The following is a 72,089-nucleotide window of genomic DNA, read 5'->3' on the forward strand; positions in this document are numbered from 1 at the left end:
TTGTCTCTACAACTTTTTTTATTTTATTTTCTCATATACGATAATTGGTTGTTAAATCGATTGCTAATTGCAATGAATGACATTCGGTCGATAATCTATATATTTTTTTTTAGTGAAAAGAAACCTCATATATTTTTTTCTCCTATAAAATAACACATTTTGAGTAATTTTTTTGTTCATATTTATACAATAATATTTTTAATTAATATGATTTATAAAATATAAAGAATTGTTTTTTAATTTTTAAAATTTATGGTTCTTAATTTTTTCTATCATGTTTATATATTAATTTCTCATGTTTTATTAATAATTTAGTTTTCGTAAATTAAAATTAGGTGAATAATGACTAATAAGTTTTTAATATTATTGTGATGTATAATGTTATTTTTAAAAATTAAGTAATAACTTATTATATTCTTATTTGACTTAAATATCACTAGTGGAAAAAAAGGCTTTTAAAATCGATTATTTTTAACTTTTAAAATCGGTTCCGTAACCAATTTTAAAAGAGCCGATTTTGAAAGTTAGACTTTTAAAATCGATTATTTAACCGATTTTAAAAGTTAACTTATAAGATCGGTTGTTTTATAACCGATCTTAAAAGTCTAGGCTGCGAAAAAAAACTAAACTGGAACGGGCCGTTCCAGGTTTTTAAAAATGAGTACGGGGCGTTCTCCTTGTAGAACGGCCTGTTTTCCTTGCAGCACGGCCCGTTCTCCATGCAGAACGGCCCGTTCCAGTTTCGTAGTTTGCCCAAAATGAACCTACAACGAAAATATAGACAAAAGAAGAGCATTAGAAAACGAAAAGAGTTGCAACAAGAGCATGAGAAGACGAAAACGAAAATGGCAACGAAATTTACCTTATTGAAGACTTTAGAAATTGATAGCGCAAGAGAGTAAAAAATGAATGGAGGAAAAGATTAAAGAGAATGAGAATAGAGGGAAATATAAAAGGTTTCTGACGATACTTTTAAAATCGGTTATTTATGAACCGATTTTGTATACTACTGTTTACGGTGAAATTCGTTTAGGGATTCTTTTTATTCGAACTAGCACGACGAGCGTTTCAATTTAAGTATATTATGTGTTCAATTTTACGAGACAAGAAAGAATGGAGTGGAAAATTCAATAGTTACTTGTTTCTAGATATTCGTCAATAATTAACAAGTAATAATTCTCATGTACATAAATGCTAAGATGAACAAAATGAACAATGTATATATTTGCAATACAAATCATGTTCAAGTTGCATAATATTCAGGAGTTACAATATTAAAATCCTATAACTACGTGATTAAAAGAAGAAAACTATACTAATCTTAATCCTAAAAAGAGAAAAGAACAGTGGTCAAGAAGCAGTCATACCCAAAAATGATTCCTTGCACGAAAGTCATACGCGCAAGCGGAGAGTACTTGAGAGTTCAGTTCAAGTATGAGTTTTCCGACCTCCGTAAATTACCATACCTTGCATATTTATAGAGCTAATCAAGGGCAGTTAATTGTGTACGTGTAAGCCATTGTGGGGTAACTGCTATCCACTATGCTTATTACGTGGCTTTAAATTATAACTTCTCATAACCGTCCTCTCACGTACTTTGTGTTCTCGATCCGTACTTTGATAACTACCTTGATGTAACCGTCAAAACTCTGGAGAATTTCACTATTTTTTGAGTATATTTTTATTCGACTTGAACCAACTCTTTTTCGTCCTCGAACATCTGTTACTGGTAGGTATTAACTTCATAATGTTTTTCGAGGAATCATCATGTACTATTTTCGACTCATGAGGTTTTCGAGTGGCCCTAACAACTACATACAAAATTGGTTCTAAGATAACCGATTTTAAAAGTAGCACTTTTAAGATCGGTTAAAATTTAACCGATCTTAAAAGTACTTTTAAGATCGGTTATTTAAGAATCGATCTTAAAAGTGATGTCTGATACAACTTTTAAGATCCGTTCTTTTGTAACCGATCTTAAAAGTTATGTCTGACATACCTTTTAAGATCGGTCATAAAATAACCGATCTTAAAAGTACTTTTAAGATCGGTTAAATTTTAACCGATCTTAAAAGTGTTCATATTATTTACAAAATTTCCACCACGTTACTTTTAAGATCGGTTACCCTATAACCGATCTTAAAACGATCTTAAATCCAATTTTTACATTAGTGTATGTTTTAAATCTTTGTAAAATTAGGAATTTTGATTTTCATCAACATAATTTTTTTTTAAAATTTTTTATCTTTCTAAAATTTATAAACATTATTTTTTATCCTCATAAAATAAATAAAACAAATAAAATTTGTTATAGGGACTAAAATTAAAACCAGTTAATTTTGTAGGGAATAAACACTTTTAAGCCATTTAATTCGTAATTTTTTAATTTTTTAAATAAATAACATCTTATAAGTGTTTAAATAATGATGATACATCCAAAAACTTTAAAATTGTATTAGTATTTGTTAAAATGTATATACAAATACAACAACTTATTAAATTTTAAGTACTTATAACATAAGTTCTTATTAAATAAGTTGTTTGTATTGACTCTTTATCTTTTATTTAAATAAAACACATGAAAACTTTTCCACTAGTCCATAATACAATAATTTTTATAAAGTCTATGATTTTTTTTACTTTTTATTTAAATAATTACTCATTAATTTAAATTAATAAATATATCTCCTAATTAACTTTATTAAAAGTCCCTCTCTTAAATACAATGATTCTTTTAAAAAAATATATTATTATATAAGTATATTAATTCCTCCTAAAATTAGTTAAAAACTCATTTTCAGTTCGTCTAACACACGAAAATAAAATGCTACTTATTCTTTGAATGCAATTTTTTTGTATCACGCTACATTTGAAAGATGGGAACATTTGTCAATTGGTTAAGGTGTGGAACTATTCATCTTCTGAGTAATAATTGTAGTTTATTTTGGGTGGGAGGGTACCTTTTTATAAATGTTTTCTGATATTGGAGCTAGAATGGTTTTCATGCTACTATTGAAAGCATTGGACTCTAATATATATAAAACATTTGGCCATTATATTAATTCTTCTCTCTTTGATGCTGTTTATTTGATTTATAATTAAGGATCAAAGTTGTAACATTTTCATTTCGAGGAATAAATGTACATAAAAAAAATTGTTAGTGTAAGTGGTGTGTTTTTAAACTAAAAATAAAGTTATTAAAAAAATAAACACACATATCATTTATATATATATATATATTATATTTCTTTTAAGATAATTTTATATAAATATTTATGTCTTTGTAATTTTATTGATTTATTTAAATTAGGGAACAGTAGGGAAGGGCACTCACCATAGGCTCCATACCTCATCAGAGATAAGAAAAGAAGATAAAGAAGTAAAGAATGCAAGCAAGGACGGAGCCAAGGGGGGACCTACGGGTGCCACGGCCCCCCCAACAATTTTAATTTTTTTTTATATTTTTTTTTATATGCTTTTGATACTTTAATTTTCATTTATTATAAATTATATATTATTTATTCTCGGCCCCCCAGTATTGAAATCATGGCTCCGTCCCTGAATGCAAGAGATGTAATATTTTAATACAAATGATAGAAATTAAACGTGAAATAAATAATTATAATTACTGTACCACGTGTATGATTATAAATTGTTTCATTTGTTCCGACTTTTGGTATATATATATATATATATATATATATATATATATATATATATATATATATATATATATATATATATATTATTAGGGTGTGAAAAAAAAACCAAATAAACCTATTTCAATTTGAAATGGAACCGTTTAAAAGAAATCATAACTAATTTGAAAAAATTAAATCACACTGTTTACATAAAATAAAATTTAAAAATTAATTGTATTGGTAATCAAATTCGATACATCACTTTTAAATAATAAAATTAAATTAAATCAAAATAATTTCATAGTTTAGTGATATACAATATCTCATAAAATGTTTTGAAATATTGTTTATGATCATTGTACTTTTATTTTTATTTTTTAATTTTTTGATTATCTTTAGTTTATTAAAGTGAGTGTTAGTTGTTAAATCATGCTTTATAATTAATTTTTCACATGATAATTATAATTTTTTTAATGCTTTTGAGTTGACTTATATGAGTTCGTGTATGTAAAAAAAATTTTCCTTTTCAAAACTACTTTTTAATAAAATAAACAAATTTTTACTTTGTATGATGTATATGTTTACTTAATTAATTTATGTGTAAATATAAAATATTTTTAATTTATATCTAAAAAATTTATTAATAATGATTTTATTCACAATTTTAAAAGAAAAAATATTTATGCTTTTAAAAGATCGAATTAAAATTAGTTTAATTCTTAAAATAAGTTCAAAATTGATTTAGTTCTGAAATCGATTCTAAACCAATTTTAAATCTATTTATAAAAGTGATTTAATTTTAAATCAATTTATTGATATAATTTAAATAATTCATAAATCAATTTAATTTGATAAAATGAAGGATTGTGGTTGGACATAGTTTTTTTTTTGTTTTTTTTTTTTGAAAAATTCAACCATATGTACTCCTACCATTTATTACGTACGGTAGAAACTGATATTTGTATATCGAATTTGAATTCTTTCCTGTAATTTTCTTTCTCCAGTCTCTTTCCTGCAACATTAATAGTCATGAAATATATCTAATGGCTTAAATTTAATCTTATAAATAATACAACTTCTTAAATGATTAAATTTGAGTCACTAAATATATTTAATGACTATTAATATTGCAGGAAAGAGACTGGAGAAAGAAAATTACAGGAGAGGATCCAAATTCTTATATACCTTAACTATAGTGGAAACTTAATTAAGTTGGTATTGATTTTATTCACAAATTTATTAATTGCGTGCCATTTTAGGTGCGTGGAGAGTGAATGGAAACTTCCCTGATTTAATCTACTCTCTCTCCAGCACGACTTCCATTCACCAATCCACATATTTCCCCAATATAATTCATATAGAAAGTTGTGTAATTGCAAAATATGATGATATTGAGTTTTAAGTTTATACTCAGTATCTTAAAAATTTAAAGTTTAATCTCGATAGATTTCATCTTAAAAATTAATTGACAATTCATAAAATTATTTACTTATACACTGCCAGTATAAAGTTTTTTTATCTGGAACGTTATGTGTTGGGTCTGTTGATGTGTGGCGTTTAGGCGTTGTCGTTATGATGGGCCGTTGGAGCGTTCTATGTTGCAAACATGTAGTGTTGGGCCTATTGATGTGTGAAGTTGTTGCTGTGGTGCCGTGGTGGGCGGTGAACGATAATTTTGTTAAGTTTCCTACTTTCTTTATATTCTTTTTTGAAATTCAAAATTTTAGCTCATATCATTAAGAATATCATAAATGATACAATTTGGGATGTGAAAAAAATCACAATGATTTGCATTTTCTATTGCTGCTTTAGCTAGCTTATGAGCAACAATATTGGCAAATCTAGGGGAGAAACTCACATGAGAGTTTGGAGGGTTAACCATGATAGGCTTACATTGGTCAAGAAGGCAACCGAATTCAGTTATGTCAACAGAGTGATGATTGGAGAAATAGGAAGGGATGCGATTACAATCAGTTTCGAAAATAATGTCCTCCAGGTTCTGGTTATGGGTCCAGTTGATAGCATGAAGAAGAGCAAAGGCTTTACTAACGTGGGGTTCCAAACAGCCTTTGATAGTGGTTGAATGAGCTCTAACAAAGGCACCTTGATGGTCTCTAATGCAGATGCCTATTCCAGTAAGTCCTTCCACTAGAAAAGAGTGAGTGGCAATGTTGCACTTAAATGACCCTTGGGGGGAGGAGACCACCACTGTCTGGTTTGGGTTTTAGTGTGCTGGACCAAGTCGATTCTATTAGCAGTGGCCCAATCATGAAGCATGGAGGAAGCGCGAAGATTGATTTCGTCTGGGTTCCAAGGAGTGTTACTCCAATGCAAAGCGTTCCGGCTGTGCCACATGCTCCAGAGAGTCATGGAAAATTCTGCAGCAGCTTGAGGGGTCCAATGCTGTAAAATATGAGATATAAGGTTAAAGACACCATCAGAGGAGTTGATCAAATTCAAGATACAAGAGTGAAGATTACTTCCCTGCCAGCACAATTTGGCTGATGGACAACTAAAGAAAGTGTGCCAGGTGTTTTCGATATCAATATTACATCGGAAACATGTACTTGGGCAACGAATGCCTTTCTTTTGAAGGTTTGGCCGCGTGGGAAGGATGTCTCGCATCAATCTCCATATGAAATGCTTAATTTTGTGGGGAATGCGTAGATTCCAAATGTTTTTCCATGGACCAGGAACATTGAGATTACCCATGGAAAGGCAATGTTGGAGATAACCTTTATAAGCAGAACGAACAGTGTAAGAACCCGAGGGATTCCATTTCCAAATACGTTTATCTTCACAGCGTGGGTTGAGAATAGGAATGTTGAGTATCCGGTTGCTGGTGTCCTTATCTAACAGGGAATTAATCAAAACATCGTTCCAACCATTCTTATCAATGCTCATCAGATCAGAAACTTTGAAAGCTTGGCTATTTGAGGGGTCATGAGGGTGAATACAATGGTAACTGTCATTGTATTTGACCCAAGGCTCGCCCCAAACAGGAATGGTATTCCCATTCCCAAGCCTCCAACGGATACCATTCTTAAGTAGGTGTTGAGTGCTCCAAAGACTTTTCCATGTATAGCTGGGATTGTGGCCAAGTGAAGCATTGAGAAAGCTACCATCGGGGTAGTATTTTGCTTGGTAGATTCTACTGATCAGAGAGTTTGGGTTGCTAAGAAGTCTCCAAGCTTGCTTACCAAGCATAGCAAGGTTAAAGGCAGATAAATTTTTGAAGCCAAGTCCACCCTCAAGTTTGGAGATGGCAAGCCTTTCCCAGCGCATCCACTTAATTCCCTTGTGCTTATTTGAATTTGCACCCCACCAGAAGGCATTTAGTAGTTTTTCAATCTCATCTATGGTGCGGCTTGGAATCATGAAGACACTCATAGCATATGAGGGGAGAGCTTGTAGAACAACCTTGATGAGGGTCTCTTTTCCTGCTTTAGATAATGATTTGTGGCTCCAAGACTGTAGTTTTTTCCATATGTGTTCCTTAATAAACCTGAAAACTTCATTTTTATTTTGTCCAATCATAGATGGGAGTCCAAGGTACTTACTAGTGGTCACACATTTCTGGACATGCAGAGTATTAGATAACATAGTGTGAGTAGTGGGAGGTGCATGTCTATTCAGGAATACTTCAGATTTATCGTAGTTTATGGCTTGACTAAAGGCTACCTCAAAAGTTTTCAGTATGGTAGCAACCTCATTGGTCTCTTTCTCAGAAGCTTGGAAGAAAAGGAATACATCATCGGCTAACATGAGATATGATGCAGTTTGGGGGCACCACGACAGATTTGAATGCCATGCATGTTCCCAAGAAGTTCAGCTTTATGAATGAGGCTTGATAATCCTTCCATACCTAGAATGAAGAGGTAGGGGGAGAGGGGGTCTCCTTGTCGGAGACCTCTACCAGGAACAATGGATCCAACTCGATTACCATTAAGTAAGACTTGAAAATGAACGGATGTGATACACATCATCATCCAACTTACCCATTTTTTGCAAAAACCAAATCGCTCCAAGATGCATCGTAGATAGTTCCAGGAGAGCCTGTCAAAAGCCTTGCTTATGTCGATCTTCAAAGCTGCTTCATGTTTAGTTCTCTTTCCGCTACAACGTAGGTAGTGGATAGCTTCAAACACTACGAGCACATTGTTTGTGATAAGGCGGTCTTGGAAAAAAGCTGCCTGTTCGAGGGAAACGCACTTTTGGAGAAGAGGTTTTAGACGATTTGCTAAAGCTTTCGAGAGTATTTTATATATCACATTACAAAGAGCAATTGGTCGAAGCTCTTTCATGCTTGATGGATTAGGACACTTTGGGATTAATGCAATCACTGCGTCGTTGATGTGTGGGGGAAGCTCACCAGCTTCGAGCCAAGAGTTGCAAGAGGAAAGAATGTCTTCGCCACAAACCTCCCAAAATCTTTTGTAAAAACCAGGATTGAATCCATCAGGCCCCGGAGCTTTGTCTTTGTGCATCTGAAAAAGAGTCGTACGAAGTTCTTCTCTTGATAAGGGCGTTGTGAGTTGCTCATTATCCAGTTGGGAGATCTTACAATCCAAGGTATCAGTTACAGCTTGAATCTCCCTAGGAAGTGTGGTGAATAGGTCCTGAAAGTATGAGCATGCAAGGTTACCAAGTTCGGTAGGGGTGGAGTGTTGGTTTCCTTCAGAGTCGTAAAGAGTAGAGATATGGTTTTTCTGACGACGTATGTTTACTGCTGCATGAAAAAATTTTGTATTGGAGTCCCCATCTCTTAACCAAAAAGTTTTGGCACGTTAACTCCAATAGGAATCCATGCAATGTAGTTGGTGGCTGAGTTGGTGTTGAAGATGGAAGACTTTCTTTATATTCTAATAATCGATAATCACTCAACTATTATAGTGTGCATAATTTCTACTTTTATTGTGTATTTTAATATCTTATATTTAGTTACTTTTATTATATTATATTGAGCCATTAAAGTTGGTGTTTAAAGAGGAAGTGAGGAACAATCATAATCTAAACCTTTTGATATCTTTTATCCTGATTGTAACATTTATATAATATTGTTTTAAAATTTAGTCATTTATTCTGAATGATGGTATAATTGTGACCTTTGCTATTAGTGATATACTACTCTAAAATTACAAGATTCGTATTGAAATATTTTATATATAATAGTGGATCAATTATAATAAGTTTATACAAAAATTAAAAAATTTAAATTTTATTATCGTTGTTGTAAAAAAATTGAGAATATATTCTTTAAATTTTGAGAATACCCAAATATTTAATTGTTGTTTATATTATGGCTATTTTTTTTTAACTATGTTAACAATCTTTAAATTTGGCATTTGGAATCAGCATACGTATGAGCAAAGATTCAATTTTAATTTCTACTTTCAGGTGTTATTGTTTTTTTTCTTACATTATTTAAGTGTTTGATTTTCTTTTATACAATGTTGCATAAAAAAACATTTATCTGGAAATGAAAAAAGAAATTGAGAGGAAGAGTTAACAAAATCACAACAAGGAGTTATTGCTAAAAAAAAATTTTAAAATGTAGGTTTCTTGAAAACATTGATCAACTAAATCCTAGCTTACAAACTGAAAATCTGTTAAGTGAGAATAAAGTAATTGATACATATGTGATGAGGTGTGCCAAATAAATTTAGCATCGAAAATTTTGACATTAAGGAAGAGCAATCAAATCCTCATTTAGATATTTATCATCCTATAAATTGGAATAATCTTGATAATAAAGTAAAGGACATTTTAATTGAAAAGGACCTATAAGAAAAATGAATCTTGTTTTTCCCTTGGATAACACTTCTAGACATTTTCCATATGCTTATTATTCTAGGAAGTTGTTCAAATCGGATAATAATAAAACTTTGTTAGCAAACAATGGCTTAAGAGATTGGAAGCATATTAGTGAGAGACTTAAAAATCACGAGAATACTTTTGAACATACGACTAATATGAATACTTGGAATCAATTGAGAGTAAGATTAGATAAAAATCAAACAATTGATAAAAACTTGTAACGAAAGATTATGAAAGAAAAAAACATTGGAGACGAGTCTTAGTTAGAATATTTTCAATTGTGAAATGTCTTGCTAAGCATAATTTGGCTTTTCGAGGATCTAATGAAAAATTATTTCAAGATAATAATGAAATTTTTTTGGTATTAGTTGAAATGATAGTAGAATCTGATATGATAATGCAAGATCATGTTAAACGCATTCAAAATCATGAAATTCATTATCATTATCTTGAAAATAAAATACAAAATGAGTTAATATCCCTTTTGGTCCATAGTTTTAGGAAGTTCTATTATTAAGATCATTAAAGAGGCAAAATATTTTGCTATAATTCTTGATTGTACCCCTTATGTAAGTCATCATGAACAAATGACTCTAATTGTACAATGTGTAAATATGTCAAATAATAAAATAAAAATTAAGGATTATTTCTAGAATTTTTAAAAGTAGATGACACATCTGGATTAGGACTTTTTAATGAATTACTAGTTGTGTTGAAAGCTCTTAACCTGAATGTTAATGATGTGAGGGGTCAAGGTTATGATAATGGTTCTAATATGAAAGGAAAACACCAGAGAGTTCAAAAGCAATTTCTCAACTTAAACCCAAAAGCATTATTTATGTCTTGTGCTTGTCATAATCTTAATCTTACTCTTTGTGACATGACATATTCTTGTGTTAAACCATTTTTTTTTGGAGTAGTTCAGCATATATATTCATTATTTTCAAGTTCTACAAGAAGATGAAAAATTTTTCTTAATAATGTTCTCGGGTTAACTATAAAGTCTTTGTGTAATACTCATTGGGAAAGTCGAATTAAAAGCATTAAAGCTATTAGGTTTCAAAGTCCCCAAATTAGATTAGCTTTGTTGGAATTACATAAATCTTGTGATGACCTATATGTCAAATAGTGAAGCAGAAAGTTTGATTAATGCACTTGAGAATTTTGAATTTTGGCTTGGTATGGTCATTTGGTATGACATTTTATTTTCTATTAATATGGTAAGCAAAAAATTATAATCTAAATCTATGTGCATCGATACTACCATTAAACAATTAGAAAGTGTCTTGTTGTTTTTTGAAAACTATAGGAATGAAGGCTTTACAACTAGTATGAATGTTGCTAAAAGTATTGTCGTTGATATGGATGTAGAGCCTATCTTTCCAAAAATACGTCATGTCATTAGATGAAAAAAAACAATTTAATGAGCATAATCAAGATGAAGAAATTTAGTCAGTTGATGAGTCATTTAAAGTTAATTACTTTTAAGTTGTTGTGGATATGACCTTTAATTCTTTGAAAACTAGATTTGAGCAATTAAAAATATTTGACAATATTTTTGAATTTTTGTTTAATTCAAATAAATTAAAGTTATAAGATAATGATGAATTAAGATGTTGTGTTAATTTTCACTCTACCTTTTCAAGCGTTGATTTATCAAATGTTAATTTAGATAATTTTTTCTTTGAATTGAAAATATTGCAAATAACTTTACCTTAATGTCAACTATTGAGATTCTTGAGTTTGTAAAATCTATAGATTGTTATCCAAATGTTTCAATTGCTTATAAAATTTTATTAATTGTGCCTATGACTGTTGCATCAAGTAAAAGACGTTTTTCAAAACTAAAATTAATAAAAACGCACTTAAAGTCGTCCATGTTATAAGAAAGGTCAACTAATTTAGCAATTTTATACATTGAGAAGGATATGTTAGAAAACATTGATGTTGATCTTATTATTAATGATTTTGCATATCAAAATTCTCGAAGAAATCACTTTTTATGAATTTTGTGTATTTTTTTTTAGATAATAAATACGATGACGATATCATAAGTGAAAACAATATTAAAGTTGATCAAGGAAAAAAGATATTATATTTTTATATATTTGTTATAAATACAATATTTATTCATTGTAATAAAATATAATTTTAATAAAATTATTTATTTATTTTTTAGATAATAAATTTATATTTTAAAATGTTATATATATATATATTTAAGAGACCCTTATGTATTGTTTCGCCCTAGGCCCCTAAATGTCCGGACCGACCTTAATCCCACTGTTTGACACTTTTTCAGAACAAATAATTTGGACAGGCCACAAACATGATGATAGATCATATTTGCACTGCACAAATTAAACATCTCTATTACAGACATCTAAAAAATGGACATGTCATCATCCCAACACATGTGGCTCAACTCTCCCATGTGCATAACTCAACTCTCTCATGAACGGATTTGAGATTTTTTTTAAAGAAAGAAATTTTTTTGATAAAAACAAAAACAAGGAAGAAATTTTTTCTTATTTTTCCTTACTTAACTTTTTCATAATAAAATTAGAGTCGTAGAATTGAAACTTAAAGAAAGATTTTTTTGTTATAAACTATAATATTTTTAGTAATTTATTTTTGAGACTTAATAAATTATTATCATATAAATATATAACTTTTTGTTATGCTATATATATATATATATATATATATATATATATTATGTCCTATATTTTTTTTTTTTTTATCGTATTTTCATGTCCTTGTCCGTAGCCGTATCTTATTCATATATAATGTTCAAATCCGTGCTGCATAGTTTGAGAGTTCCTATTGCTTTATACGTTCAACTATATATGCACCATCACAAATGGTAAAGCTACCTAATCAGAATCAACCAAAACAATCAGAAAACCATAAAATTCTTTTATTTATAATTGGTATAGTACAAAAGCACCATTATCTCTCTCTTGATTCGATTTACATTCACAGACATGCGCATGATGCTCTTGACTTGGCCACAGAATTAATATTCATTGCTACAAAGTTGAAGATTACAGTCCTAGAAAACACGAACCACGAATTTGCTCTTATTTAATTAAAAAAGTAGATAACAGACATAAACCTGGTTGCATTGCATGGTTTAGGCATGAGTGTTGTCTTCCGCCGGAGGGTACTTACCATAAGGTGGTTTCTTGTATGGTGGCTTGTAATAAGGTGGTTTGTGCTTATAAACAGGTGGCTTATAAACTGGGGGCTTATAAATTGGACGTGGCTTCTTGTAGATAGGTTTGTAATAAGTAGCAAGCCCTTCTTGAGGAATCAGGATAAGGGCTGCAAGAAACAACACTAGTAAGGTTAAAAAGGAACCCATATTATTGTTTTAGGGTTGGTGTGCATAACACACTCAAATCATATGCTTTTATACTACTCAGTGGCCTCACTGTAGGTCAAAGGTCTCAATCTAGCTCATTAATGTTCTGCTTTGTCACTCTATATTACGCCAAAGTTTGCTGGAGATTTTTCAAAAATGATTTAGACTAATCGGTCCCATTTTTATTTTTTTTTTAAGAAAATGAAGAACCTGGACACAATCTATACAACGATTAATATAGCATTTTGTTTTCTTTTTACAAGAAATTTTGATTAGGATAAGGTATATTCACATGCAAGGTTAGAAATAATCATCAATTTCTTTTAAAAAAATTTAATAAAATTATGGATTATTTATTTCTTTTCTAACACAAGTTCATATGAAAAGATATAAGATATAAGAAAAATTGAATTCAATCCTAAATTTTAATTAGTATGAACGAAATCACTTAATCAGTTATGTTGTTTGAGAAATTATTAAGTAATCCTAAACTACATGGTCCTTATAATTAACGATGACATGTAATCAAAAAATTATTAATTTCTTTTCATAAATTAAAAAAGTTAAACGCATTTCGTATTGTGATTGACTATAACTATATACACATACCGAACTATCTCATAATTTTTTTATGCCATCCATGCTGGTTATAAAAATTTATTTTTTTTTAATTTCAAGTTTCTCAATTGAAAAGTCAAACTCCCATAAATATTCAATCCGAGGGGACATCCTTATCTTGTTAGAAACTTCAAGACATGTTCATAATAAATGCAATAACCCCACAAGCCTTGGCAAGTTGAAACAAGTATTAATGCTAGTTACCCTACGGTTAAATTGCATTACAATATGGTGTAATTATAGCATGTGAAATGTCGCAATCAAGATGTTACGTACACATTATATGATTAGTGTGTAACTTAAAACAACGTTGATTATTTATTACTTCAATTTAACTATGACCTAAAGCTAGTGTAACGGCATTGGTACGTCTTGTCCAAGCATATAAGTAGAATTTGAAGCACTAATGCCGGATATTCTCATGTAGATGAAACGCAAAAAGAATTATCTTTCAGCAACAATGTGTGAATTGCTCAGAACCCAAACATAGAATCGAAGTTTTAGCGAAATTAATCAGTAAAATCGTGGGATGAAATTATAAATTAAGAGAAATGTTATTTATATGACAAATTTTACGACTGAAAGAGAGAAAAGTATGGCATGTAAATGATGTGTGATGAAGTGAAATAGAGATGGAAAAATAACGTATAAATTATTCTGTGAAAAACGATCTCGTAATTAAATTAACTAATATAGTGCTAATTGTATTTGTTATGGATGTTACATTTACGTTGTGATTAATGATTACCAAAATATTTAGAAGTTACAAGAAAATGCCATCGCCCATCTTGTAAAAAAAAATAGTAACAATTTAACATACACTACAATTTAAAATCATATGGTTACAATCTAATATATCACAGAGCTAACTAGTTGTGTGTTTATTAGGAAAGGAAAAAAAATGAAAATAAGTTGAAGAAAAAAAATAAATATTTAATAAATGAAAGTAGATGAGAAATGAAGTAAAATTTTTGAGTATTTAGTTTAAGAATAATAATAATAAATAAAGAGAATATATATATATATATATATATATATATATATAAATCATAGGAACTATTTCTAGAACCTTTAAACTGGCATAAACGCCAAAAATATTAGTAAATGTACAATATTGGTGACTGTACTAATTCTAACTAATACACTATAAGGAAAAAGTCTCATTATTAGTGTTTTTTCTTTAAGAATATATATATGGCTTATATATTAATTTGTAATATAGATATACAAGGAGGTTAGTAAGAGTGGTGAGGTTTGATAATGTACTTTCAGACACATATTTTAATGCATTAATTTTGGATGATTTATCATTTAATATTGTGAATAATTGATATGTTAGATGTGATTTGTATTAGTGGGTTTAGTTAATGATGATTGTAAATTTTTATTAATTTTTGTAATTTGATCTTCTTTTACACCATATTCTTGTGTAGGCCATATATGAAGTTACAGACATTGGATTTAAATGTTCCTGGTGTCCTTGAAAAGATAAGAGAGAGTTCTACAATTTCTCTATCGAGAGCAAAGCTTAGTTCAAACGTTAAGTGACCCAAAAATACATTGCAATATTGTGGCTCTATATAGTATTTTCTTTTTATTTTTTAAATGTAATATAGGATTTGTTTAGTGATGTAATTAATTGATTTAGTGGGTCGAATCTTGTATATATTCTGATTAGACCCACTATATTTATGTATTAACAGGTGTTGTGAGGCTTGTTATGTACACTTTACACTCATTTTTTCAGATTTTAGAGTTATTTCCTCTACAAGTTTCTTTAAATTCTCTTTCTCTTTCTTTTTCTTTCTCCCTCTCTCCCTCTCTCAATTTTTTCATTACATTTTTCTACACAAAGAAACTACAATGTCTTGATAAAGATGTGTAACTAACTCATTCATTTGATTCGAGTTTTCGATCAATTTTTTCCGTACGAATTCTCTTGGTCTTCTTCTCTGTCTTAAATCTATTTTTCATTCTTCATGATTATAAATTTTGTTTTAATAGATTTGGATCAGATTTGAAGATTAATTTTGGATATAGATATCTAAATCTAAAATAACTCAAATTCCCTAAATTAATTGTTCATCATTCTTGAATTTCACAAAAAGTTTTATGAAATTCAATAGATCTACATTTAGATTATGTTCATGCTAATTTAGGTAGATTGAATTTGGATTATAATTTAAATCATGAAAATTTTACTATAATGATTAAAATTTTGAATCGATGTAATTTCTTAATGAATTTTATGTTTGTATTTATAGTATTCTAATTTCTCTTTTATGTTCATAAAAAATCTCCTCCCTAATTGTGTGATAATTTTTTATCCTATTAGTTTGTGTCTTCGAAAAGAATGACCTAGGTTTTCCCTATATTACAAATCTTTGGAAAAGATTTATTAGTTTTTTTTATAGTGATTCGACAACACTATCAAGACTCGTGTGCATGTACATGGCTCAAGGGGGCCAGTTGTCTTGAAAATCAACCGATTTGTCCCCTTTATGTGCAAGATACACAAGTTTCTTACAAATTTTTATGTCATTTTTAATAATATTTTAAATAATTTCAAAATTAAGGAAAAATTTATTTGTCAACTATTTTTACTACACTTATCACTTCCACCCAAATTTTCATGAAAATATTATGTGTGACTCACTTTTTTTTTCCTTGTTAATTTCATTCAATCAAATAATTACAAATTTTTAATATCTATTTTTGCTTCTTCTTTCCCAATTCTCTACCATTTCTTATACCAAATGAAACCTAAGATTTTGGATCAACTAAATGATAAATTAGTTTGTTGAGATGTCAAAATAGAAATTAACTCTAATGTATTGTTAATATTTTTAAAAAATAAGTATTGTTTACATGACATAATTTTACCAATGTAAAGTTGATTTTTTCATAAATATAGTACTTAGTATGAGACCTATATTTGTAGTTCTTTATCATGTCTCTTCTAGAGTTAACAAAGCTTAAAAAAAGTTAAATAATTAGTTTTGAGACCTAGTTTGTCATCTAGGAGAGCAATGATTTTGCTAGTTATGAAGAAAGATGTAAGTATGGAGTTGTGTATAAATTGCCTTCGATTGAACTACTACTATTACTCACAATCATACATTTACAATTACCTAAATATATATTATATAACATGCATAAGTGTATGTAATACAACTGTAAAAATATAAACAAAATGTATATACAGCAATCTAGTAATGTCGAATGTACAACCTAGATACCAGTCAAGCACAACTATACAAAATTACTCAAAAGTAACCACAAAATAAAACAAAAGCCACCATCCTCTTGGTGCTCTCCACTTGTACGTGTCAACAAAATCTATCCCTACATGCATAAGTGTGCATTATGTGTTAAACCTTTTTGGAAGATCTAAATACATTTGGTGATATTGATTGTAACCCTAGGTTGTTGATTTGGTTACCAGTATATATGTTGTTAACTATTTATTTGGTTCTTATAATAGAGGAAGGTGAAATGGAGGCCATGCATAAAAGTAATATAAAAAAGAATTTTAACACAAAAGCTTCTCATAGACTTTTTGAGATGTTTATGAAGCTCGAAGGAACAATAGGAAACCAAACTAGATTGGAGATCATATGTGGAAAACTATATTAGAACATTGGAGCGCACATATGTACCACTCTAAGTGTATACAAGCCCAAAAAAATCGAGCATCTGAAAAGGGTGGGTGCATGCACACATATGTCTCCATCAGCATGCATGAACATGCCTTTTGCATGGTATATTTATATTTAAGTGGTCTTTTGTTAGCACTTAATTTTTATATGAAATTTATTTATTTATATAATGTTTTTATTTGCAGGTATAAGAGCTTGGTCATCTTGTGCATATTGCTGAAGTTTTTCAACAAATGCATATATGGAAAGATATTGGTGAGTTTGTCGATGATAGGTTTAGGCAGACACATGTGAGTCCCTTACATTGCTTGTTCTATTTATTATCAATTTTATTAATATTTACTTGATTTTTACACAATGTTTAAAATGATAATATGAAGATTTTGAAAATACTTTCTCAAGCCAGGTCTAAAGTTATTGGATCCATTATTGGTACCTTAGAATGCACCCCTCTAGACCCTATTGAAGAGGAGAGACTTATGGGTCAATGTTAGGATGCATCTATTGGTGGAAAATATAAGGGACATCATTATGGTACAGGAGATCTTGCTCAAAGTCATGACATTGGAGATGATAGCTTTATGCATTAGTGAGGGGAATCTTCTATTCAGTCTCAAAATTCAAAAAATATTACTTAGTTGAAACAAAGAGTATTAGCTAATGAGGAGCATATGCATCATATGCACTCTTAGTATCAAACTCAATTTCAAACATTGCATTCTCAGTATTAGACTCAATTTCAGACCTTTGTCAATGATGTAATTTCTTTCTTACCACCTACCATGCAAAATGTTTTTCAACAACAACAATTGAACACTCAGCAACAACAACTAAACAAATACCCACAAGAGTAACAATAGGATGATGGAAAACCAACAACCAACACATGATGAACAAAATGACCAACATCAACATTCTCTAGGATATTTTGATTATTAGATTTTTAGACAACTTATGTCATAATATATTTATTGCTTAATTTTAAAAATTGTAATGTTACAATTTATTGTGTTATTTAAAAACTAAACCTTACTTTGTTATGTTTTGATTTATTAAAATCAAAATATTCAAATGAAATGTTATGAGTGGTTGAACTTGTCTCACTAAATAAGTCTCCTTGAGCCATAGTTATCCTAGCTTGCACCACAAGCCATCTTCTCACTAAATAAGTCTTTTCCTTCATTTTTTAAACACTTTTGATGCATTATATGAGAGAATTCCGAAATTTCCTCTAAATTTTCTCTCTTTCAAAAGTCTCAAACCTCTTTAATTTCAATCCAATTCTCTTATCCTCTTCATACAAGAATCTGGTGAGTTTTGAAGTGACTAATCTTCCTCCAAGGAGTGGTGCCACTTGAGAATGTTCTTCACTTTCTAAGGTGAACCTTTAAGTTTCTACCTCCATTGGAAGTTTTAACAAAGCTTAAGGAGAATCAAGGAGCTAGAGATCTAAGGTGGAACTTGAAGAGAAGCAAACAACAATTCGATTTCGTCTTAAGTTTTCCATCACTGTCTCTCTCTCTCACACACACACACACATATATATTTAAACAACCGGTTATTTCATTATGTTTTAAAATTTTTGGAACCGCTACATTTACTTTTTATGGATTTACCAGGAGTAGAGTAGTTTCATCTTTTGGAAACATTAATAATGCTCAAGGGGTAATAAATTGACAATTGAAATATGAATGAATAGAAAATTAATCTTATTGATTGAGGAACCAGCCAAGGGTTACATATATACTTGAAACTTAAAAACGAAAAAAAAAAAAAAAAAAAAAAAAAGCAACAGAGTTGGAAATAAGGAAGTAGAATAAACAGCAGCTACAGATAAGTAAGTAGTTGGCACCGTAACAAATGCTAATTAGTTGGAAATTAATTTGACCATGTGTATTAGCCCCCCTCAAACTGGAGAATGTATATCAATCATTTCCAATTTGGAAAAAATAGATCTAAATTGTGCAAGCGTTAGAGGCTTTGTGTAAATGTTAGCCAATTGTTGTGCTGAAGGGACATGCAGAAGATGAATAAGGCCTTGGTTGAGCTTCTCCCGAACAATGTGACAATCCAACTCAATATGTTTTGTACGCTCATGGAAGCTGGGATTACGAGCAATATGGATTGTTGAGCGATTATTGTAGAAGAGTGATACAAGAGAAGGCTCAACAATTTGTAAATCCTGCAGTAGATAAAAGATTCATTGTACTTCACACACTGTTGCAGCAAGTGCACGATACTCAGCTTCACATGAAGACCTTTCTATAGTAGTTTGCTTCTTCGATTTCCATGAGATTAAAGAGGAACCAATGTATAAACAATACCCAGTAATTGATTTTCTAGAATCAATGCAACCAGCCCAGTCAGAGTCACTGTATGCTGTGAGCTTGTGAGTGTTTGATGATGGATAAAAAAGGCCACACCAAGGTGAGCCTTTAATATAACGAAGGACTCTGTGAGCAGCTGCTTGATGCCGGTTTGTTGGAGCAGATAAGAATTGACTAAGTTGATTCACCACAAAAGTTATGTTTGGTCTTGTAGTTGTAAGATAAAGAAGTCTTTCTATCAATCTTCTATAAGAGTTGATATCAGAGAGTGGTTCGCCAATAGTAGCTCCCAACTTGACTAAGCTATCCATAGGTGTTGTCGTTGGCTTACAACAGAGAAGACCAGAGTCTGATAGAAGTTCCAAGGAATATTTGCGTTGGTTAACCACTATGCCTTTGGAGGACCGCGCAATCTCTAAACCCAAAAAGAACTTGGTTTCTCCAAGATCCTTAATGCAAAACTGTGTATGAAGAGACTGCTTGACCTTATTGATCTCAGAAATGTCATTTCCTTCTAACAACACATCATCAACATATAATAGTAAAGTGGTGAAGGATTTCTCAGTCTTCTTGGTGTATAAGGTGTGATCAGCTTGACTTTGAGAATAACCAAGAACCTGTAGAGCACGTGAGATAGTATTGAACCACTGTCGACTAGCTTGCTTCAATCCATAGAGAGATTTCTTTAATAAACAGACCTGGTTAGGCTTGGAAGTCGAGAGACGTTGCGGTAAAGCCATATAGATTTCTTCTTCTAGGTTTGCATGTAAGAAAGCATTATCTACATCTAATTGGTGTAAGAACCAAGTTTTGGAGGAGGCCAAAGCTAACACAACTCTTAGAGTGGTCATCTTTGCTACAGGGGAAAAGGTATCCATGAAGTCAATACCTTCTATTTGAGTGTAACCCTTCACAACCAACCTTGCCTTGTGTCGTTCTACTGTCCCATCCTGTTTGTGCTTGACTTTGTAGACCCATTTGCAACCAATGAGGTTTTTGTCAGGTGTTTTATCAACCAGGACCTAAGTATTATTTCTTGCCAATGCCTCTAGTTCTTGATCCATGGCTATCCTCCAACATTCATGTTTGACGGCCTCGGAATATCTAGTGGGCTCAGGTGTGGTGGTGATTTTCATAACAAAAGACCGATATGAAGGTGTCAAACAATCATAGGAAAGAACTTGAGAAAGAGGATAGAGATTACCTTTGCTTGAAGATTGATGTGGCACAGCAGTGGCAGCAACAAGGTTGCAGTGATAATCCTGTAAATATGAAGGGGGCTTTATAATTCTCTTAGTTGAACATTGTGGTATTGGTATAGGATTATGTGGCGTGGTTACTATTTCTATTATTTCACTATCAAGAAGAGGATTTTGTGGTATTTCAAGTTCTGACTCAGTTTGTGGTTGAGTGTAATCAAAAGGTTCCGTAGGAATAAAGGTTGGCAAGGGAATACTAAAGTTGGAAGTAGCGTTGGTAGGAGATTTCAATTGATATGGAAAAATATTTTCATGAAAGACGACATTCCGAGATACTGATAGCTCTCTAGTCTTGAGATCATAGACAATATAACCTTTTGTGCCACTTTTATATCCTAGAAATATACACCTTGTGGCTCTAGGATCAAATTTAGTCCTATGACTAACAAGTGTGGAGGAGAAACAAAGTGAACCAAAGACCTTGAGTTGGGTCAGGTCAGGAAGACATTTATATAGTAGCTGATAAGGGCACTTGTTATCTAAGACTGGTGTAGGGATTCTGTTGATGAGATAAACTGAGTGCGTAACTGCATAAGACCAAAATACTTTGGGAAGGTTAGCTTGAAATAATAAGGCTATAGCAACTTTAAGAATATGCTGGTGTTTTCTTTCTACTATGGAGTTTTGTTGAGGAGTTTCTACACAACTCGTTTGGTGAACTATTCCTTTTGTAGCATAAAATTGGTCAAATTTGAACTCCTTACCATTATCGGTTCTAATGGTTTTGACTGTGGTTTGAAACTGGTTTTCCACCAAAGCACAAAAGGCTTGAATTAAAGGTTTCACTTCTGCCTTATTCTTTAGCAAATAAATCCAAGTGTGTCTAGAGTAGTCATCCATTATGGTAAGGAAATAAGAATGACCATGTATGGACATAACAGAAACTGGACCCCAAATATCAACATGAATCAGTTCAAATATTGTAGTGGTAAAGGAAGAACTTAAAGGAAAACTCAGCTTTCTTTGTTTTGCAATATGACATATATCACAAACATGATTTTTATTACAATAAATGAAAGGAAACATTTCACTAACTGCTTGACTTCTATCAAAACACGGATGACCCAACCTATAGTGCCATAAATTGGGCAAACTAGAAGGAAAATTACAAGAAAAATTTTCTGAAATGGTGCTATAAATAGAGGATTGAGAAGACTCGACTGTTTGTGTGAAAATTTATAGGCCTCTTTCTGCTTTAGCTATGCCAATCATCTTGCAAGCATTGGAATCCTGTATTAAACAAATGTCATCAAGGAAAGTCAGTTTACAATGAAGGGTTTGAATTAATTTTGTAACTGATATCAGATTGAATTTGAAGCTTGGCAGAAATAAAACATCAGTCAAAACAAAACTAGATGAAAGATGAATTGTGCCAGAAACGGTGGCTGACTCTAAGATTCCATTGGGCAGGGATACTTTGATAGGTGGTATGTTCTTGTATGCAGTAAAGTAACTGAGGGAATTTGAGATGTGGTCCGTGGCACCAGTGTCCAGGATCCATCTAGAGATTAGTACATTACCATTGCTTGTTGGATTTGAATTAGTAAAAGCATTCACATGAGCAGTATGCTGTGTGGAGTCCCTCTGATCTTGTTGTGGCAGCAGAGCTAATAAATTCTGATATTGGTTTGCAGTAAAACCAAACCACGCACTTTCTTGTGTCTTTTCCTGATGAATCTTCTGGACAGTTGGTCTCATTTTCTTCGGTAATCAACATATTTGCAGATCTTGGAACAATGTTTTTGGAATTTTTGAACTTAAAAATAGCAGGGAAACCATGTTTCCTGTAACAAAAGTCAATTGTGTGACCCATTTTTCTGCACCATGAACATTTCTTGGAAGTGTATCTGTTATTCCAACCATTACCATTCCCTTGATTTCTCTTCGAGTGTGACGCATCATCACTGGCCACAATAAGAGCCTTTGGCACAGAAGCATTCTCTGTGGCAAATTTTCATTCTTGTTGAGCAACCAGCGCAAAAACTCGGTTCACATTGGGAAGATTATCTAAGAGCATCAATTGTGATCTAACACCTGAATATTGGTCATTCAGCCCTTGTAGGAATCTAACTACTTGATTTTTATTTCGCTCCTCTTCAATTTTCTTGATTGCAACACATGAACATTTAGGGTTGCATGTACAAACAGGAAGGGGATTCAGAATATCTAATTCATCCCAAAGAGTTTTTAGTGCAGTGTAAAATTTTGAGACAGAGTCATCACCTTGCCTCTGGCTGAAGATTTCCTCTTGAATTTCTGAGATTCTGAACAGATCAGCATGGGAAAAGCGTTCACGGAGTTCCTTCCACACATTTGAAGCCTTCTCACTCCAAAGAATGGATTGCGCAATTTCCATGCTCATCGACTTTATTAGCCAGCTAAGAACAAGCATGTTGCCTTGTTCCCAGAAAGGAAAAACTGCATTTTCCTTTGGTGGTTCTGCAATCGTGCTGTCAACGAATCCCAACTTGTTCTTTGTCAACAAGCTCATCTTCATCGCACGAGACCAACTGTGATAATTCCTGTCTGTGAGCGGTGGTGAAACAAGGACGGTGGAGGGACTCTCGTTTGGATGTATATATAGCGAATTCGATGCATTCTGTGCATCTTGCACAGAATAGGGGTATGTGGTTGTATTAGCCATTGATGCGCGCAGCAGAGCTCTCTCTAAGAGAGCTCTGATACCATAATAAATTGACAATTGAAATCTGAATGAATAGAAAATTAATCTTATTGATTGAGGAACCAGCCAAGGGTTACATATATACTTGAAACTTAAAAACGGAAAGAAAGCAACAGAGCTGGAAATAAGGAAACAAAATAAACAGCAGCTAAAGATAAGTAAGTAGTTGGCACCGTAACAAATGCTAATTAGTTGGAAATTAATTTGACTAATTTGACCATGTGTATTAAGGGGCTAATTGAGTTTTCATCACTTTATAGTATATTCTATATATTATAATAATTGGAAACAAATTTTTGTTTCATTCTTCTTCTAGCATTTTTATACCTAACATAATATTATTAGTAATATTATGAAAGCTTTTAATAGATATTGAATAATTTGGGTAATTATTTATATAGACGGGACCTTGATGTGAATTTGTTTCAAACATGGCCACAATTTGGTTTTCAAGTTTTATTGGCCTATTATCCCTTAAAGCTATAAATATAGGGGTGTCCATTCCTAGCCTAAACAAGGGTTTTGATGGGTACTTGAATAGATCCTATGCGATGGTATCTATAACTTTTAATATGTTTTGCGATTAGGTGTTTAGAAATTAATGGTATGGATTCATGACTTAATTTTCATTCAACTTTCTTTTCTACTATTTTAATTGCATATTCAGTTTTAAAAATATCATGGAGGATATCTCTAACTTAGAGGTCCATTTAGAAATTGGATGTTTTATTTCTAGAATTATTAATTCATGTTGAAGTATATTGGAATTAGTTTTTCCTTCTTGTTCCAAAATAAGTTTTCTTCGACCTTTTATTTTTTCTTTAGACAACATTTTTATTAATCTAGACATCTTAAGGTCGAGGACTTAGACCTAGTGGGACCACCACAGGGTTTACTATCACTTCTCTAAACTTACAACCTACACCGACTAACCAAACACTATACTAACCTTCCCCTAGGATGGGTTTGATTAACAAAAGGTTTTCTTTAGGAAAAGAATAGTTTTCAAAAACTTAATTATTTAACAAGTAGAGAAAAAAAATCAAGATTAATAAAAATTCTTAGCCAATATAAACTTTCTTAGATCACAAAAATATGAAATATTTAGAAGAATACACTCATTACAACGGAATTTTTTTTTGATTAGGCTCTGATACCAAATGGCATCAGATGTGCAATAAATAAAGCAAAAGAAAAAGATAATTAAAATAAAGAGGAAAGAAAATAATAATTAAACAAACTTTATTTATTTAAATGTGAATACTTACAAAGTAGGAAAGGAAGAAGGCTTAGGTGCTTAGGCTTATGCTAGGAGGGATTGACAAAGAAGAGCGTTTAAGGCTCAAGAGAGTTATGTCTCTTCATCTCAAATTACAAGGTATTTATAATCAAAGAGTCCACAAACAGATCTCAAAGAGTCCTTTATTTCTTGTTCATCTTTAGAATCCAACGAAGAAAGGGCCTCTAATAAATTTTCTTAATCTCTTCTTTAGAATTGGCTTCTAAAGAAAATTCAATAGGGGCTTGCTTTTTTACCATTGCAGTCTTTTTAGGTGATACAAAAGGACTTAAAGTAGATATAGGGTCCTTTAAACCTTGAACCTGGATTCAAGAAATTCTATATTAAATTTTTTCCACCAAAAAGCTTTTACTTTTAGGTAAAGGCTTTATGGATAGGGAATCTTCAAGTGTTTGTGCAACTCATAAATGTGTTGAAACAACCAACTTACTCCCATGGTTGAGCAGAAGTTGAAAAGTTTCAAAGGGTAGGCATTTTTGGAGTTAATGCCTTGAAATTATCATAATATTTTACAATTTTAAGTGGTAAGATGACTCTTATTGGTCCTATAAATAGAAATCAATCCAAAAACCAAGAAGGTAATTGAAAAAGTAATTCATTTTTAAAACTAATATGCCATGAATGTTTGGGGTTCTTTTCAAAAAGAATCTTCTACTAGGCCTCTTGGTAAGCAAAGTAATTATAAGAGGAAGGAGCAAAGGGTCTCGAAAAACCCTTTTCAGTAAAAGGATATTGATTCCAATATGAAAATGTTAGAACTTTAATTATTTTAAGTTTAGAACAATTGACAATGAGAAAATTCCTTTTATTTGTTTCTAGAGTGATCTTTACAGATCCAATGTCAATTAAAATAAACTAGTAAAACCTCTTGTTCTTTTCTAGGCTTTGATTTTTAGGTATTCAACTCTAGTCAGGAGGGGATAACCTTTTAATGATTTCTAGTGGTTTGAGATTTTCTAATTCTAGTTCTAGGGTAACTAGTTTTTGACAAGTGATTTTTATATCGAAATCTAATGGTGGGAGTAATTATGGAACTTTTTCAAGATTTTTAAAGGATGAGGGTTTTAATATGAAAAAAGAATTGGTGGTAGTTATAAAAGTATTTAGAGTGGCTGATAATTTTTTGGTCTTAGTAGTGGACTTTTCTTATGGAGGGGTAAAGTCATCTAGAGATAAGCTTTTAGAGGGTGTGAGAGTACATAGGCTTCATGTAGGGCTTCATTTTTTAAGGGAATTTCCTACAAGAATTCACAAGTTAAAAATTCAAGTAAAGAACTATTTTTTTCCTTTTATAAATTATATTTCAAAATTAAAACAAGAAAGGAGACTTTGCCATCTAACAAATATTTGTTTTGAAACAATATTTTTAACATCCTTTTCTAAAACTTCTTTTGTTGATTTGCAGTTAATTCTTAAAAGGAATTTTTTTATTTATTAAATCACTTTGAAATTTTTGAACAAGCAGAACAATACTTAAAAATTCATTTTCAATAGTTATATTTAAGTCGAGATTCTACCCAAACTCCCCAATGGAATCTAATTATTTGCTTAGACAAATTTTTCTTTAATTTTATCTGAGGCATTTGTCTCAACAATCATTAAGGGTTCTGGATGAGGAATTCCTAAACAAGACAAGGTTTTAACTAAGCATTTTTTTATTATTGATTAAGTTAATTCATAAGTCCAAGGTTTTGGATCCTTATGAAGCCTATTAAAAAGGGGTTTACAAACTCTTCTAACCTTAAGAATAAAATATGCCACATAATTAAAACATCTTAAAAATCTTTGTAAATATTGATTTTTATCTTTTATTTTATTATTATACTTCTTTTAATCGGGGTAATCATTCCTTGGTAAATCTCATGTCCTAAAAATCTTATTTTTGTTTGGTTATTTTTATTTTCTTTTTTGAAATAACCATTCCATTTTTCTTAATAACATTTTTAAAGATATTTAAATATTTTATATGTTGTTCCATAGAATTAGAAAACATTAGCACATCATCAATATATACTAAAGCAAATTGTGCATAAGGATTTATTATATCACTCATTGTGTTTCGAAATTCAAAAGGAGCATTTTTTTAATTCCATAGGCATCACATTCTATTTAACATGTTCAAAAGGAACGGCAAACGCTTGTCTTCTTCTTTTAATTTTATTTGGTAATATCCAGATTTCATATCAAATTTAGAGAATATTGTTGTTTGGCATATTCTATTAATTAACTCAGTTTTATTAGGTAAGGAATATCTAATCTATTTTAACACTTTATTTAGAGGTTTATAATTTATCATCATCCTCAGTTCTCCTCTTTCTATTCAAAAGCATTTTGCACATAAAAAGCAGCACAATTACAAGGCAATTTACTAAGTCTAATTATTTTTTTATCTGAAAAGGATTTTATTTCTTTTCTACAATATTCTATAATTTCTTTATTTAATTATACTAGTTTAGCGTTATTTTATATTTTGTTTTTAAGAAAACCTTTTTTATAAGGTAATTCTACCATATAAAAAAATCATTTCCCAAAAAGCATTAGGAATTTCAACACAAACTTATTTTACAAACCCTTCTTCTATTCTTCAAATTGTTTTATTATTAGTGAAATTTTTAATTGTTCTTCTGTCATTTTATATTTTATTTCATGTTGTAAGTATAATATTTGATTATTTTTAATTTTTTTTCTTTTTATAAAGTTGTTTTCATTAACATCTTTTATTTCTAAAATTTCCTTTTTTTCTCATAGGTTTTATGAATTCAAAAATAAGATTATCAGTTCTTGTTCCCTCTTTTGAAACTTCAAAAGGATATATTTGATTTAAGAATGGAGTTCCTAAAATCATTTCTTCACTAATATCAGGTGTTAATATAAAATTATTTTTAAAGCATTTTCCTTTATTACAAATACTAGCCACGGGTAATTTATATTTTACCTTTAAGTTTTCGTGATTAGCCATAATAAGAGTTTGAATAGTCTTTTCATAAAATTGTGTAGGTATTAGTCATTCTCTTATACAATTTAAATCAACTCCAGAATCTATTAGAGCACTAAAATTTTTATGAGAAGTCTTACCAATTTTTAATGACACTTTCACTAACCATTTTTGTTGTAGTATTTTTATTTGATTAACTTTTTCTTCTTGTATTATGACCTTTTCATTTTTCTTTTCAGTTATTTGTAAAATTTGAATATCTTGTATCCAATCTTTTTCTTTTAATTCATTCATTTCATGTTTTAACTACACTATTTTTTCTTTTAGGTGGTTAACATCTTTTTATAAATCTGAAATTTTAACTTGTCTCTCTTGTACTATTGTTTTCTTTAATATATTCAAGAAATCATATCCATCAAACTTATCATCATTTTTTTAAAGAATTTTCTGCTTCTTTTTCTTCTAAAGTATATTTTTTAATTTTGTTAAATATTCTAATTGTTCTTCTTCATTTATTATTTTATCAACCATTTCTAAGGCTAATTTGGTTTCAAATTTTATTACATTTATTCTATAAAAACATGCACAATTTTATGAATCATAATAAAAAAATTTCCTTTTTTATCAGAACTAGTTTCTTGACTTACTTGAGCTATTTCTTCTTCATTTACTTTCAGAATATGATGTTTCATATAAGAGTATTAAGAAATTTTTTCTTTTAATTCTTATTCACTCATGCTTAATTTATTTATTTTTTATGACCATATCTACCACATTTATAACAAACTATATTAGACTTTCTTTTATTATATTTTTGAATTGGAGTGTTATTTTTTAAAAGGCTTCTTTTTTCTTAAAGTCTTAAAGGAATATTTATGGTACTTTCCTAGAAAATATCTTTGTTTTTTAGTAACCTTTCTTTTAATATAAGAAGGAGGAGTTAATCTTTCATATTCAAGCACAAAAATTACCTAGTTCTTTTATTCCACTTTCTTTTATTCCTTTTTATTTGATTTTCTAATTTTATATTATTGCAGATTTCTAATGCAGTATTTTTAGTAGTAGAAATGATTCTTCCATAAGTTAATTCATGCAAAGGAGTATTACAATAATTTTGGGTTATTCTTTCTCTTACCTTATTAGCAAAAACAGGAGATAATCTTCCAATAAACATTTCTTTCCATAAACTTTTTTTATAATATGCTCTTGTTAAAATTATAATCCGATATACCACCTAAAATTCCCTAAGATAGAACATTTTAAATTATCAAATAAATTAGAGATTTTTTCATCAAAAATATTAAAATCTCTCATAAAATTATAAATTATTGTTATTATTGAAATTTCTACTATCATAGATATTTGTTGACCATTTTTTATTTTAACTGAAGTTATAAAGTATTTTTATTCTAGGGTTAGATAATTATCACACCATCCGATTATTAATAATTTAACAAGTTGACTATATAATTAAAAAAAATCATGTAGGGTCAGCCAAGCCAGTGAAAGGACGAATCTACAATTAAAAAAATGGGTATAATGAATATCACGAATAATAAACATAAGCTTAGCCTTCTAAAAAAAATGACTCTACAAATAAAAGTAACATATAATAGTCGACTTATCTGACAATAAAAGAAAATAAAATCAAAATTAAGCATCAACTTGACTGACACTAACAAGATAAATTTAAAGAGTTAAATAAGTCCTTACTCTCAACTTTTTTAAAATTTTATTTTGTCTTAAATTTTGTCAACTTTTAGTCCTTCAATAATTTTGTCTTATAAATTAGTTCTTTTGGATAAATTTATTTTATTAAGTAATGATGTATGTTAATAAATTATTATTAACTCAATTATTAATCTTCATATAAAGATTTAGTAGATGTTAAATTGCATGACACTTGAAATTTTTCTATTCATTTATAGTCAAACATTCCATTTTCAAAATAAAAGATGTTATTAAAACAACTTTTCATTCTTATAACTATAAGCAAATTGTAAAATTATACATGTTATGTGATTTAACATCTATTAAAAAGTTATATAAATATCAATAATCTAGTTAATTATGATTTATTAATATATATCATCACTTAATAAAAGAGACTTAACCAACTTCAAGAGCTAATTTATGTCATAGAAAATTAATGGAAGACCAAAAATTGGTGAAAAATTTAAGGATTAAAAATCAAATTATGAAAGGAATTAAAAACTTACTTAATCCATTTAAAAATTATACATACAATTGTATCAACTTATACATACAATTGTATCAACTTTGTCGATAATAAATAAATTCAATTTTTTAAATATTTTAATTTAATGCCACACAAACCAACATTAAATTAAATTAATTTTTAAAACTAAACTCAACATACTTAAATGACAATATAGTGTAAGTCTAGCAACCTCAATGGAATGCCAATTTTAAAAAGTGGATGTACTGCAACTAGTATAAAAAAAATTTAAGGGAATGCATTGGATTAAGATTTTGAAAAATAATTTTAGCATGAAAAAGTCTTGTAAATTTTAATAAATTTTAAAATACTTTGTAAGAATATCATGACACTTTTATAATTTTTTAAAAATATTTTTAAAACTTGAATTTTAATCAAGACTTTGCATTTCAGATTCTAATTGATTTATATTATAAGATTTTCAAGGAGTTTATAGAAATCACATGGAAACATGGATTTACAATCCACAAAATTTATTGAAAAAATTAACATAAATAAGAAAGAAAAGTAAAATCAACATAATTTTTCCATTTTTTAATAAATAATTATTTTTATCTTTTGACAAATAATTGACTTTAGTATCCCCTAACAAACATTTTATTACATATATAAAGTTATACTAACCAACATATTCACTTTCATACACTTGAGTGTAGACAATTAAGTAAAAAAAATTAATTAAATACCATCATATTTTGATAAATTCCTAAAAAATTCATGATTATCTTAATTGAATATCAATAGATTTTGACTTACTCTTAAAAAAAATTTGATTGTCTTAACTGAATATTATATGACTTTTTTATATTTAAAAAAAATTGATTGATACCACGAGACTTTTTTACTATAAAAGAAATTCTTTAAAATACATTAAATTTTAATTCAATACACCAAAAATTGATTGATACCACGAGACTTTTTTACAATAAAAGAAATTCTTTAAAATACATTAAATTTTAATTCAACACACCCCCTTAATAGAGACCTTGGTTCCAACGCAAACCGTGAAAAAGTCTAGCTTTTTTTGTATTAGAGTCGGCCAACATTTGATTATAACAGCCAACATTCTTGTATTGTATTGTCCTTCCTTTTCTTGTTATTATTGTTTTACATTTGAAGTAACAATGTTTTCTATTATTGCTTTTCAATTGTTTGAATTGTCTGTTACATCTAGGTTTAGAGTACATCCTCCTTTGATGAGACAATAGGTGGTGAAATTAAGAAAGTAAATCCAGAGTTTCTCTTGTCCCAAAAACAATTTTCTTTGTTTTTTTTTTTTATCTTTTTTCTCAAATACAAAAGAAAAATGAACCGATGCATACCATTGTGCCTGAGAATGTGATACACAACACAATCACTAATTTAGCTCAGTTTAGTTTCTAATTCCTGCGGAATTGTTCTCTTATGTCGAAGGTACAAAGCTTCTAGACTGAACACAAACGTGTTGGACTGTTGGCTAGAGCTATATATGACACTAGAGTTTTAGCTGTATATGGTGAAATCCTTTATTATGTTTTTTTTCTGATTGAGTTGAGTCTATGTTACTTGACACAATGGCGTTTTCTTTATTAGAAGGGTTTAGGGTTGTCTCGAAATGGTATCTAATGTAATGTTTTCTGTATTGTTGTTACATGTGTGTGGCTTATTTTGTTCATTCTGATGGTTTTGGCTGCTAGAAGGTGACCTTTAACAGGTGCATGATTTTTTCGATTATCATGATTGCTTACTACTCCCTAGACCAATTGTCGATTGAATTATGTTATATTTCTAATATTTTGATTTTTGAGACAACCTTCTGTTTTAGACGTATTTTCATATTGATTATTACCCTTATTTTCTTCTCACTACATATAACAGTACTATTCATATTTCTCTTTTTGCCTATAAAAAAAATTGCAGGTATGGGTTCTCTCTCTTGATGAAACTTTGGTATTGGAAAGCTATGGGGAGAGATAGAGCTGCACAGAATAATAATCAAACTACGGGTATATGATAGGTAATCCATTAATAAATGGAAATACTTAAGGTTTATTGATAGATAGACAGACAGATAAATGTGCTGCATGTCTAACAAGTTTATGATTAAATGTGAATAGTGTTGCTGCCTTTATTTGATCAAGAGAAAACATCAATGGGTTCTTAAGAGTTAAACATGATCTACATTAGCTAGTGGGCTTTACTCAAATGATGGGTTGATAATGACAATGTAATAAGAAAAATAAAAGATTGTACATACTATCTCAACCACTCACCACTAGGCCTGGTTCATTATAGACAATGACTTAAATAGACTTGTTAAAATTTAGTTGACTTATTTTTATTGCTTGAATACTCTCACTCTTTCAACATTTTTAGAAAACTTAAATCGTTAATTACGTTTATATCAATGTTAAAAGTTAATTTTATAAACATGTATTTTAAATGTGTGAAAACAAAAGTAATCTATGCAAATGCAAATATATCTTACTGGTTTTCGAATAAAACAAGGTTCGGAAGTGCAAAAGACTGATGGAACATACCTACAAAGCATAATCAATTAAAACCTCAGGATAACATGAAAATAAATTTAACAGAAACCTTTTCACCCTCTACAATTGCTAATGTATCTTGAATTTTCTATTGAGTAATAAGCACTGTGCTCATTACAAATAATTCCAATATTAGCCGCATAGAATGAAACCGATAGTCATAAAAGCATACACAGAAATATCACCAATTATTGGGGACAGGGGTTACGATTTTTCAATATTATCTACTGCTGAGAGCAAGGGCGGGGGGCAACATTTATTTTTTTCCAATAATCCAAACAATCAATTTCAATTCAAATTCTTGACTCTAAACTGTGCCTACTTGATCATCAAATCAACTACACTTAACCCTTTACAAAAGAATAAGCAGGCATCCTTCTAGTATCTCATTAATTACATGCAAGCAGAAGAGATGCTGCAAATAGCCAAAAAATGTTTTACAAAAAGAATAGTTTCTAAGCTCTAATGCATCTGGAACCATCTCTCATCATTAGATGAGCACCTTAAGACTATATATGGAAAAAGTAATAATACCATATTCAAGAGCATGCAAACTTTCAGGATGTCCACAGAACTTGCTCAAAGTAAATTAGTCAGTACTTGCTTGATGTTGATCAATCAAACACCTGAAGAAAAAGGGGAAAAATTATTGCAGACTTTAATTTAGATACATTGTTAGTATAAATATTTTTACAAGGTTAGATATGATTTTTCAAATAATTACTATAAAAGTTGATAACTTTGAATTACATGGTAATACATATTGGAAGACAGTGTAATTCAACATATTCTAATTAAATTCTAACAGTTAAAGAATAAAAATTGATAAAAACTACTCGCATTCAATTTCCCAAATGCAATTTTATTAATCCTTCTGTTGAATCTATGTTTCCTAACAAAAACAGAGTTGAGGAAAAACACTACGCACAGACCTTCTAGACTTTCTGAATTAGTATACACAAATCTAAGTTTCAGTAGATAACTGCTTTCAGCAAAATCATGCAATGATCTGTAGCCTCGTCCCCTGCTATCATCTTCAGATTCAGCCGCATCCTTAATTGGTGATCTTCTATATTTATCAGCATTCTGTTTAAATATCAAATAGAAACATGTATAATAATAATAATAATAATAATAATAATAATAATAATAATAATAATAAAAGATAATTATCAGTGACATACATGAATGACAATGTTTTCAAAAACAGCATTTGAGTCCTATGTTAAGTATTTAACTAAAATAGGATGGAGTAACAGAATTCACTTTATAAAGATTCACCTGTAAAAAGTCCAGCATTTGCTCTTCAATGGTACCACGCATTGCTAATGTTTCCACATGAATAGGACGAGAAGCACCCATGCGATGAGCTCGACTAATTACTTGCTCCTCCATACTAACAAAATTTTGGTCATGCCAGGAAATTATTAAGTTGGACAAAGGTGCCAATTTGAGTCAAAGTCAGCAAATTGGGCAATCAAAAGATTCACTGCCAAATCACTTCATAGAACATAGTTCCAGTTTGCATATTGAACCCCAAGACAGAAAATAGACAAAAGATGCATATTAGGCGCACACCCACTGGCCAGAAAATTCTAATTGCCAAAAGTATTTAGGGCAAATAATTTGCAGGAAATTTTACTACACTCACAACAAAAGAAGATAATTAAACAATATAATATTAAATTTGTCTCAAAATCAATGTATCCCCCAGCCTTAAAAGCAATAAAAATCTAATTTTATAACTTTGTTTGCAAAATTAGATTAGTTTGATGTATTAACCTTCTGTCCCAAATTGGCTCCATTAGAAATACATGCGTAACAAAACTCAAGTCAAGACCCAATGCAGCACTTCCATCCATCACAAGAGCCATACAACTTGAATCATGCTGGAACATGGCTAGTGACTTTTTCTGGAAAAGGGAAAGGTAAATTAACCAAAGGTCAGAAAACAAAAGTAAATTTAAATTTTCAGAAACAGTAGCAGAGAATTCCAACATTATACCTTGTTGCTGGAATGCATTGGGCTATACATTCCAGTGTATTTGATACCAGCAACAGTCAACTGCCAAAGAGAAATCCAAATTTAATAGTTTGATCGTTTGCAAAAGGATCTGCAGATGTCAAAAAATAATATAGAAATTATTCACAAAAGATCACACAGAAAAACCACCTGCTGTTCAATGACATGTATGTGCTCCAGAAATTGAGAAAATATCAGAACTTTCTCAGGGTTCAAATTGGTCTTTGTGCTGCTCATAGAATATTTCTGAACATTTCTGACACCTTTCTCAATATGCATCGCTTCATTGCTATTGTCAGCATTCAAGTTTGTTCCTTCATCAGTTCCACGCAAAGCTTTCAACCTCTGGACGAGATAGGAGACTTTACTACTAGATGTAGATTGCCAATCAGGATCCCAATTATCCTGGTTATTCAACAATCCACATTACATGTTAGAATTGTAAAACAGAAAAAGAGGGGAAAGGGGAAGATGAATGTGAACGCAATTCAGTTCTTCATTAACCATGCCTGCTTATATGAAGGTTGTAGCTCAATAAGATCTTTGGGTACAGGCCACTTTGGGTTAGGATTTTCAGGTCTGGCCAATCTACTCTGCATCTCATACAATTTACCACAGCCAGGATAAGTACACTTTGTATTGTCTATAGAAACACAATCAAGGCACAACAGATGCCGACATGGTGTAACAAGCGGAAGGCGGCACCATTCCTTGCACCTTCACAATTTATTTAAAAAGAAAAAGAATTATAAGCAGCAACAACTGGAAGAAAATTAGAATCACAAGAAAGAATAAGACATAGTTACTACCTGACACAGTGACCACCATACAAGAGAATAAATCTTATGGAGCTATACTCTCCTGAAGTAGGATCTAGACCACTTTGTGCTAGCATGTCCATTGTTTCTTGAATATCTTCTCCAGCATGTGTAACTTTAATATGTCCAGAAACACAGCATGAAAGCCTGACATTTTTTAAAGTTGCACTACGAAATTTCCACTGTTTTGGATTCAGTAGACTCTCAACATGGGAAGGATCATTCCAATCAGCCATTAATATATTACGTCGTACAGTGAGTACCAATTCATTGTAACTTCTAGCATGCTCCTCATTAAAATCTAGATAAACAACTTTCTTGATGCATTCTGGAATGCTTTGTAAATCTGTCTTTCTAGCACTAATCATGCATTTATGAAGTAAACATAACAAACGAGACCTTCCTTCCTCCATCTCTGCTTCAAATGGCCTAAGCACACCAGCTTCCCATGACTTTTGATTCAGTCCATAAGCTTCTTCATGAAGGAACCTTAGCAATGGTTGTAGATGTGGAAGTTGGCTGTTAGGAGTGTTCGGTGTTGGAGTTCCTGTTAGTATCCATCGGTTTGAAGCTATCAATGAAATAGCCATTTGCAACTTGTTTGTTAAGTTCAGGCTTGACCCAAGAGTGTGCCCCTCATCTAAAATTATCCTAAACCAGTGCACTTGCATCAAAACACTCCTCTTGCGTGGGCCCCATTCTGCACTCAAACGGCTAAAAGTAGTGATCACAACATCATAATCCCATGCAAGACAATGCACAGAAGGCTTCCGATGATCGGTCCAAACATAAACCCGCAATTGACCAGGACTGACATGCTTTTCTATTTGTGTTTTCCAATGATCAACCAAGTTTGCTGGAACAACTACCAGGGTAGCTCTTGACAAGTATAACCTAACAAAATCTAGTGGCTCACAGAGAGCCATGCCAAGGGCAGCCACATCAAAAGTCAAATTGTTAAGATTTTGTGGGTAGTACCACTTGCACACACCTTTCTCTACTCTCTTTAGGAGGCCAAATGCTTGAAATATTTTGTGAAATGCATTGCAATGTCCATTAGGTGCAGAACAATTGTCTAAAATAGGACCCCTTATGCCATTTGCTTCCATTCCTGCAAGCTTGTATGTCGGAATTTTAGCCAACCATGTGAGGGCCTTCCTTGTTCGCACATCTATCATGGAGTAGTGCTCCTTAAGCACGTTAGTGAAAAAAGAAACATTTTGTTTCTCACCACCACAAGTTCCTTTCAAGTGAAACCCTGGGAAGTGTGTTATCTCACAGCTATGAGAAAAATTTTGTTCAGGGACACTACAACTTTGATAGAAAGGATCAGTGTTCATACTACAGAACCATGCTGAGCTAGAATTAGCCATACTATTGTCTTCAAGCTTTCGCCACTTGTGACATGCATCACACTGAATCCATGTATCACTGTACTCCAAACCATCACCTTTAGTCTTCCTAGGCAACTTGTAACTCTGTCCACATCCATAAGAAGCACTAACTAGCTTGTTTTGAGATGCAAGAGATGCAGTCTCTGATGCATGCTTTGCTTTAACTAATCCTTCACCAAATTCTTTTTCCTTGGAATTCATAGCTTCCTCATCATAAGTGAAAAGTAGGTTTTTCTTTATGCAACTCAAACTCCTAGTGAGCCGATTTGAATGCATTGATTCCTTAAAGGATGCAGCTACAGGTGATTTGTTTTCTTCCAGGAGACATGAACCATGAAGTGTAGTGATTTGCTGCTCTGGATCTGTCAATCTCACTCTTTTGGAGGAACTATCATGGTTATCATTAGTTCTACTGACATCTTGGCACCCATCCCTTTTACCCAAGGTAGTACAACCAGTGATGTTATTACCACTGATCTCATAATAACCACAGTTCTGATTACCATTATGTTGACACCAGACTAGCTGTGCCCCATCTGGTGGATCAGCCAATGAACCTCGTGTCTTCATAATAAGAGAGAGAGCTGTTACAGTCTTACCCAATCCAGGCTCATCACAAAACATTCCTCCACGAAAATCCTTGACAGTTGGAGCTTCCCCAGTGACAATTTCACCTGATACAGTATTTACATGGAAACTAAAGCCATCATCAGTTGAGAGAGGTACAAATAAAGGATGTGGCAAAAGCTCAGCACCCCGCTCGCGATGCAGCATCCACTCAACTGCTGTCCGCTGATGAGGAAACAGATTTAACTTTGTACACGGCATTACTGAAGCAGCCAAGGATCTTAGATGACGACATGTTGCAGAAACCCTTGTGAGGTCCATCGGACCCAGGGAAGCTAAAATTTTAGTCAAAATGTCATCAGGTATCGACCAAATGCCTAATTCACCACTGTTTTCTATTGGCATTATCTTGGGACTATCAGTCATCTCCCGTTTTCCTACACCAGGCAGTGTCTTAAAAATTTCATGAAGTTCAAATAGTGTTTTCTTTGAGGAACTGCTCGCACGGGAATGAAGCGTGCAGCCAAGTACATGACAATCAGAAAGGTTTGAAATCTTTTCATTAGCTGCACAAACCTTCCTACAATAGTCTGGAGATGAAAGCATTGAACTTCTCTCATCCCAATCACAGCTGCATAAGCATTTAACTGTTAGCAAACAAAGACAGTCAAAGATATATGTCAAGTATGTCCACACAGGAAAACAAAGGGACTAGATTAGTCAAGTTAAATGACTATTACATAACTCTGAGAATATAACGGGCGAGTGAACTAGTATGACCATTTTAAAAAATATAGATGGGATTCAGAGTCTGTATAGATACAAATTTAGAAATGTTTTTGAGAGCTTCAAAAAAAAAAAAAAAAACCTTATTTTCAGTATAGAAACTCTCAAATGTACTTATAGATTGTATCCAAATAGGTTTTAAGTTTGATAGAATGATAAACTTTGTAACATGAAACTTCTAAGAATACATATTTTACCAAAAAGATCTCACAGAAAAATTGAAAACCAAACATGCAGTAACAAATGCAGGCTAAAACCGGGAACAAATAAGTACAATTTGAGAAACTATTATGCAGAATTGATTAAAATTGTTCTCTACACAATGCAATGCAATGTTACGAGGGAGTAAATTGTACCAAACAATTTCCTCAACACAATACAATCGAATTCAACGGCGAGAAAGACGCCAACCTCAAATGGCGAAAAACGGCGCCGGCGACGGCCCCGGATCGCGGAAACTGCCAGCCGCTCCAGACCTGAATTGGGAGATACACGTCAACGAGGAGCACAACCCTAGGCGCGTCAACGCACACGACGCGAGCATCGATTTCGGTGCACTTGCGGGTGACCATAGCGTCGAGCTGGTGAACCACGCTCACGCTCCCGTTCACCATCCCGATCTTGTTCGTGCGCTTCGATTTGGAGCCTCCGCATTGCGGCGAATCGAGCGCACCCAAAACGACGCCGCTTCGGGTCCGGAAACCGACCTCGCCGCCGTCGCCGAAGACCTCGCAGCGCTCGCCGAAGCGTGGGGCGTCGTCGCTCTGATTATTGACTGTGAGAACCGCACAGAGGAAACCGCAGAGTTTGTGGTCCGCGAAGGTGCTGGTGCTGGTCATTGCCGTTGGTGGAAGGAACCGAACCGGGCCAAACCGAACCGTACCGAACCGGAGAGATTAAATTAGGGGGTTCGGGATTTGCAGGTTTCTGAAGAGAAGAAAAAGAAAGCGGAGGAAAGAGAGAACGCCAACAGATAAAAATTCAATAGGATACAAAACGACGTCGTTTTAGTTTGACTAGTTACTATAGTATAAAGTAACTTGTGTCTGTTGGTGGGCCCTCTGTGCCAAGGAAGAATATTCGATATCCCATCAAACTTCTTAAGATGGTTGTTGGCTTGATCGGTATTAGTGATCATTGGTACTATCTACTATGTGGAGTATGAGATTCTTCATTTGTGAAAAGAAAAATGTGATCACTATAGCTATTGGAGAAGAACATTCAGAGCCTAATTTGCAATGATTATGAGAATAATTACCAAGATAATAATAGTAATATGAAGGATATTGGGTTGTTTAATGAATGATTAGATGTTAAAAAAAAAAGAGAAAAACAAGTAATCGAAGAAACAATCTTATTGGGCCATTTTATTTTGTGAATCAATCCCCACTACCACTGTTTGTTGGAAAGATTCACAAAAATTATGCTCAAGATTCTAAGTGAAATTGGCCTCCGCACACCAACCCTCGAGTTAGACCCTCAACAACCCCACGTGCATGAAAAACAAAAATTAAATGTTGCCCTCTTATGCCAAGGGCAACAAATTGCTACATGGAAATGGTTCAGAACAGACTTGAAAAGAACTTAACCTTCCGTCAATTATAAAAAATAAAATTAAAATAAAAAAAGTTAAACTTGGTTTGCTCCCTCTCCTACCCTAGTAGTGAATATGGTGGATCAAGAAAATATTTCTGTACTAGTAAACACCTCCCTTGGCTGGATCCTAGGCCGAGAGAAGCATCTAAACCGACGAACTCTCCACCTACGTTACCCCTTCGGTCTTGAACTTGGCCGAATACCCCTTTTCGGCCTTAGGGATAGCTGAATACTTTTCTCACAATTAAAAGGGGAAGGAAGCACTCCAAAACTGGGCAAAAGAGCATCAAAGGGAAACGCTCAAATCACCCCCTCGGTTTAGAGCATGATCGAACACCCCTTCGGGTTTAAATATGGCCGAATACCCCTTCGGCCTTAAGCTTAGTCGAACCCCCCTTCGGCCTTAAGCTTGGCCGAACCCTCCTTCGGCCATGAGCACGACCGAACACCTCTTTGGCTAACAGCTTGGCCGAAGACTCAAAGAATGTCAACTCACAGGAAACATATGGCAGATTAGGATATCCATTACACAATGATTATCACGTCTAATTAAGAAAGATCAAGGTTAACCAAGGTATTACCCATCTCCCAAGACAAAAGACCCACCAGACCCAAATATGTCACTATAAATACACAGGTGATGGGATAGAAAAGAGGTACGATTTATCTAGTATAAAAGCCTTTATTGCTCTATACCGAACACTTACTTGATCATCGGAGTGCCTTTGCAGGTACCCTCCCCACCCTTTGAAGATAGTATTCGGTCGGCACCAAAGACTTAGAAGACCACGAAGAAGGAGCGACAAGAGGAGTGTTTCTACACAGGAACATTTTGGCGCCCACCATGGGGCCGAAACCAAACGGTTCTCGACCCTAAATTAAGATGGTAGCAACTAGAAGTCAGTAGGATAACGCAACAGTTCACAACCTCGGGATGCCCCGAGAGCTAAGACAACAGACGCATCAGAACGAGGAAGGAATGGAGGAGTCCTACGTGGATCGGTCCCAACCTCCCAACCCCTCATCGGCCATAGAACAGCTGAAAGCCGAAATGATGGAGTTAAAGAGACTCCGGGAGAAGGACGCCCACGAGCTGTTGCTCTTAAGAAAGGAAAATGCAAAACTTAGGAGCGATAACAGATCCTGGCACTCATCCCATGGTACCCCCCAACACACTATCAACACGTGATCAGGGGGAATCGTCAGGGTGGTACAAAGAGACGAGGGCTCCTCGACCACCCGGATGAGTGATGACAACAACGCTGGATCAGCAACGACGGTAAGAGAGAACACCCTTTACTCCGGACATCGCTGGAGCCCGGTTACCTGACAATTGGAAGAACTTGGCCTTAGAGAGGTACGATGGAACCACTGATCCGGAGGAACACCTTGATGCCTTCGTCACACAAGTCGATTTGTACACCGAAGAGGATGCTGTCATGTGTAAAGTGTTCCCCACATCACTAAAAGGACCGGTGTTAAACTGGTTCACGAGACTCCCATCGGGATTGGTAGATTCCTTTACCACCCTGTCCTCTCGATTTGTGATTCAATTTACCACGAGCCGCCCCCATTAGCTCACGTCCATAGCCCTGGTTAACATACGCCAAGAGAAGAAGGAACCTTTAAGAACCTTCATGGAGAGGTTCGGAAAAATGACACTCTCTATCCGAGATCTAAACCCGGCGGTGGCAATGCATCATCTTACGATAGCACTACAGCCTAGACCATTCGTGAATAGCTTATGTAAGAAGCCACCCCGAGACTTGGACGACCTGAGGCAGAGGGCCACGAAGTACATGCAGATGGAGGAATTGGCCGAGTTTTAGAATCAAAACCGACCCGACCTTTTTCTTGGGAAGAAAGAAAGCGAGAAAGAACACCCCAGGCCTCGTCCACGAGACGTACTTGATCGTGAGAAGAACAGGGGGCCAAGGTACGCACAGTATACGCCGCTTAACGCCAGCAGGACCAAGGTGTTGGAGCAGGCGTTAGCTACCGAGGTCCTAGCCGTACCCCGACGAGCCATGACTCCGCCCCATGCGGATAAAATAAAGAGGTGCCGGTTCCATAGAAATCGAGGACACACTACTAAAGAGTGCACAGCCCTTCGAGACCACATCGAAGACCTTGTCAAAATGGGGCACCTTCAAAATTTCATCCGACCCTCAGATGGGAGAAAGCATGACTACCACTTGGGTAAGAGAGAACACAAAAGGGAGGACTGGGAGAGAGCACCTCCGAGGTACAGATCTCGGGAGCGTAGACGATCCCAAGAGAGAAACGATCAGCAGCGAGACCGAAACCAGCCTCGAAGGGTAATCAACACAATCGCTGGAGGATTCGCGGGAGGAGGGAGCTCGTCCTCGGCTCGTAAAAGACGCCTACGGGAAATCAAGTCAGTAAACTTCGTAGGCCGGACAGCTTCGGTCCACATGCCCCTATCACTTTTAATGATCGAGATTTTCAAGGCGTCGACCATGTGCAAGATGACCCGATGGTGATTAGTGTGGAGATTAACAATTACCTTGTGAAAAAGACACTTGTCGATCAAGGGAGCTCGAATGACATCTTGTACTAGAAGACATTTGAACAGCTCGGCATACCTGAACGAGAGTTGACACCTTACAATGAGCCCCTAGTCAAATTTTCAGTGGAAAGGGTAGACACGCGAGGGACGATTGACCTATACACCTATTTCGGGAATGGGCAAGAAGGCCGACAAGTAAAGGTACGATACGTGGTGGTCCACTCCAATACTTCCTATAATATTTTACTTGGGCGACCCTCGTTGAACAAGTTTCGGGCTATTGTATCCACCCCTCACTTGGCTATGAAGTTTCCGTCGGAAGAAGGAACGGTAATCACCCTACATGCTGACCAAAAGGTGGCTCGCAAATGTTACTTCGCCATCCTAAAGGTATAGCCGACTCCTAAGCCTAGGCAAGATGTCAATGTCATTGGCGATGCCCGCAAAGAAAGGCCGATAGTGGACTTAGAGCTCGATCCCCGAATTGAAGATGAGCACCAAGTTGAACCAATTGAGACAACAATCCCGTTTCAACTCGGGAGAAACGAGGAACAGGTCACGTACTTAAGTTCTCAATTGTCGGAGGACGAAGCGAGAGAAATTAAGCAAATCCTTGTAAAGTACTCGAACCTATTTGCCTGGACGGCGGCCGACATGCCGGCCATCGACCCAAGTTTCCACTGCCACTGGCTTTCCATATGCCGAGATGCCAAGCCCATCGCCCAAAAGAAAAGAAAAATGGGAGGAGAAAGGGCTCAAGCAGTGAAAGAAGAGACGACCAAGCTACTACAAGCGGGGTTCATCAGGGAAGTCAAGTACTCCACTTGGTTGGCCAATGTGGTAATGGTCAAGAAGGAAAATGGCAAGTGGCAGATGTGTACCGACTACACGGATCTGAACAAGGCATGCCCAAAAGATGCATATCCCCTACCACACATTGACGCATTGGTCGACGGAGCGGCTGGTCACCAGAGGTTAAGTTTCCTAGACGCCTACTCAGGGTATAATCAGATACCCATGTACCCACCGGATGAAGAGAAAACTGCGTTTATCACCGATTCAGCCAATTTTTGCTACAAAGTGATGCCATTCGGTTTGAGAAACGCGAGGACGACATACCAACGACTCATGGATAAGATCTTTCAACGGCAGATAGGAAAATACATGGAAGTGTATGTGGATGACATGGTGATTAAATCTGCCTCCAGCGATGATCACATAAGAGATCTCGGAACAATATTCGACGAAGTGAGGCGGCATCACATGCGATTGAATCCAGCGAAGTGCACCTTCGGAGTCGCTAGTGGGAAGTTCTTGGGCTTCATGCTGTCAAAGAGAGGTATAGAAGCTAATCCCGACAAGTGCCAGGCCATCGTTAATATGAGAAGCCCACGTAACGTAATGGAAGTACAACGACTGGCCAGGCGCATAGCTTCCTTAGCTCGTTTTCTGCCCTGCATGGCAGACAAGTCAAGACTCATAATGTCCTTGTTGAAGAAGGCCAGCAAGTTCCAATGGACTGAAGAATGCGAGTCCTCATTTCAAGACTTCAAGACAATGCTCACAGCCCCGCCATTGCTTGCTAAACTGAACCCCCAGCTAGAGATGATCGTTTACATCTCGGTGTCGGACAAAGCTATTAGCACGGCCCTAGTGCAAGAACAAATGAAACAAATGTCGGTATACTTCATCAGCCGAGTCTTGCAAGAAGCCGAGACCCGGTACCAACATCTTGAGAAAACGGTTCTAGCTCTTGTACACACGGCCCGACGTCTCCGGCACTACTTCCAGAGCCACAAAGTCGTCGTCAAGATAGATAGCCCGATTGTCAAGGTCTTGCGAAAGCCCGAACTAGCCGAACGAATGGTCGCTTGGTCCATAGAACTATCACAATTCGATATTCGTTTTCAACCAAGAGGACCCATCAAAGCACAGAGCATGGCCGACTTCATAAACGAATTCACTCCGAAAGTACCACCTGAGCCGCATGTATGGACTTTGCATGTAGACGGCTCGTCAAACCAACAAGGTGGCGGAGCCGACATTATACTAGAAGGTCCTGGTAAAGTGGTGGTCGAACAATCACTACGATTCAGTTTTAGGACTTCCAACAACCAAGCCGAGTATAAGGCCCTTCTCGCCGGCTTAAGGCTGGCAAACGACCTAGGCATCACTAGAGTTAAGTGTTGGAGCGATTCACAAGTGGTTACCAGACAGGTCAACGACACCTTCCAAATTAAAGAGCCGACACTACTATTGTACTTCCATGCTTTCCAGAAGCTGAGAAACAATTTCGATGACGTCTACGTTGAGCACATACCCCAGGAACTTAATGCAAGAGCCGACCAATTGGCTAAGCTAGCAACCAGCAAGAAGACTAGCCATTTGCGTAGCATGATACAACAAGAACTACAAAAGCCAACCATCGTGGAAGCCAAGTGTTTACACGTCCATCAAGGGAGTCCTAATTGGATGACCGGCATAGTTAAATACCTTTTGACTGGTGAACTACCCGCCGACCCCTTAGAAGCTAAGATGATGAGAACCATGGCAGCACGGTACACATTAGTAGCTGGAGAGCTATATAAGAGGGGCGCCTCATCGCCCCTGTTGAAGTGCTTAACTCCCGAACAAGCGGTCTATGTCCTCCGAGAAATCCACAAAGGCATATGTGGAACTCACTCGGGAAGCCGAACTCTCGCAGCCAAGGTCGTCCGGGCCGGTTACTATTGGCCAACCCTAGCTACCGATTACGCCGAGTTCGTTCAACAATGCAAGCCGTGCCAACAGTATGGACCATTAACACACCAACCCCCGAAATAGCTACACTCTATCACGACCCCATGGCCATTTTCCATTTGGGGCATGGATATTCTAGGGCCTTTCCCGCCAGCAAAGGGGCAAGTGAAGTTCCTCATTGTAGCAGTGGATCATTTCACTAAATGGATCAAAGCAGAGGCAATGGCCACATCACGACCAACAACGTTCAGAAGTTCTTCTAGAGGAATGTTATCACCCGCTTCGGGATTCCATACGCACTGATCACAGACAATGGCTTACAGTTCACCGATCGTCGCTTCAATGACTTTTTGTCTAGGTTAGGAATTAAACATAAAATGACTTCAGTAGAACATCCTCAATCCAATGGACAGGCAGAAGCAGCAAACAAGGTTATCCTTAAAGAGTTAAAGCGGCGACTCGGACAAGCCAGGGGTTCGTGGCCTGATCATCTACTTGAGATTTTGTGGGCTTATCACTGCACTCCGCAAAGCTCGACTAAGGAAACCCCTTTTCGGCTAACTTATGGCACAGATGCCACAATTCTAGTAGAAGTAGGAGAACCTTCACTAAGACGGTTACAATTCAATGAAGACACCAACGGGGAAGCTCTCAACGTGGAACTAGATCTGATCGACGAAGCACGCGAACTCGCTCTCATCAACATGGAAGCCTGTCGAACCAAGTTAGCCAGAAAACTCCGGACGAAGGTCAAACCACGTGAGTTTCAGGTCGGAGACCTAGTTTGGCGAGTCACAAGGGAAGCAAGGAGAGACAAAGCTCAAGGCAAGTTGGCACCTAACTGGGATGGCCCCTATCGCGTAATGCATAACTAGCAAAACGGAGCCTACAAACTAGAAGAACTCACTAGAAAGGCCATCCCCCGAACATGGAATGCGACACACTTGAAACACTATTTCAGTTACCAAACATTATGTAATTGTTTCGGTGTACTCTTTTCCTTTTCGCAGGTTTTTTCCTCTTATAAAAATATGAAAGAGGTTTTACTGAGAAAAGTTTTTTAACGAGGCACCATATCAATGAAACAAACACTTTTCGAAAGAATATATTGCATTTACTCTCAAGATTACCACTATAAAACTTAATCCCTCCCGAGCACCTACTCTCGGCCAAGGTTGAACTACGTAATCCCTCTCGAGTACCCTCTCGGTCAAGGTTGAGAAACTTAATCCCTCCCGAGCACCTACGCTCGGCCAAGGTTGAACTACGTAATCCCTCCCGAGTACCCTCTCGGCCAAGGTTGAGAAACTTAATCCCTCCTGAGCACCTACGCTCGGCCAAGGTTGAACTATGTAATCACTCCCGAGTACCCTTTCGGCCAAGGTTGAGAAACTTAATCCCTCCTGAGCACCTACGCTCGGCCAAGGTTGAACTACGTAATCCCTCCCGAGTACCCTCTCGGCCAAGGTTGAAAAACTTAATCCCTCCCGAACACCTACACTCGGCCAAGATGGAACACTAAGTCCCTCCCTAGCACCTACGCTCGGCCAAGGTTGAACACTTAATCCCTCCCGAGTACCCTCTCGGCCAAGGTTGAACCACTTAATCCCTCCAAATCACCTACGCTCGGCCAAGGTTGAACACTTAATCCCTCCCAAGTACCCTCTCAGCCAAGGATGAACAATTCAAGTCCTCCCAAATGTTTATACTCGGTGAGAGAGGAACGGTGAGCCTTCACGGGCGCCCATGCTCGGCCAAGGAAAAACAATGTAAACCTTACCGAACACATAACATCGGCCAAAGAGGCACCACCGGATACCACACTCGGTCGACAAGGAACAAATTATTGCAAGTGCTCTCACTTGACCGAAGGAAGGGCGACCTTGAATATCATATCACGTACCTTCATTCATTCAAACATTAGTTCCTCTCTCGGCCGAACGAAATGATTGCTAACAATCCGTTTCCTTTTGGTTAATACCGATGCAGGGCAGTTTAAGTTATTTAACGTTATTAGAATCAAAAAAAGACCGAACCCGAAGGACGGTATAAAGAAACAAGATAGAATCCGAATATGTAAGAAGAAACAATTCATTAAAAGGCTCTATGGCCGAAGCGGCGCTATTGGCCGAAGGGTACAATAATGACATGGCTCGGATGGCCCAAAAAGAATCAAAAGTAAAGAAAACAAAAAGCACCATATTTCTATACATCTTCCTCAAAACAGATGTACAACCAAAAAGTAAAATGTTGAAGCCTATCAATCGAAATTTGTAGTCTGCTCGGTCTCCTCATCATCGTTCACAGTAGCCCCGGGATCCTCAGGGGCGGCCGAACGGGGGGGAGCAACTTCGTCTAGCTCAGCATCATCATCGGCGTCGGCAAAATCCAAGTACACTCCCTTGAAAAAATCCTTGCTTAATTCGAACGAGAAGTTGGCAGGAAAGGTGCCGAAATGGGTGGCTTGCCGAACCGCATGCCAAAAATTGGCCTCATGCTCTTTGATGATTTTATTTTCACAGTCGGACCGGAAAGAATTTAAAGTAGCTTCGGCATCAACCTTTGACTGCTCCTCCCGAGCCGTGATTTCTTGCACCTCCCGAACCCTCATGCGCTCGGCATCCTTGGCCACAAGTGCTCGGCCCTCCATTTCATTCAAGGCCTCTTTCAACCGAGCCACTTCCGCTTCCAAAGTCTACTTCTCATTGGAAGTCACTTCATGCGCCTCCACCGATTGTTGGAAGGCCGTCTACGTCTCCTCCAAACTTAGTTGGAGGTTGCGGACATCGGCCATAGGCTCTAAGGCCAATTTCCTAAGTATAGCCGTGGTTTGGATTTGTAATTCGCAGGCCATGGCCCATTGAGCCGAAGGGGCGGCGGAGTCAAGCATCCGGTGACCCTGCTCGGAGAGTAGATCCAACGACATCATCCGGGCTGGCCGAACCTCTTCGAACAGAAAATCTTTCGAGACAATAACTGAAGGGATGGCCAAGTCAGTTGAGGGGCTCTCCACCCGACGATGCTTGGACCGGTTGGTGTCCGCCTCTCCCGCGTCGGCCTTTCTTTTTCCCTTGTCCTTTTTCTTCTTGCCCGCAGGAGCGGGGAGGACCACATCTTGAGGGGTAGGACGAGGAGCTGCCATGGTATCTGGGACTGAATCAATTGCCATACTGCGGTGGTCATCGGCCGAAGTCCCCTCAGGGCCCGATTCCTCAAGGCTTGCGATAGGACAGGCCGAGACCTTGTTGAGCCATCCAACCTGCAAAAATGAAACAGTCACACATCAACTTAACAAGAACGTTGGTCAGAAAAATCAATACATACCGTCCAACTCAAAACGCGGCCGAGGCGATTTGGGCAATAGCACCAAAAACCGAGCCGGGATCCATCGGGGCAAGCCTTTCAAATAATCCAAGGCCGAAACCTCGAACTCGGTCATCATTTCCACCGGAAAGTCATCATACTTCTGAGGTGTCTGGGTCTAGTAGAAAGGAAACAAAGGATTTTGCTCGGCATCATAAAAGAAATTTCGGCCGGCAACGGGGTCTAAGATGACCTTCACAAACCCCGACTTAAACCCTTTGAACGACGAAGTAAAAGGCCTCAGAAGCGGTCGATCGACATGTCTAACTAAGGAAAGCCACTTAACCGATTTATTTGATGGACGAGTGTAGAAAAAATGCAAAAATAGACCTACACTAGGCTCTATATAGTGGTATTTACAAAGGACTCGGAACGCTTGCATGTAAGCCCACCCATTCGGATGCAACTAGGTCGGCGCAACGTTCAATACACGAAGTACTCCCATTTGGAAATCGTCCAAAGGGAGGGACATGCCGAGCTCTCGGAAAAAACACTCATACATGTAAAAGAAGTCCCCCTGACCTTCTTGCTTCGCAAGAAACACCAAGTCGACCCCCTAGGGCCTTCGGCTCAGCACCGCCGCAACATGAACGGATATGGGTCTGAATCCTCCCATCGGGCCAACGTGCAAACACCGAGAAGGCGCTCCACGACAGTCCTCTCATAAAAACGCGAGAAATATGCCGCTACCTCCCCATCAACTCATTCATACCCCGGAACCTCTCACGGGGGAACTTCTGTCTATAGTCCCGAGGACTCATCTCGGCATCTGGAAGATCTGAGCCAGACAAAGAACTCGCGGATTCCCCGCTACTAATTGGCCCCAACCTAGGGGAACCCTCCAAGACCTCGGCCTCAGCATTGTGAGCCAAGACCTCGGCCTCGGCATTGTGAGCCGAGACCCTTACGTCGGACGAGGACCTAGACGACAATGTGACACCTTCGGCTGCCATTACCTCAAGAAAAACCGACCGAAATCTAAGCAAACCTACCTTCACGAGTATTCGGCTTTGAGCAGTGAGGGCATTAGGGCAGTGTTTACTATATAGGAAGCGTGAGAAGGGGTGTCACCATACCACCATATATATAGGTGAGCCAAGGCACCCCAAGAGTCTCTAATAAATGCTCTCAAATGTGAAAAGACACAACCCCAGGGCGCAAAACCCAAAGGCGGCCAAAGCATGCAATGGTCACAATCATGAAGTGAAAGGGCACGATTCTCGAGGTGCCCGTGAAAAAACACCCCCCTTCAAGAGCAAAACCCTAAAGATCCTCAAACCCCTTCGTCTTTCATCCTAGGGCTTGGGGGGCAGTGTACTAGTAAACACCCCCCTCGGTCGGATCCTAGGTCGAGAGAAGCACCTAAACCGACGAAATCTCCACATACGTTACCCCTTCGGTCTTGAACTTGGTCGAATACCCCTTTTTGGCCTTAGGGATAGCCGAATTCTTTTCCCACAATGAAAAGGGGAAGGAAGCACTCCAAAACTGGGCAAAAGAGCATCAAAGGGAAACGTTCAAATCACCCCCTCGGTTTAGAGCATGACCGAACACCCCTTAGGGTTTAAATATAGTCGAATACCCCTTCAGCCTTAAGCTTGGCCGAACCCCCCTTCGGCCTTAAGCTTGGCTGAACCCCCCTTCGGCCATGAGCACGACCGAACACCTCTTCGACTAACAACTTGGCCTAAGACTCAAAGAATGTCAACTCACGGGAAACATATGGCAGATTAGGATATCCATTACACAATGATTATCACGTCTAATTAAGAAAGATCAAGATTAACCAAGGTATTACCCATCTCCCAAGACAGAAGGCCCACCAGGCCCAAATACGTCACTGTAAATACACAGGTGATGGGACAGAAAAGAGGTATGATTTATCTAGTATAAAAGCCTTTATTGCTCTATACCGAACACTTACTTGATCGTCGGAGTGCCTTTGCAGGTACCCTCCCCACCCTTTGAAGATAGTATTCGGTTCGCACCGAAGACTTAGAAGACCACGAAGAAGGAGCGACAAGAAGAGTGTTTCTACACAGGAACAATTTCAATGATGTTTCTTATTTTCGTGGATGTTCTAATGTCTAGATGGTGAACTCCATTGTTGATATTAATCTTGGACCCAACCCGGGCACCTTTTTGTGTTTCTTCCTTATCCTTTTGTTGTTTATGGATAGCACAATTTTAAATATGTTGTCTTGGAACATTCATGGTTGTGAATTCTCATAGAAGTAGATATGTATTTTTTGTTGCAATACAAATCTAGTATTTTTTTTTCATTTTAAAATTCACTACAAGTATATTTCAAAACCTATTATTTTGCATGACTAAACGTCTACTATTCTTAAAAAAAAAAAAGTTTGTATAGTTTAATAATGTTGGCGGTGCATCTTGTGCCAAGAGATTTGTCATGCAAATGTTCTAAGTTGGGTACATGATTGATCTCATTGGAAGAGTCCATCATCTGATATTAGACTCATAGTCGTCTGGTGCACATATTATACTTTGTCTATTCAATTAGCTTGAATTGTCTGGTTCTCAAGATGTGTCTTACCTTAACTGTTCTTTTAACACAGTTGATCATTTGGCTTCATCTGATGTTCGCCACAGTTTTTTCTTGTTCCAAGTTTGGTCTCGCTTTGTCTTTTCTTTTAGTACTCCAATGTCTCTTTTTGGTAGTAGTCCTCATCTGGTGTTTGTTGAATGTTCTTCTGTCCGTGAGAAAACCTAGTTTTGATGCTTGACTAGCCATCATTTGATTCTTTTTTTTGTTGGTTTGCACAGGCTTCGTGGATTCTTGCATTTAATGCATCTGATCTTGCATTAAATGTTTGCTTGCTAAATCTACGTTTCACGAAGTCTTTTGTACCGTTTGTTTTCTTCTATATTTGACATTAATGATGACCTAGATATCTCTGTACTTCTCTAGTATTGTAGCTACAGATGCGTTGTCCTTTGCTGACTGGTAGGTGTACTTGCTCTAACACATGCAGCTTTGATTTATGGACAGGTGCTAGTCCATTTTGCTCTTCTTTCTTCTTCTATTTTGATGACTTCATGTGTTCTTCTGAGAGTGTGGATGCTAGGTAGTTCTTCTCGTTGTGACTTCAGACGCAATCCAGCCTTCTTGGTTTTCGTCTGTGTATTTAAGTCTTCATCCTGTCAACTATCATCGTCCATGGTCTTGTATCATCTAAGACTTCATTATTTTCCTTCTTGTGCTGGGCTTGATTTTGTTTGATCGTTTGATCTCCTCAGTTGACGTCTTGTTAGCTTTTTCCCTTCATCTTGGTTTTGGGTGTAGACGGTAATACATGTATATTCTTTATTCTTCAGTTTGCTTGTACTCATGTCTTTATCTAAAACACTAACATACTTGTTAGAAATAACAATACGCATTATATTTGTCTCATTCAAAACCTTACTGGGTGTTGCTTCGTCTAACTTAACAATCTCTCCCTTTTTTATGATGACAATAATTGATCAAGCAGTTTTAGGGAGTGTTTGTATGATATGACAAGTTCATTGTATTTCTCCCCCTTAGTATATGTTCTCCCCCTTACTAGATTGTTTCTTAGCCTATTTCTGATTACTTATAACTTATTTGATTAATTCTTTTATATTTCTCCCCCTTTATGATCATCAAAAAGGAATTGATATTAGGGTGAATTTTCAGGTAGAGCGATAGTTTTTAAGAAACTCTTTATTTCAAAATAAGTAATATAACAAATGAGATTCCATGCAAGATTATTCATCATAACATTGATCAGAGCGTTTCACTCATCAACATGATAACTCTAAATGAAGCATATATACTTAGTTAGATTAGATTGAGTTGAACTGCAGATGTACACAAAAAAAATGTGTACGACAAGCGAATCATACTACACTTTTCTCATTTGTAGTCATCAAGATAGATGATTTTCTAAGTGTATCTAGACATCAAAAAGATTTATGTAGTAAGCGAGATGCTTAGGGAGTAAGAGAACTTGTAGTCATGAGTAGATCAATTTATCAAATAACGATTAAAACATATTGATCTGAATCAGAAATGTGTGCAGCATGGAGAGTTTGTATAATCAAATGAAAACACCTTTTTCTATTATGATTATTTAGATGAAATGGATAAGTTTCTGGAAATAGTTTGATACTAGAAGAGTTATTATATCAAGCAAGAAAGGAAAATAACATTGAACAGATTATTCCCCATATCAGCCAATAATTCTAGATAAGAAAATGTAAACATATGATTGACTTGACTTAGAAATATGTGCATCATGAGAAATTTTCACAGAGAAGTTTTTAGCGCGGTTATCCCTATTTTCTTATTTTTCCTACGGTGATTAAGAGGTTCAAATACAGGGAAGAAGCTCCAGGGTTGATAGTCATGGCCCACATCCTTGTGAGGATCTATTGGAGCAAGGAAGCCTTTTTGAAAGAGGAGGATGAGAGAACTTCTGCTTGATTTCTAGATTTCTAAAGCAGAAGGTCATTTTTATGGAAGAAGCGCATTCAGTGAGTTTTTCCTGCAGATGAACTTGCTTCTCCCCTCTTCTACCAAAGCCTACTTCTCATTCTTCTTGTACTTCTTCAGCACCGACTCCAGAACAATTGTTTTCACTTCTCTATTAATTTCAGGTTGTGTCTTCCTCTGCTATTCTGACTTAGAATTCTTGTTTTGAGGAGATTGGTGTGCATCAGACACCATTCCTCCCAAAAATTCTTGAGGGATATTCGAGAGGTCGTAGTGTATCAACACCAAGTTAGTGTAGATGACACTTCTAGTGCGGATACACCAGAGTATCCCACTTTTCTTCATCTGGTTGATATTATAGTGATGCTCCAAATACCTTACTGGCTTTACCTTCAAGATGAAGGTATAGGCACAGTTGATGACTTCGCGCATCTCAGCAGGGATGATCACTGGTGCATCATTTTCCACTTGTTCATCCATTTTAGTGGATGATGAACATATTGGAGAGAATGGAGTGTGAGAATTCAAAAAGGCTTTTGAGGTCTTGAGCGTTCAAGTGTGTGAGGTAGGATACTTAGTGCGGGGGATTATATAGAGATTTTTGATTCAGAAGAGTTTTTGTTTTCATTATTATCATTATGACGTGGCGCCCCTTGTCCTCCTCGTTCAGCGAAACATCCGGCTTGCATTTAATTTTGGGATAAGAGAAATGTCTTTTCCAAGAGGATCCCTGAGTGACGGTCATGACACTCATTAATTTAAAGATTTGTATCCCTTTTAATAATTTTTAAGAAATAGATAATTGTCACGACTGATTTGACTGACGAATTGTTTGATATTGATGATCATTTATTAGGAGTGTGGTAGACTGAATTTCTCATACGCGAGGACAGAGTGTTTAGACGCAAGGAAACCTTTCTAGATGCTTCATCATATAGAGAATTTCTAGATACAGTAATTTCGTACTACACTTTGAGGAATAATTAAACGTAGTATTTTACTACGTTTGTTGCTCTAGTATGTTTCAGACGAAATTGCATGAGCACAGATAATGTCCTACCCTATCAGATATAATTTAATCTCATAACATAAGCACTATGCATCATTTGAAGTAGAGGATTTGATACTAGATTTACCTATACCAGTCGTTCATCTTCCTTGCTCTTCAGCTTTCCTTTGTCCTTCATTCTTTTATGGATCGTTATGTACCCCTGCATTGTTAGATGCTCAACCCAAGGGGTCAAGCTCTGATACCAATTATAGTTAGACATGAAACACATAGAAGGGGGGGTTGAATATGTGTGTGTGTAAGAAGGAATTTTAAGCTATTTTCGCAAAGGTAATGTTCTTCGTCTAATGCACTTTTAGATACCAAACTGTTATGCAAAATTTGCTTAACACAAGCTCATTGCGTCTGGAAGATTTATCATCTGCTGAAGGAAAATGTTTTATATAACAATAATGATTAATGTTCTTGCATTTTCCTTTTCAAGATAGTTTCATTTAAAGATAAGCAGTAGATAAAACTCTTCAGTATACTTTGTATGTTAATCAAAGTTTGCGTCTGCGTCTGAAAGATGATTTCACTTAGAGGTTATTGGTGGACAAAGTTTTTCACAAAGATTTGATAAGTAATGAAGATATGCGTATGAGAAATAGAAATTAGTAGTGCAAGTTATTTTATACTGGTTCACTCAAACCAAGCTACGTCCAGTCTCCTTCAACTAAAGGGTTCCACTACATAAACAATTAAGTACAAGTATTCTTTGATTAGCCTCTTCAGGCTTGTAGTGAGTATTATGGACCACCCAGGTCCGAACCACTCCTAGTCCAAGTATTCTCGAATTCTCCAAGCCCTGAGTATTCTAGACCATCGTGGTCACGACCACTCCTGGTCACAAGTATTCTCAACCACTCCTGGTTGGCTAGCTTCACTCACCAGCTCTAGTATTCTTAAACCACTTCTGGTTCCCCAAGTATTCTCGACCACTTTTGGCCCGCCAGCTTCACTCACCATTGCTATAGTATATTCTTATCAGCCACTTCTGGCTAGCAGTGAGTATTATGGACCACCCAGGTCAGAACCACTCATGTCCAAGTATTCTCGACCACTCCTGGCCCACCAGCTTCACTCACCAGCGCTAGTATATTCTTATCAGCCACTTCTGGCTCGTAGTGAGTATTCTTTGACTAGCCTCTCCAGGCTTTACAAGTATTCTTTGCCTAGCCTCTTCAGGCTTTACGATATTAACTAGGCAGGTTTGGTTTGAGTGTATGGGTTACTCTCATAGAGAGGATACATAGATTTCTATACTCACTAAGGTTTGCATCCTTAGTTTTTACAATGATCGAGTGTGGTTTACTCTCACAGAGAGGATAGAAATTGTTACACTCCCTAAGGTACACGTTCCTAAGTTACACTTAGAACTCCTTAGTCTATAGAGAGAAATACACTAAGGTACATTTGACTCTATATGTTTTGTCTCTAGCTTCGTTTCTATATGGGCTTGATATCACTTTTTGTTCGTATTTGAAAAGTCAACCTTTCAAGGTTTGAAGTAGTGATATATATATAGTCTTGTAGAATTTTCCCGTTACAAGTGTCCATTGAAGCAAATATAGTCGTTCATGACTAGTTTGGTCTTCTCATTTAATGCTCAGGTTCTTGCATTAAATGTTGCTTCCCGTTCATGGACATTGCGTGTAATTTCCTTCATTTGTTAGCTGTTGTGTCTGACCTTAGCTAAGACCTAGGAACTTTTTTGTCCTTTTATGGTCTCGTAGCTGTAGAGTGTTGTCCTTATCTGAAAAAGTGATGTACTTTTTCTAACACATGCATGCTTTTGCTTTTGCGTGCTTTCCTTCTTCGTTTCCTTATCTTCCTTTGATCACGCATTTTACGTTGAGAGCTTTCATGTGGTTATAGACAATGTCTTGGTTTGTTCCTCGAGACTTGATTCTTTAATTGTTTGCGTGGTAGTCTTCGTCTTCGTCTATTGGTTCTGTGCATCTCAATTTTGACCTTCGTCTCAGCGTCTGAGTTTAATGCTTTGATTTTTCTTTGATCTGGTCAACAATATGAATAGACAGACATTGTTTCCGTCTGGAGTGTCTTTCAGTCTCTGCTATCCTTCATCTGATGCATAGTTAACTTTCTTCTTATCTTTGTCTCATGCTTGGTCCATTTCTTCATGTTGCACTGGAGTTTGTTCTTAACACACATCCATCTAATACAGGACTCATAGTCGTCTGGTGCACATATTGTGCTTTGTCTATTCAATTAGGTTGAATTGTCTAGTTCTCATGATGTGCCTTGCCTTAACTGTTCTTTTAACAGAGTTGATCATCTGGCTTCATTTGATGTTCGCCACAACTTTTCTTGTTCCAGGTTTGCTCTCGCTTTGGCTTTTCTTCTAATACTCCAATGTCTCTTTCTGGTATTAGTCCTTATTTGGTGTTTGTTGAATGTTCTTCCATCCGTGAGCAGACCTAGTTTTGATGCTTGACTAGCCATCATCTGATTCTTTTTTTTGTTGGTTTGCACAGGCTTCGTGGATTCTTGCATTTAATGCATCTGATCTGGAATTAAATGTTTGCTTGCTAAATTTGCGTTTCACGAAGTCTTTTATACCTTTTGTTTGCTTCTATATCTGACATTAATCATGACCTAGATATCTTTGTACTTCCCTGGTATTGTAGCTACATATGTGTTGTCCTTTGCTGACTAATAGGTGTACTTGCTCTAACACATGCAGCTTTGATTTGTGGACAGGTGCTAGTCCATTTTGCTCTTCTTTCTTCTTCTATTTTGATGATTTCATGTGTTCTTCTAAGAGTGTGGATGCTAGGTAGTTCTTCTCGTTGTGACTTCAGACGCAATCCAGCCTTCTTGGTTTTGGTCTATGTATTTGAGTCTCCGTCTGGTCAATTGTCATCGTCCAGGGGCTTGTAAGGATTCATTATTTTCCATCTTGTGTTGGGCTTGATTTCGTTTGATCGTTTGATCTCCGTATCTGATGTCTTGTTAGCTTTTGTCCTTCATCTTGGTTTCGGGTGTAGACGGTAATACATGTATATTCTTTATTCTTCAGTTTGCCTGTACTCATGTCTTTATCTGAAACACTAACACACTTGTTAAAAATAACAATACGCATTATATTTGTCTCATTCAAAACCTTACTGGGAGTTGCTTCGTCTGACTTAACAGGTAATAGATTACTTATGTTATTACTCTTTATAACTGAATTACATCTTGTACTCTAAAATATCAATCTTTTTGAAATTTAAAAAGAGACCTAGGAGAACTTTTGAAATCTTAAGAAAAGAAATATTTTTCAAAATCAAGATTAAGGTATTACCCAAGAAACTTTTTGAAATTTCAAGAAGTGCAAAGTTAAGACATGAATTCTTGAAAAAATATTCAAGAATTGTATTCAAGATTGAAAGATCAACATCTTCATAGAATTAGGTAATATTACTCTGATCTTGAAACTTGTATTTTCGTTTTTGACCAGTGTATCTCTTGAGATAGGGTATATCAACAAGAGATGGTGAAATCTTAAGAATGGTTTCTCAAGTAATTTCTGTGGGGTACAAAAATTTTGATTGTTTTCAATCTTATGGTGTCAAGATTGATGTGTGTTTGATATTCTTGTAATTTTGTGTATGCAAGGTGTTTGTAAACAATATTATAGTGAGTGATCTTTGATTTGGTGAGGTGCTAAATCATGAAAAATTGGATGTAGGCCAAGTGGGTGGCCGAACCAGTATAAATTTCTGAGTTCTTTATCTTTTAACCCTTATCTTTAAAGAATCTTGTGCTTGTTTTAAAGATTTTAAAATTTTGGAGAAACGAGATTCCAATTACAGTACCAATTCTGATCTCAATTCTTGTAATTGAACTTGTGTAAAAGGAAGGTAATATAAAATCAACCTTGACTACAATACAAGTGATTGATTCGTTGCTCATACTTTGATATTATTCAATGTCAATAATAAACCTTCTAATCTACTGTTGTTTGTTACTCAAATTGCATAATGTGACACCCTCTATCCCAACATACATATACAATATCTTCAACACGGAAATTACAAAAAAATAAAACTGAGTTTTCAAATAGTTTAATGGAAATAGCATCCTAAGCTAAGCCTAGCTATGCCCCGATATCACATATCCCATCAGAGCATGCTCAACTGAAGCCTAAGCCTCATCACCAACATCCTTATGATGATGATCACCTGCAACACAATTTAAACATAGACAAATAACAACAAGGGAGTGAGAAACATCTCACTCAGGTTCAAGTGCAGAAATAAAGGTTAGATAGCACAAACACGCAACAAAGATATTACAAGTCATAAACATCAATCACATATTTACAATACACATACATAATCAGTATCACATGTACACTCATTTATCATGCAATGATATCATGGACTCAACTCATAAATTTATGTGGCGCTAGTCACATGTCTCATCACATATCTTATCATTTCATCATTGGTGACCCAAGGTACACCTTATTAGCCTGTTACATCACCGGTGACCCTAAGGTACACCTTGTTAGCTTGTTACATCACCAATGACCCTAAAGTACACCTTGTTAGCTTGTTACATCACTAGTGACCTTAAGGTACACCTTGTTAGCTTGTTACATCACCAGTGACCCTAAGGTACACCTTGTTAGCTTGTAACATCACTAGTGACCCTAAAGTACACCTTGTTAGCTCATATATGCACATGATGCATGTCACACATTCACGATTTCATTGACTCAACATTTCACTTGTCATGAAATTTCAGGTCTTATCACATTCATCACATTTCACATTCTCATAGTCATAGCTTATCTCATTTCATCACATTTCACATTCTCATAGCTTATCTCATTACATCACGTTTCACAATAGCACATTTCATTCACATCATGTCTCATGTCATTTGTTCATATTTCATATAGTGATACTTATAATTATTCCTCATAGGGTTTCGCACAGGAACCCACAGAGCACTCTAATTCACATCAAAACTTATCTAATTTCGAAATCAATTACATATTTATACTCTACATTGCACAAGGAACGCAATATAACATTCAAAAAGCAAAATAGAAAACATTCATATTTTGCCTGTTTTCTCATAGGGTTTCTCGTAGGAACCCACAGAGCATTCTAATTCATATCAAAACTTATCTAATTTCGAAATCAAATACATATTCACACACCACATCCAACAGGGAACACAACAGAGAAATCAGAAAGTAAAACAGAAAACATTCATATTTTACCTACTCCTAGAAGCATGCATCAGGCAAGGGACTGGGGGCCAATCCTACTACCTAACAATTACTCTCACACCCCCGAGCGAGGTTTCTCACTCCCCCCTTACCTGGATGAGCAGAAGAAAAAGCTAGAGAGAAATCTGGTCAATCTTCTTCTCTTGGTTCTCAATGGTCTCTAGAGAGTGTGTCCAGAAACACTGCTAGAGTGCTCTATTTATAGATTTCAGGAGTGGCCAGAATGGCCCGTTCCGGATCCTTTCATCATGTATTAAATTCTCATCTAGAACGGCCCGTTCTGAAATTGCACTTTAACACATAATAGCCATGTTTGGAATGGCCCATTCTAAAACCAGAACAGCCCGTTCTCAACTAGGGTTACAAGCCTTTTTGGTGGTTTGGAATGCTCTGTTCCCAACTAGGATTTGTAGGCCATTTTAGTAGTTGGGAACGGCCCGTTCCAGTTTGGGAACAGCCCGTTCTGGGCTACTAAATCACGCTTGTTTTAGTAGTTTGGAACAACTCCATCCAATTTGGGAACAGTCCGTTCTGAGCTACTAAGTCACCCTGAAAATTACTAAATTACCCTCAATAAAAAGCATGAAAACTGGGGTGTTACAATTCTCCTTTCTTTTTAGAAATTTCATCCTCGAAATTTACCAAAAACCTGAATGGATAAACTTCATGCATCTTGCTCTTTACTTCAAAATAACACTTTCCTAAATGTTTCCTATCATAAAATATACTAGTAGAAAATCCCATGTAACCACACTGCCTCACTAATGTACATCTCCATCAATTTCTCTAAGGAATATCTATTATCAATAAGGGTAAGGCAAACAAACTTGGTGAGTCTATCCACTACATCCCAAAAAGAATCAAATTTCTTAAGCATCTTTAGGCAAGCCTACAACCAAGGTCTATCTACACACCATCTCACTTCCAAAATGGGACGTCTAAAGGCTGTAAAAGTCCTAAAGACTTCTTGATGGAACTACTTGGAGAAGATTGATGTTTCTTCAAGTTGAACCATGCTAAGTCCCTTCTTCTCTTGAGGTTCTTCACTTCAATGGAAGATTTGGATGAGTGCAAGCTTCAAAAGCTTGAAAATGCTTCCCAAGGTGGTGTAGACACCCAATTTCGTCCGGGGGCATACAAACAAGGACATGGACCTCTGTTACCAAGAGAAGGAGCTCCCGAAGCATGCCAACAAGAAGACAGGACTTCAGAGGGCCCAAAAACACATTAAATATTTTTTTTATTGGCCCAGAACGGGCCGTTCCAATATCAGAACGGGCCATTCCAAGGTCCAGAACGGGCCGTTCCGAGGCTCCCAAAAGGCCAAAAACCCTAATTTGGAACGGGCTGTTCTGAAATTGGAACGGGCCGTTCCAAGATTAGAATAGGCCGTTCCAAACTCCTCAAAAAAAGGGCCAAAAGGTTAATTGGAACGGAGCTGGAACGAGCCATTCCTAAACGGAACGGGCAGTTCCTAAACCGGAACAGACCGTTCCTAAATATGGAACGGGCCGTTTCAAGGTCGTTCCGGTCTAAAAATTACGTGTTATTCTCACTACTGGAACGGGCCGTTCCGATTTCAGAACGGGCCGTTCCGATTTCAGAACGGGCCGTTCTGGACCCCCTTTCCGAAGTCTATAAATAGACAGCTGGGGCTCATTTCTCCGGACTCCAAAATTTTGTCCAGACTCCCTAAAGCACGAAATTTCTCTCTTCTTCTCTCTCTCCCCCTCTCTTTTGTATTTCTTGAGATTTTTGTGAGGCATTATAGTGTGAAGGGTTGCCAAAAAGCACCCAAATCTCCATCTTTGAAGATTAATAGAGCTCGTTCAAGAGGTATTTTAGCTAATTTTCTTCTCTCTCTTTTATTTCTTATTTTTAATAAATATTATTTATAATAAAAATAATCATGTAGACATTTTAGGATTAATTGTATAATTTAAATTTCGAGCATGTAAATAATTATTAATAAAGGGGATTAAATATTTTAATTATTAATTCTTATTACGTTATCTTCATCATAGGGTACCGATTTAGGGCGTTGTAGGGGTGCTTAATACCTTACCTACACATAACCGACCCCCGAACCCAATTCTGGTTATCAAGACCATTATTGGACTTTTAAAAAACCTTTTCTTTTTCCAATGTTTTGAGTAAAACATTGGTGGCGACTCCATAGAATTTATTTTCAAAACCATTAATTAAGGATTAGTCTGGTGTCCGGGCATTCCTTAATTGATGAGATCTTTAAAAGGATGTCTAAACCATACGTCGCAAGACCGGAAATTTTCGGGTTGCGATAGGTGGTTCGGTCTCTCTTGAAGGAGAGAAACTTGAGGAACCAAGCACAAAGGAGAAGTTCCTTTGTGAAGCTTATAGGAGAAGGAGATTCTCCACAAAATTGGACTCTTGAAATGAGAGAGAATTTCTGAATTCTAAGTCTCATAAATGTCAAAATTAATTACAAGAGTAGAAATTACAAATATATAGAGGTAGGTAGCTTAAAGAGCAAGCTAACCTTAACCATGGTTCACTAGGAACCATGGTAAGGTTAGTTGACCTTCTAGGTGAGTTTAGAAACTTGTGGAGCAAGCTTCTCACTTAGCTTGCTTGGGAAGCAAGCTAAGGAGAAGCTTGTAGCACAAGCTTCTCATTTCCTTGAAGGTTAGAGAAGCAATTCGGTCAAAGAAAGGAGACTAGGCAAGGTGGGCGGATTTGGTCTCTTTTGGCTCCTTGAATTAATTTCAAAAATGTTTGATTTGGTTTAGTTAGGTTCATCCAATGATGATGAAACCTAGCTAAATCAAATCTATGAAAAATTAGGAGCAAAATGAGTCTAATATGTAAAATTTTGCCTGGGCCCAATTCTGACCCAATTACTAGTCACACCCTCAAGCATTGCTAAATGTCACCCCTCTTTTCCTACTGAAAAAATAGAAAATGAGTGTATCAACAAAGGAGGTTAAATGGAGTCAAACACTCCAAGTAACCCACCCTAGAATCAATATACAATGACTAATAAAAGAAACTAAAGTGCCTCACAAATACAAAGGCAAAAATAAGTCTATAGAAGAGAACTATGTACAAGATATTTACAACTAGAACTATGCCTTCTCTTCATGATAGAGTGGTCCAAATTGAAGAGTACCTTGGGCTTGGAAAGCCCACTGGTCTTCAAGGTGTCCATTTGTCTTCAAGGTGGCCATAGCTCTAGAGATTGGGTCGTTGGCCCATGGTCCATCATCCCATTCCTCTTGGTTCCTTCAATGTATCACCTCTTGGATTCCTTGGCCTTGGCCATAGTCTATCACTTCTAGTGTTCCACATTAGACTTATGGCATACTACACACAAGCACACAAATTCCTCTACTCCTCTCTTCACCTTAGGCCACCACACTTCCGTTGCGCCACTCTGATACATCTTAGTAGCTCCTAAATGAATGCTAAGAGTACTCTTTTGTCCTTTCTCTAAGATCATCTTCCTTAATTCAGGATTACTAGGTACATAAATTCTATCCTTGAACCCCAAAACACCATCAACTTCCACTCGTAAAGGGCTATCTATACCCCTACCAATCCTTTGCACTTGGTTTACTAAGACAAGATCTAACTCCTAGGCTTCTCTAATCTCATCCATTAATTCAGTAGTCACTTTCAACATACGCAATCCAATGCTTTTAAGGGTGAGCTCATGCATGACACTTAAGTCTCTAACCTCCTTAATCAAATCCGACCTTTAAATCATCAAAGACGATAGGGGAATGGTCATCCTACTCAAAACATCGACCACCATATTGGCTTTACCTAAATAACAACTAAGATTAAAATCCTAGTCCTTAAGAAACTTCAACTATTTTCTTTGTCTCATAATCAACTCCTTTGGTCGAAAGATATTTAAGGCTCTTATGATCACTAAATACCTCAAGCTTAGAATCATGTAGGTAGTGTCTCCAAATCTTCGTGTAAATATCATAACTGCTAACCCAAGGTCATGGGTAAGGTAATTCCTCTCATAAATTTTCAATCGCCTAAAACATATGCTACTACCTTTCCTTCTTGCATCAACACTCCATCTAAATCCATCTTTAGAAGCATCACTATATACCAGGAAAGGCTTACTAAAATCCGGTAATATTAACACTAGTCAATCTTTCCTTAGAGTTTGGAAACTACTCTCACTCTTACTATTCCACACAAAGACAACACTCTTCCTAGTCGACCTAGTCAAAGGTAATGTTATCTTAGAAATTTTCTCAATAAATATCCAATAAGAATAAGCTAACCTAAGAAAACTCCTATCCTCACTAACTGACTTTAGTATCTCCCACTTAAGCACAACTTCTACCTTAGATAGACATACATTATACCTCCGTTAGAAATTTAAAAGGCCAAGAAAACTCACTTCATACAACCAAAAATCATACTTAGATAACTTAGCCTAAATCTGTCTTGGATATAACCTCACTCGCAACTCCAATCTGATGATATCACACCACAAACATCCACTAATTAATCCTTAAGGTCATCTATCCTCGTATCAACATACATGCATATCAAATCATATTAGAATACCTACATTAAACATATCATTCCTAATCATGTACGAATCAATCACCATTTACTCCATATAGCATGTACATGAACCAACTTTACCACATAGCATCATACAACCTTAAACAACCATTCAATTCACATGACAACGCCTCAGAATATCATAACCAAATCAGTTTTTATCCTTCATGGCCTAATAACTCAAAAATATCAACATATCCCTTTAACAACTATCAAAGAAAATGAGAGTTATACTCATCCAATTGATCTCAAACCTATCTCAAAAGAAAGCTAAGAGAATAAGGTACAACTCTTATGAAGACATGAGATTCTAAAAAGATCATCTTCTTAGCTAAAAATTCAAAAATCACAACAGATATATTCAGCGCTTACAGCTAGACCTCTGATCACCAAAGCAGCTATAACTGGAGTTTTAGACCTCCGTTTTTCCTTATTCCTGTTCCATTGGAAAGATAACGTCGAAGGCTACAATTTTCATGAAGACTACTAAATCTAATTCTATCAATATAGCACTTGTACTTGCACAACAAAACTGCAGTGCAAACATCCCCTACACCAGACAACAATAGTGTATCAACATCTAAGCCCACGAAAATACCTCAATCCTTCCAAACTCACTCCTTTCCACCTCAAATTCATATCCAAGCTTCTCACTACAATCCTAAACCAAAGCAATTCACATATTCATCACAAAAGACTTAGAAAATAAAACTCACATGCTACCAAAACCATAAAAGGTTAACATGCAAGCATCGACACTCAAGAAAATTACCAACATTTCAATCTCTCATCAAGAATACCAAAACTCCAGTTCTCAACATACAACCTCATTGGATTCAATTGCTAAAACTACAGATTTCAGAAACATCCATCAACCATAAACTCTCAATACATTTGACAAATCAATGTCTCACCCGCATCCAAGATTCCAATAGTTCTAGCTGGTTAACACAATGTTTTTTCCACTACTACTTGCACATATGCTCGCAACACGAGCGATACCACCCAACCACTACTTCTTACATAAGCAAGAAGTATCAAAACAAATAAGCAATCATAAATAGCATCATCTCAGCTATATCATGTCCATCAGCCAAATTATGAGAAAACAATACACACAATTAAATAAATAACAAACATAGTCATTCATCACACTAACACATCAATAAGTTCCACAATCAAATCATTCCATCATTCATCTACCAAACAAGCATAGTAGACTCATAACTCATGGCCAATTGGATCGACCTGCTCTGATACCACTAAATGTGACACCCTCTACCCCAACATACATATACAATCATTTAAAAAAATGCTTTAATTAAAATCTTTCATAAATAAAACCAAATTCTCAAATATCTTACGTAGAGGATGCACATTCGTAAACTCATAAACAATATCTTCAACACGGAAATTACAAAGAAATAAAACTGAGTTTTCAAATAGTCTAATGGAAATAGCATCCTAAACTAAGCCTAGCTATGCCCCGATGTCACATATCCTATCAGAGCATGCCCAACTAAGCCTAAGCTTCATCACCAACATCTTCATGCTGATGATCACCTGCAACACAATTTAAACACAGACAAATAACAACAAGGGAGTGAGAAACATCTCACTCAGGTTCAGGTGCAGAAATAAAGGTTAGATATCACACATACACACAACAAACACATCACAAGTCATAAACACCAATCACATATAAACAATACACATGCATAATCAGTATCACATGTACACTCATTTATCATGCAATGATATCATGGACTTGACTCATAAATGCATGTGGCGCCAGTCACATGTCTCATCACATATCTCATCATTTCATCATTGGTGACCCAAGGTACACCTTGTTAACCTATTACATCACCGGTGACCCTAAGGTGCACCTTGTTAGCTTGTTAAATGACTAGTGACCCTAAGGTACACCTTATTAGCTTGTTACATCACCAGTGACCCTAAGGTACACTTTGTTAGCTTGTTACATCACTAGTGACCCTAAGGTACACCTTGATAGCTTGTTACATCACCAGTGACCCTAAGGTACACCTTGTTAGCTCATATATGCACATGATGCATGTCACACATTTACGATTTCATTGACTCAACATTTCACTTGTCATGAAATTTCAGGTCTTATCACATTCATCACATTTCACATTCTCATAGTCATAGCTTATCTCATTTCATCACATTTCATCAATTACATATTTATACTCTACATTACACAAGGAACGCAATAGAACATTCAAAAAGCAAAACAAAAAACATTCATATTTTGTTTGTTTTCTAATTTCGAAATCAAATACATATTCACACACCACATCCAACAGGGAAATCTGGTCAATCTCCTTACCTGGATGAGCAGAAGACGAAGCTAGAGCGAAATCTGGTCAATCTCCTTCTCTTGGTTCTCCTTAGTCTCCAGAGAGGGTGTTCAGAAACACTGTTAGAGTGCTCTATTTATAGATTTCAGGAGTGGCCAGAATGGCCCGTTTCAAATCTGGAACGGCCCGTTCCGGATCCTTTCATCATGTATTAAATTCTCATCTGGAATGGCCCGTTCTAAAACCAGAACGGCCCGTTCTTAACTAGGGTTACAAGCCTTTTTGGTGGTTTGGAACACTCCGTTCCCAACTAGGATTTGTAGGCCATTTTAGTAGTTTGGAACGGCCCGTTTTAGTTTGGGAATGACTAGTTCTGGGCTACTAAATCAAGCTTGTTTTAGGTTTTTGGAACGACCCGTTCTAATTTGAGAACGGTCCGTTCTTGGCTACTAAGTCACCCTAAAAATTACTAAATTACCCTCAATAAAAAGCATGAAAACTAGGGTGTTACTCATAAAGGTTGTATTTTAGATTTTTTTGAGAATTTATTATTCAAGAATTGTGTAAAAGAGAGCAATCTTATGATAAAATCTATTCAACTCCTTCTAGATTCTAGTACACTAGGATCAACATATAGAATATACAAATTAAATATTTATTACTAATATTTAAATAAATTAAGTATATAAATAAATATTATATTTAAATATATAAATTTATTTAAAATTTGAATAAATACATATTTATTCATTTGAATATTTTTATTTAATTGATTAAAAATTTAAGCTTAAAAAGAAAGAGTAGAAATTTCCCTAATAAAAGCAAATTCTGATTAAAAGAAAAATCTGAAACGAGGCTAAGCAGAAGAGAATGGCTAGAGACAGCGTCCTCACTCGCGTGGCGACGGGAGCCGCCGTTGGCGGCGCAATCGGCGGCGCAGTCGGTGAGATCTCACTTCTTATACACTGTTTGGTTCTGTCCTTTACACTTAGCCAAACACGCCACAACTTTCGCTCCTTTCTTTTGTTAATCTTCTGAATTTCGAATTGGCGCGTTGCATGCAGGTGCTGTTTATGGGACTTACGATGCAATCAGGCACAAGGTATGCGATTCAATTCCTTTCTTTTATTTAATTAATTAATTATCGAATGAGTGAATTGGAAAATGCAATTGCATTTTTTTTTTTTTAATTTGATTAGGGGCGATTCAGTCTCGAGCTATGCCGATTATGGCTAGGTTTTTAATTTTTGAAAAATTGGGGCGGAAAAAGATGTTATTATGCTTTGAATTACTGAAATCATATTGGGGTGGGTTAAGATTTCGGAAGCTGAATCATTAGGAAATCAAGTGTATTTCTGATTTTATATCTATATTTACTCTTAATGCTTTAGGAAGTGAAAATTAATGCAATATTAAACTTAATTTAGGGCTTTTGCATGTTTGTCAATTTAGTTTCTGATGATTAAGTCAACTTGTCTTATTAGAAATTTAACTGGTTTGGATCAAAGAAAAAAAGGAGAAGAGGAGAAGATGAAGAAAGAAAACCTAGGGTTTGGTTTTTTTTCTTATTAGACATCTGATGTCTCAACAATACATCCTGGTGATTAGGGGTTCTATGAAAGAAAACAGAGATCAATTAATTATTTGTTAGCTGAATTCATAAATGGATTTTGTCAATGCTGGGATGAGAAGTCTACAACTGACTTTAGTTAAATAACCTGGCATTAATTAACAAGAAAGAAACCCCAAATAATTGAAGAAAACTAAGGGAAATTTGTCAAACAAAATTAAATCATATACATCCTATTACTAATCATTAACCTTTTAAGACTATTGGAACCCAATCACAAATTTGTGTAAAAGAGATGCAAAACCAGATACAAATTCTTGTCCATATGTTCAAGAGGCCTGGGCTCTCCTTTATCCTTCTCTCAATCAATCAAAAACCGTGCTAACCAACTCCTCACCTTCCTTTTTATTCTAATTACACGTATAAAATGTTTCCATCTCCATTAGGTAGTTACTGTGATCGCAAACAACACTCCCCCTATTAAATGTTACACCTTGTCATCAAGATGAAATTCAGCAGCCTATCCCGTAGGGGTGGGCAAAAAAAAACTAAATTGAACTGAACTGAACTGGTGGTGAACTGTACTATAAAAAACTGAACTGTTTGTAAAAAAACTGAACTGAACTGTTTAAAAAAAACTGAACTGAACTGAACTGTTGTAAAGTTGAACTGTACTGAACTATAAAAACTGAACTAAATTATAAAAATTGAACTATTTTTATAAAAGAATAAAAATTAAATGTGTCTAACATGTTATGTTTTAATGGATTAGCTCGATAGTCTAATAGCCAAAACTTTGGAAAAAAAGTGATTTGAAATTTTTTTTATCAATTTTGTCGAACTTAACGGATCAATTGAGCTATGTTGAACTAAGTATTTTTAGCCTTTAAATTCACTGAGTTTGTTTGACTTAATTTTATATTTTTTCCTTTGAAAAATTTAAATAAAATGGAAAATAAAGTAAAGTTGGCAAATGTGTCCTATTTTGATAGATCAATGAGTCAAAATTGTTCAATTCAAAATATCATAACAGTTTAGTGCAGTTTAAATTGCAGTTCAGTTCAAGTTTTTATAATATAGTTCAGTTCAGTTCAATAACACAAAAGAATAGTTCAGTTCAGTTCGTCTGAACTAATATTTAGTTTGGTTTAGTTCATATGAACTACTTTTAAGTTCAGTATAGTTTTTATAAGTTCAGTTCAGTTCGTTTTGCCCACCCCTACTATCCCGTCCTAGAATCTACACCATCTCCTACTCCTTCTAAATCTTCCTCCAGTAACATTTGGCAGAAATGATCCAAGCTATATTTCACATCATTCCTAAGAACAAAGCCCCTTCTTGATGTTCATCTGTATTTCTGCATCAACATATCTCTTGAACTCCTTTCCTTTGTGGAATTACAATTGGTTCTGCCAGGTGAAGAATGCCAGATTTGATCACCAAAATTTTCTTTTGGGTTATTTTCTGCAGGTTTCCTCGTGCCAAATTTATATGTTGCTGTTTTGGATGATGGGTAACATCTGAATGTGGCCCTTCCTCCGGTTCTTCTCATCTTTCCACATGTTGTAATTCTTCTTCTTTGGGAAAGATTCTACCAGGCACCTTTGATATCCATCCCACTGAATTGTACCCATCAAAGATCGATAGTTCTAATTCTTTGATAGTCAATTGATGTTCATCACAACTCTCCTCTCGATTTCTGTTTCAGAAGGACTCTTCTTCATCCTCTATGTGCAGTGTACCCTTTGGAACCCTGATTGTCCATGCTGTTTAGTTCAGCTCTCCTCTTGATGTGGTCATGTCAATGAAGAAGCAAGATGCATTCAAGGGACCTAAAATTATACAAGTATTAAATGAAGAAGTCCAAAATAAGTTGTTGCAAACAGTACCTTAGTAATTTGTATTTATTTACCATACTCTGTGCCAACGTGTATATCACTCTACGACACTAATATGGGAGACACAGCAGGCAATGCATTATTGCATGTTTCTGTACGTTTGCGTGCGTGACAACTAGGAAACATCAAATGGTACTTAAGTTTTCTGATATGTTAAATTACATTTACAGACAGTTGTGGATAGGTGAACAATATGATGTTTAAATCTGATTCACATGTTTATATCAAACAACCATGAAAAATTGTTTTAAACAAGTCATTGCATATCATCTTCATTTCCAATCTGGAAGAAAAAATAAGGATAACATGCTGATCATTTCAAGTTTTTAGGTAGTTGAGTATATAGAACTCGGATATTCAAAAGTATGTTATGAATTAATTCTTTTAGGTTCCTGTAGTGCATTTCACATTTGTATCTAATCTTCGAACTTTAACTGCCGGTTAAGTCTTTTCTATTACCTGGACAATCATATGCATATTCCAGCCACGAGATGCATTTAAAGGATATTATCTATTTTGTGTGTCTCTGTTGGCGGTATATATACTCAATTAGTTGTCTGATTATCTGACATGTGTAATGGCCTGCCTTTATTATTCAGGTTCCTGGGTTCCTCAAGATAAGGCATATTGGGCAGACCACTCTAGGAAGTGCAGCTGTATTTAGCTTGTTCCTTGCAGCAGGAACCTTGATACGTTCCCACTAGTTGGTCTCCTTAGATTGTGCAGTCATGGTTACGGGTTTTCTTAGTCTTAGCCAGCAAAATATTGCCATGTAACCTCACATTTTGTATTTTTTTTTTTTGTCCAAACTAATTTCATCAATGATGCTGCTGCTTTTTTGTGTCTGCGTTAAGCATTAGACTATTTTTGGCAATACTTGATGGTATGCTTAAAGGTTTAGTCCGTTTTGAACCGTTTTTGAGATTAGATGTGTCAAAAAATCAAGCTTATTTGGATTGGCTCACGATGGGTTTTTCAAAAGGTGTGTCAACCTAGCTGACTCATTTTTTTTATAAGCCAAAATATACACAATTTGGCTAAATTCACATGGGGTAATGGCTTAATTGGGTTGGCTTACGAACTAGTACACCTAATTTTAAAAAAAGAACACAAAAAATATAGAAAAATAAAGGCACAAATATAACAAGTTTGATAACATACTATTCATAACAAAAAATTCAAATATGAGAAAATAAAATAAAAGTATCATGAAGATTTTAAAACAAAAAAGAGGAAAAAAAATGAATTTTTAAAATACAAATGGGTTATTATTGGTTGCATCTGAGTTGGTTCATTTAATATAGGAGTGATAAAATAAGTGAACTCACTTAAAGCAAAGTGAGGTGGGTTGGTCCACCAAAGAAATGGGATGAGGAAGATTAGTCCATCAATAGAAATAGAAATGGGTTAAAAAATTCAATTACCTCGCTTAGCGGTGAGATGACAAATTAATTCACTTTATTGAGTTGATAGGTTAAACATGGTGGATTCATTGATTCACCTTTAATCTACTCAATTTTTTTTAAAAATAATCTCAATCAAAATATTTTAATATACATTATCATTTCAATTTATATTTTATTATTATTTGTAAAATTGATTAAAAGTGTTATATTTTTCATAAAAAAGAACAAAATAATATATATACATGAAAATGTACTAGCAAAAAAATATGATTAAAATAATATATTTTTAAAATGAGAACAATTTCTTAGAAAAAGAAGTTAAATCATAAAATAAAAATATTGATCCAACATTATTTGACTACAAATTTATCTTTTAAAAATATTTTTTTAAAAAAAAGTGAATTGATGGGTTGAACCCGTTGGGTTGGTTGATTTGACAGAGTGGATTAGGTAGATTGGTGGATTTTCTATTCAATCCAACCCACCAACATTAGGTACATTGACAAGTTGAATCACTAAATTCAATCTACATTGTCATCCCTAATTCCAAGTCAAGGATAAAGAGTGAATTGAATGACATTGTGAGATTTAGGTGACATGTGCCATTGCTTTTATATTTTTTCAATCCGAACAACTATTTGATTATAAAAGTTATAAATTTATGATCTTTAATTTTTAATATACTAATATGATGTTGAATGTATTTTTTAATTTTATATAAGTATATAAGAGTATATATACTTATATACTTATATACTTTTCAAGTCTTATTTTTTTATCTAATTAAATATATATTAAGTCATAAAATAACGCTTCTTAAAAATTATAAAATATTAATTGAGTGAGAAGACACATAAAATGGAAATATGTCCATAATAAGATTATCATAACATCAATTAAAATAAATATGATAAAGTATTTATTTTTAAGTGAAAAATCAATTCATATCGTTTTATCAATTTATTTTTTGATATATAAATATGTCAACATGTCAAGATTATGGTCCCCTGATATTTTAACTCGTGCATTTTGTAAACTGAATATTTATTATATATAATAAAAAATTATAGTAAATTATATATAAAAAAGATTTAAATATGTTTTTAATCTCTCAAATTTAAAATTGATCTTTTTAGTTATGTAATTTCAAAAAATCTTGTTTATTCCTTATATTCAATTTTTTTTAGAAAATTTGTCAAATATTGTTACACAAAATATACCTATTAGTGCCTCTCTTAGTGAAAATATAACACTAAACTCAATTAATATTGTATAACTGTATCAATTTGTTACTTTCAGGTGTGTTATTGCTAACTTAAGGAAGTTAAATAAGATTTTAAAAATTACAAAG

General features: G+C 35.2%; 5 protein-coding genes across 5 annotated transcripts; 2 read left to right on the top strand and 3 right to left on the bottom strand.

Moving 5' to 3' along the window:
- Positions 1-19,302: 19,302 nt before the first annotated feature.
- LOC109817143 (putative mitochondrial protein AtMg00810) lies at positions 19,303-20,280 on the bottom strand. The gene has a single exon (XM_020382343.2). It carries the CDS (start codon positions 20,278-20,280, stop codon positions 19,303-19,305), a length of 978 nt encoding a protein of 325 aa, XP_020237932.2.
- Positions 20,281-21,864: 1,584 nt separating this feature from the next.
- On the bottom strand, positions 21,865-23,332 carry LOC145952341 (uncharacterized). The gene is made up of 4 exons (XM_083064687.1): positions 22,723-23,332; positions 22,341-22,629; positions 22,024-22,189; positions 21,865-21,918 (listed from the first exon to the last, which is right to left on the bottom strand). Exons 1-4 carry the CDS (start codon positions 23,330-23,332, stop codon positions 21,865-21,867), a joined length of 1,119 nt encoding a protein of 372 aa, XP_082920813.1.
- A 9,269-nt stretch (positions 23,333-32,601) lies between these two features.
- LOC109817147 (SNF2 domain-containing protein / helicase domain-containing protein / F-box family protein) lies at positions 32,602-38,922 on the bottom strand. Its single transcript, XM_020382348.3, has 9 exons — positions 38,373-38,922; positions 35,206-37,806; positions 34,906-35,113; positions 34,547-34,801; positions 34,379-34,438; positions 34,156-34,286; positions 33,655-33,769; positions 33,306-33,459; positions 32,602-32,999 (listed from the first exon to the last, which is right to left on the bottom strand). The coding sequence occupies exons 1-9, from the start codon at positions 38,798-38,800 to the stop codon at positions 32,992-32,994; spliced, it is 3,960 nt and encodes a 1,319-aa protein (XP_020237937.1). The 5' UTR covers positions 38,801-38,922; the 3' UTR covers positions 32,602-32,991.
- A 6,281-nt stretch (positions 38,923-45,203) lies between these two features.
- LOC145952342 (uncharacterized) lies at positions 45,204-45,701 on the top strand. Its single transcript, XM_083064688.1, has one exon. The coding sequence runs from the start codon at positions 45,204-45,206 to the stop codon at positions 45,699-45,701; it is 498 nt and encodes a 165-aa protein (XP_082920814.1).
- Positions 45,702-66,656: 20,955 nt separating this feature from the next.
- On the top strand, positions 66,657-70,254 carry LOC109817153 (uncharacterized). The gene is made up of 3 exons (XM_020382367.3): positions 66,657-66,807; positions 66,929-66,966; positions 69,932-70,254. Exons 1-3 carry the CDS (start codon positions 66,735-66,737, stop codon positions 70,034-70,036), a joined length of 216 nt encoding a protein of 71 aa, XP_020237956.1. The 5' UTR covers positions 66,657-66,734; the 3' UTR covers positions 70,037-70,254.
- The last annotated feature ends 1,835 nt before the right edge of the window (positions 70,255-72,089 follow it).

Source organism: Cajanus cajan, chromosome 10 (genome assembly GCF_000230855.2).
Source record: "Cajanus cajan strain Asha chromosome 10, NIPB_CcT2T_4, whole genome shotgun sequence".
In the NCBI taxonomy this organism is placed as follows: Eukaryota; Viridiplantae; Streptophyta; class Magnoliopsida; order Fabales; family Fabaceae; genus Cajanus; species Cajanus cajan.

Bases quoted from the DNA above. Each gene is read 5' to 3' on its own strand.
- LOC109817143 (XM_020382343.2), bottom strand. From the start codon at position 20,280: ATGACCACTCTAAGAGTTGTGTTAGCTTTGGCCTCCTCCAAAACTTGG.
- LOC145952341 (XM_083064687.1), bottom strand. From the start codon at position 23,332: ATGGCTAATACAACCACATACCCCTATTCTGTGCAAGATGCACAGAAT. The intron at 22,190-22,340 runs GTGCGTGGTTTG...ACTAATCTCTAG, and splicing joins TCAGGAAAAGACACAAGAAA to ATGGATCCTGGACACTGGTG. The intron at 21,919-22,023 runs GTTTTATTTCTG...TGTTTAATACAG, and splicing joins CTAGTTTTGTTTTGACTGAT to GATTCCAATGCTTGCAAGAT.
- LOC109817147 (XM_020382348.3), bottom strand. From the start codon at position 38,800: ATGACCAGCACCAGCACCTTCGCGGACCACAAACTCTGCGGTTTCCTC. The intron at 34,439-34,546 runs GTGGTTTTTCTG...TCTCTTTGGCAG, and splicing joins TACATGTCATTGAACAGCAG to TTGACTGTTGCTGGTATCAA. The intron at 33,770-34,155 runs GTTAATACATCA...AAATTTTGTTAG, and splicing joins GAGCCAATTTGGGACAGAAG to TATGGAGGAGCAAGTAATTA.
- LOC145952342 (XM_083064688.1), top strand. From the start codon at position 45,204: ATGACTTCAGTAGAACATCCTCAATCCAATGGACAGGCAGAAGCAGCA.
- LOC109817153 (XM_020382367.3), top strand. From the start codon at position 66,735: ATGGCTAGAGACAGCGTCCTCACTCGCGTGGCGACGGGAGCCGCCGTT. The intron at 66,808-66,928 runs GTGAGATCTCAC...CGTTGCATGCAG, and splicing joins CGCAATCGGCGGCGCAGTCG to GTGCTGTTTATGGGACTTAC. The intron at 66,967-69,931 runs GTATGCGATTCA...TTTATTATTCAG, and splicing joins ACGATGCAATCAGGCACAAG to GTTCCTGGGTTCCTCAAGAT.